The following is a 72,089-nucleotide window of genomic DNA, read 5'->3' as shown; positions in this document are numbered from 1 at the left end:
CATTCTCATAGTTTTAATACACTGAATGAAAACCTAATAAAACCCTAAAACTATAAAAATGAAAACTCTAATACAGAAAAAAATAAAAAAACACAGAGTATCGTTCAAATCGAATCTGAAACCTGAAAAATTACAGTAAGGAAGAAATTGAAAGCTAAACTCTTTTTAAAGTTAATTTTTTTTAGGTTTCAGTCTCGGTTTGAACTGTTTTTCTGGAGTTTTTCTGTATATATTCATAGCTTTATTGTAATAAAAGTCATTCATTCTTCTAGTTTTGAGATACGGAATGAAAATACTAATGAAACTTTAAAACTATTAGAAATTATAATAAATTATGAAATATACACAGAAAAACTAAAATTCTTTGTGTTTCTAGAGTTTTTCTGCTTTTCTCTATATATTTCATAGTTTTATTGTCATATAAAAATTCATTGTCATAGTTTTAATATACTGAATGAGAACGCTAATAAATCCTTAAAACTATAAAGTGAAAACTCTAGTACACAGAAAAACAGAAAAACTATCAAAACACAAAAGTGCCGTTCAATTCAAAACTGAAACCTAAAAGAATAACAGTAATGAAGAAATTGAAAGCTAAACTCTTTTAAAGTTAATTTTTTTTTAGGTTTCAGTCTCGGTTTGAACTGTTTTTCTGGAGTTTTCTGTTTTTCTGTGTACTAGAGTTTTCACTTTTATAGTTTTAAGGATTTATTAGCGTTCTCATTCAGTATATTAAAACTATGACAATGAATTTTTTATATAACAATAAAACTATGAAATATATAGAGAAAAGCAGAAAAACTCTAGAAACACAAAGAATTTTAGTTTTTCTGTGTATATTTCATAATTTATTATTATTTCTAATAGTTTTAAAGTTTCATTAGTATTTTCATTCCGTATCTCAAAACTAGAAGAATGAATGACTTTTATTACAATAAAGCTATGAAATATATACAGAAAAACAGTTCAAACCGAGACTGAAACCTAAAAAAATTAACTTTAAAAGAGTTTAGCTTTCAATTTCTTCATTACTGTTATTCTTTTAGGTTTCAGTTTCAGAATTGAACGGCACTTTGTGTTTTGATAGTTTTCTGTTTTCTGTGTACTAGAGTTTTCACATTTATAGTTTTAAGGATTTATTAGCGTTCTCATTCCGTATATTAAAACTAAGAGAATGAATGTTTTATATGACAATAAAACTATGAAATATATACAAAAAAGCAGAAAAACTCTAAAAACATAAATAATTTTAGTTTTTCTGTGTATATTTTATATTTTATTATTATTTTTAATAGTTTTAAGGTTTTATTAGTATTTTTATTCCGTATCTCAAAACTACAAGAATGAATGTCTTTTATTACAATAAAGCTATGAAAAAACAAAGAAAAACTCCAGAAAACAGTTCAAACAAAGACTGAAACCTAAAAAAAATAAATTTTAAGAGAGTTGAGCTTTCAATTTCTTCATTACTGTAATTCTTTTAGGTTTCAGTTTCGATTTTAACAATACTCTTTGTGTTGTTGGAGTTTTTCTGTGTTAGAGTTTTCACTTTTATATTTTAAGGTTTTATTAGCGTTTTGATTTAGTATATTAAAACTATGAGAATGAATATCTTATATAACAATAAAGCTGTGAAATATATACAGAAAAAAATGTCTAAAATAACAAAGAGATTCACTTGTTCTGTGTATATTTCATAGTTTTACTGTTATTTCTAATAGTTTTAAGATTTTATTTGTGATTTCATTCCGTACATCAAAGCTATGAGAATCAACGTCATTTATAACAAAAAACCTATGAAAATATGAAGAAAAACAGAAAACTCAGAAAAACAGTTCAAACCGAGACTGAAACCTAAAAAAAATTAACTTTAAGAGAGTTTAGCTTTCAATTTCTTCATTACTGTTATTCTTTTAGGTTTCAGTTTCAAATTGAACGGCACTTTTGTGTTTTGATAGTTTTCTGTTTTTCTGTGTACTAGAGTTTTCACTTTTATAGTTTTAAGGATTTATTAGCGTTCTCATTCAGTATATTAAAACTATGACAATGAATTTTTTATATGACAATAAAACTATGAAATATATACAAAAAGCAGAAAAACTCTAGAAACACAAAGAATTTTAGTTTTTCTGTGTATATTTCATAATTTATTATAATTTCTAATAGTTTTAAGGTTTTATTAGTATTTTCATTCCGTATCTCAAAACTACAAGAATGAATGACTTTTATTACAATAAAGCTATGAAATATATAAAGAAAAACTCAGAAAAACAGTTCAAACCGAGACTGAAACCTAAAAAAATTAACTTTAAAAGAGTTTAGCTTTCAATTTCTTCATTACTGTTATTCTTTAGGTTTCAGTTTCGAATTGAACGGCACTTTTGTGTTTTGATAGTTTTCTGTTTTTTCTGTGTACTAGACTTTTCACTTTTATAGTTTTAAGGATTTATTAGCGTTCTCATTCAGTATATTAAAACTATGAGAATAAATGTTTTATATCACAATAAAACTATGAAATATATACAGAAAAAAAAAAAACTCTAGAAACACAAAGAATTTCAGTTTTTCTGTGTATATTTCATAATTTATTATTATTTCTAATAGTTTTAAAGTTTTATTAGTATTTTCATTCCGTATCTCAAAACTAGAAGAATAAATGTCTTTTATTACAATAAAGCTTTGAAATATATACAGAAAAACTCCAGAAAAACAGTTGAAACCGAGAATGAAACCTAAAGAAATAAATTTTAAGAAAGTTGAGCTTTCAATTTCTTCATTACTGTAATTCTTTTAGGTTTTAGTTTCGATTTTAACAATACTCTTTGTGTTGTTGGAGTTTTTCTGTGTTAGAGTTTTCACTTTTATACTTTTAAGGTTTTATTAGCGTTTTGATTAAGTATATTAAAACTATGAAAATGAATATCTTATATAACAATAAAGCTGTGAAATATATACAGAGAAACAATAAAGTCTAAAATAACAAAAAGATTCAGTTTTTCTGTGTATATTTCATAGTTTTACTGTTATTTCTAATAGTTTTAAGATTTTATTTGCGTTTTCGTTCCGTACATCAAAGCTATGAAAATCAACGTTTTTGATAACAATAAATCTATGAAATATATGAAGAAAAACAGAAATCTCCAGAAAAACAATTCAAACCGAGACTGAAACCTAAAAAAATTAACTTTTAAAGAGTTTAGCTTTCAATTTCTTCATTACTGTTATTCTTTTAGGTTTCAGTTTCGATTTGAACGATACTCTTTGTGTTTTGATTTTTTCTGTTTTAGAGTGTTCACTTTTATAGTTTTAGGGTTTTATTAGGTTTTCATTCAGTGTATTAAAACTATGAGAATGAATATCTTATATAACAATAAAACTTTAAGTTTAAGTTTAAGTTTAGCTTTTAATTTCATCATTACTGTTATTCTTTTCGGTTTCAGTTTAGAATTTAACGGCACTTTTTGTGTTTTGATAGTTTTTCTGTGTACTAGAGTTTCAACTTTTATGGTTTCAAAGATTTATTAGGGTTCTGATTCAGTATATTAAAACTATGAGAATGAATGCCTTATATAACAATAAAACTATGAAATATATACAGAAAAGCAGAAAAACTCTTGAAAAACAAAAACAACCGTTGAAACCTTAACTGAAACTAAAAAAAATGAACTTTAAAATAGCTTAGCTTTCAATTTCTTTATTATTGTTATTTTTTTTAGGTTTAAGTTTTTGTATGAACGTTAGTTTTTAAGTTTTATTAGCGTTTTCATTCAGTATATTAAAGCTATGAGAATGAATGTCTTATATAACAATAAAACTATGAAATATATAGAAAAAAGCAGAAAAACTCTAAAAACACAATAAATTTTAGTTTCTCTGTGTATATTTTATAGTTTTATTGTTATTTCTAATAGTTTTAAAGTTTTATTAGTATTTTCATTCCGTATCTCAAAATTAGAAGAATGAATGTCTTTTATTACAAAAAAGCTATGAAATATATAAAGAAAAACAGAAAACTCCAGAAAAACAGTTCAAACCAGGACTCAAAGCTAAAAAAATAAACTTTAAAAGAGTTTAGCTTTCAATTTCTTCATTATTGTTATTCGTTTAGGTTTCAGTTTTTATTTGAACGTTCGTTTTTAGGTTTTATTAGCGTTTTCATACAGTATATTAGAACTATGAGAATGAGTATCTTATATAACAATAAAGCTTTCAAATATATACAGAAAAACTTTAAAACACAAAGAGTTTCAGTTTTTCTGTGTATATTTCATAGTTTTACTGTTATTTCTAATAGTTTTAAGATTTTATTTGTGTTTTCATTCCGTACTTCAGAGCTATGAGAATCAACGTCTTTTATAACAATAAACCTATGAAATATATGAAGAAAAACAGAAAACTCCAGAAAACAGTTTAAACCGAGACTGAAACCTAAAAAATAAACTTTAAAAGAGTTTAGGTTTGAATTTCATAATTACTGTTATTCTTTTAGGTTTCAGTTTCGAATTTTACGGCAGTTTTTGTTCTTTTATAGGTTTTTCTGTGTACTAGAGTTTTCACTTTTATAGTTTTAAAGATTTATTAGCGTTCTCATTCAGTATATTAAAACTATGAGAATGAATGTTTTATATAACAATAAAACTATGAAATATATACAAAAAAAGTAGAAAAACTCTAAAAACACAAAGAATTTGACTTTTCTGTGTATATTTCATAGTTTTATTGTTATTTCTAATAGTTTTAGTTTTATTAGTATCTTCATTCCGTATCTCAAAACTAGAAGAATGAATGTCTTTCATAACAATAAAGCTATGAAATATATAAAGAAAAACAGAGAACTCAAAAAAAAAAAACCGTTCAATCCGAAACTGAAACTTAAAAAAATAAACTTAAAAAAAGTTTAGCTTTCAATTTCTTCATTACTGTTATTCTTTTAGGTTTCAGTTTTGATTTGAACGATACTCTTTGTGTTTTTAGATTTTTCTGCATTAGAGTTTTCACTTTTATAGTTTTAGGGTTTTATTAGCGTTTTCATTTAGTATATTAAAACTATGAGAATGAATATCTTATATAACAATAAAGCTTTCAAATATATACAGAAAAACTCTAAACACACAAAGAGTTTCAGTTTTTCTGTGTATATTTCATAGTTTTACTGTTATTTCTAATAGTTTTAAGATTTTATTTGTGTTTTCATTCCTTACATCAAAGCTATGAGAATCAACGTCTTTTATAACAATAAACCTATGAAATATATGAAGAAAAACAGAAAATCCAGAAAAATAGTTCAAACCGAGACTGAAACTTAAAAAAATAAACTTTAGAAGAGTTTAGCTTTCAAGTTCATCATTACTGTTTTTCTTTTAGGTTTCAGTTTCAAATTTAACGGCACTTTGTGTGTTTTGGTAGTTTTTCTGTGTACTAGAGTTTTCCTTTTATACTTTTAATGTTTTATTAGCGTTTTGATTTAGTATATTAAAACTATGAGAATGAATATCTTATATAACAATAAAGCTGTGAAATATATACAGAAAAAAAATGTAAAAATAACAAAGAGATTCAGTTTTTCTGTGTATATTTCATAGTTTTACTGTTATTTCTAATAGTTTTAAGATTTTATTTGTGTTTTCATTCCGTACTTCAGAGCTATGAGAATCAACGTCTTTTATAACAATAAACCTATGAAATATATGAAGAAAAACAGAAAACTCCAGAAAAACAGTTTAAACCGAGACTGAAACCTAAAAAAATAAACTTTAAAAGAGTTTAGGTTTGAATTTCATAATTACTGTTATTCTTTTAGGTTTCAGTTTCGAATTTTACGGCAGTTTTGTTCTTTTATAGGTTTTCTGTGTACTAGAGTTTTCACTTTTATAGTTTTAAAGATTTATTAGCGTTCTCATTCAGTATATTAAAACTATGAGAGTGAATGTTTTATATAACAATAAAACTATGAAATATATACAAAAAAGCAGAAAAACTCTAAAAACACAAAGAATTTGACTTTTTCTGTGTATATTTCATAGTTTTATTGTTATTTCTAATAGTTTTAGTTTTATTAGTATCTTCATTCCGTATCTCAAAACTAGAAGAATGAATGTCTTTCATAACAATAAAGCTATGAAATATATAAAGAAAAACAGAGAACTCAAAAACAAAAAAACCGTTCAATCCGAAACTGAAACTTAAAAAAATAAACTTAAAAAAAGTTTAGCTTTCAATTTCTTCATTACTGTTATTCTTTTACGTTTCCGTTTTGATTTGAACGATACTCTTTGTGTTTTTAGATTTTTTCTGCATTAGAGTTTTCACTTTTATAGTTTTAGGGTTTTATTAGCGTTTTCATTTAGTATATTAAAAGTATGAGAATGAATATCTTATATAACAATAAAGCTTTCAAATATATACAGAAAAACTCTAAACACACAGAGAGTTTCAGTTTTTCTGTGTATATTGCATAGTTTTACTGTTATTTCTAATAGTTTTAAGATTTTATTTGTGTTTTCATTCCTTACATCAAAGCTATGAGAATCAACGTCTTTTATAACAATAAACCTATGAAATATATGAAGAAAAACAGAAAATTCCAGAAAAATAGTTCAAACCGAGACTGAAACTTAAAAAAATAAACTTTAGAAGAGTTTAGCTTTCAAGTTCATCATTACTGTTTTTCTTTTAGGTTTCAGTTTCAAATTTAACGGCACTTTGTGTGTTTTGGTAGTTTTTCTGTGTACTAGAGTTTTCACTTTTATAGTTTTAAAGATTTATTAGCGTTCTCATTCAGTATATTAAAACTATGAGAATGAATGTCTTATATAACAATAAAACTATGAAATATATATAAAAAAACAGAAAAACTCTAAAACACAAAGAATTTCACTTTTTCTGTGTCTATTTCATAGTTTTAGTGTTATTTCTAATAGTTTTAGTTTTATTAGTATCTTCATTCTGTATCTCAAAACTAGAAGAATGAATGTCTTTTATTACAATAAAGCTATGAAATATATAAAGAAAAACAGAAAACTCCAAAAAACAAAAAACCGTTCAATCCGAAACTGAAACTTAAAAAAAGTTTAGCTTTCAACTTCTTCATTACTGTTATTCTTTTACGTTTCAGTTTGATTTGAACGATACTCTTTGTGTTTTAAGATTTTTTCTGCATTAGAGTTTTCACTTTTATAGTTTTAGGGTTTTATTAGCGTTTTCATTTAGTATATTAAAAGTATAAGAATGAATATCTTATATAACAATAAAGCTTTGAAATATATACAGAAAAAACTCTAAACACACAAAGAGTTTCAGTTTTTCTGTGTATATTGCATAGTTTTACTGTTATTTATAATAGTTTTAAGATTTGATTTGTGTTTTCAATTCGTACATCAAAGCTATGAGAATCAATGTTTTTTATTACAATAAACCTATGAAATATACGAAGAAAAACAGAAAACTCCAGAAAAACAGTTCAAACCGAGACTGAAACCTAAAAAATAAACTTTAAAGAGTTTAGCTTTCAATTTCTTCATTATTGTTATTCTTTTAAGTTTCAATTTCAAATTTAACCGTACTCTATGTGTTTTTAGAGTTTTTCTATTTTCTCTGTTATTAGAGTTTTCACTTTTTTAGCTTTAAGGTGTTATTAGTGTTTTCATTCCGTATCTTAAAACTTTGAGAATGAATGTCCTTTATTACAATAAAGCTATGAAATATATACAAAAAAACTTCTTGAAAAAAAACACTAAAAAAAACTGACAAAGATAGTTAGCTTTCAATTTCTGTGTATATTTCATAGTTTTATTGTTATTTCTATTAGTATTAAAGAGTTTTTATATAACAATTTTCATTCCGTACACTCAAAACTATGATAATGAATGTTTTATTGTTATAAAAAAAAAGCTATGAAATGTTTTCATATAAAGAAAAATGTTTTGAAAACTCAAAAAAAATGAAAAAAAAAAGAAAACTCCAAAAACAAAAAAAAGTTCAATCCGAAACTGAAACCTAAAAAAATAAAATTTGAAAAATTTAGCTTTCAATTTCTTTATTACTGTTATTCTTTAAGGTTTTAGTTTCGATTTGAACGACACTCTTTGTGTTTTTAGATATTTTCTGTATTAGAGGTTTCACTTATATAGTTTTAGGGTTTTATTAGAGTTTCATTCAGTATATTAGAACTATGAGAATGAGTATGTTATATGACAATAAAGCTTTCAAACATATACAGAGACACTCTAAAACACAAAGAGTTTCAGTTTTTCTGTGTATATTTCATAGTTGTACTGTTATTTCTAATAGTTTTAAGAGTATATTTGTGTTTTCATTCCGTACTTCAGAGCTATGAGAATCTACGTCTTTTATAACAATAAACCTATGAAATATATAAAGAAAAACAGAAAACTCCAGAAAAACAGTTCAATCGAGACTGAAACCTAAAAAATAAACTTTAAGAGAGTTGAGCTTTCAATTTCTTCATTACTGTAATTCTTTTAGGTTTCAGTTTAAATTTTAACAATAATATTTGTGTTGTTGGAGTTTTTCTGTATTAGAGTTTTCACTTTTATAGTTTTAGGGTTTTATTAGAGTTTTCATTCAGTATATTAAAACTATGAGAATGAATATCTTATTTAACAATAAAGCTATGAAATATATACAGAAAAAAAAAAGTTTAAAATAACATAGAGATTCAGTTTTTCTCTGTATATTTCATAGTTTTACTGTTATTTCTAATAGTTTTAAAATTTTATTTGTGTTTTCATTCCTTACATCAAAGCTATGAGAATCAACGTCTTTTATAACAATAAACCTATGAAATATATGAAGAAAAACAGAAAACTCAGAAAAACAGTTCAAACCGAGACTGAAACCTCAAAAAAAATAAACTTTAAAAGAGTTTAGCTTTCAATTTCATCATTACTGTTATTCTTTTCGGTTTCAGTTTAAAATTTAACGGCACTTTTTTGTGTTTTGATAGTTTTTCTGTGTACTAGAGTTTTAACTTTTATGGTTTCAAAGATTTATTAGCGTTCTCATTCAGTATATTAAAACTATGAGAATGAATGCCTTATATAACAATAAAACTATGAAATATATACAGAAAAGCAGAAAAACTCTTGAAAAACAAAATCAACCGTTGAAACCGAATCTGAAACTAAAAAATTGAACTTTAAAATAGTTTAGCTTTCAATTTCTTTATTATTGTTATTTTTTTAGGTTTCAGTTTTTGTATGAACGTTAGTTTTTTAACTTTTATTAGCGTTTTCATTCAGTATATTAAAACTATGAGAATGAATGTCTTATATAACAATAAAACTATGAAATATATAGAAAAAAGCAGAAAAACTCTAAAAACACAATAAATTTTAGTTTCTCTGTGTATATTTTATAGTTTTATTGTTATTTCTAATAGTTTTAAAGTTTTATTAGTATTTTCATTCCGTATCTCAAAATTAGAAGAATGAATGTCTTTTATTACAATAAAGCTATGAAATATATAAAGAAAACAGAAAACTCCAGAAAACAGTTCAAACCGGGACTCAAAGCTAAAAAAATAAACTTTAAAAGAGTTTAGCTTTCAATTTCTTCATTATTGTTATTCGTTTAGGTTTCAGTTTTTATTTGAACGTTCGTTTTTAGGTTTTATTAGCGTTTTCATACAATATATTAGAACTATGAGAATGAGTATCTTATATAACAATAAAGCTTTCAAATATATACAGAAAAACTTTAAAAACACAAAGAGTTTCAGTTTTTCTGTGTATATTTCATAGTTTTACTGTTATTTCTAATAGTTTTAAGATTTTATTTGTGTTTTCATTCCGTACTTCAGAGCTATGAGAATCAACGTCTTTTATAACAATAAACCTATGAAATATATGAAGAAAAACAGAAAACTCCAGAAAAACAGTTTAAACCGAGACTGAAATTTAAAAAAATAAACTTTAAAAGAGTTTAGGTTTGAATTTCATAATTACTGTTATTCTTTTACGTTTCAGTTTCGAATTTTACGGCACTTTTTGTTCTTTTATATTTTTTCTGTGTACTAGAGTTTTCACTTTTATAGTTTTAAAGATTTATTAGCGTTCTCATTCAGTATATTAAAACTATGAGAATGAATGTCTTATATAACAATAAAACTATGAAATATATATAAAAAAGCAGAAAAACTCTAAAAACACAAAGAATTTCACTTTTTCTGTGTATATTTCATAGTTTTATTGTTATTTCTAATAGTTTTAGTTTTATTAGTATCTTCATTCCGTATCTCAAAACTGGAAGAATGAATGTCTTTTATTACAATAAAGCTATGAAATATATAAAGAAAAACAGAAAACTCAAAAAAAAAAAACCGTTCAATCCGAAACTGAAACTTAAAAAAATAAACTTAAAAAAAGTTTAATTTTCAATTTCTTCATTACTGTTATTCTTTTACGTTTCAGTTTTGATTTGAACGATACTCTTTGTGTTTTTAGATTTTTTCTGCATTAGAGTTTTCACTTTTATAGTTTTAGGGTTTTATTAGCGTTTTCATTTAGTATATTAAAAGTATGAGAATGAATATCTTATCTAACAATAAAGCTTTCAAATATATACAGAAAAACTCTAAACACACAGAGAGTTTCAGTTTTTCTGTGTATATTGCATAGTTTTACTGTTATTTCTAATAGTTTTAAGATTTTATTTGTGTTTTCATTCCTTACATCAAAGCTATGAGAATCAACGTCTTTTATAACAATAAACCTATGAAATATATGAAGAAAAACAGAAAATTCCAGAAAAATAGTTCAAACCGAGACTGAAACTTAAAAAATAAACTTTAGAAGAGTTTAGCTTTCAAGTTCATCATTACTGTTTTTCTTTTAGGTTTCAGTTTCAAATTTAACGGCACTTTGTGTGTTTTGGTAGTTTTCTGTGTACTAGAGTTTTCATTTTTATACTTTTAATGTTTTATTAGCGTTTTGATTTAGTATATTAAAACTATGAGAATGAATATCTTATATAACAATAAAGCTGTGAAATATATACAGAAAAAAATGTCTAAAATAACAAAGAGATTCAGTTTTTCTGTGTATATTTCATAGTTTTACTGTTATTTCTAATAGTTTTAAGATTTTATTTGCGTTTTCATTCCGTACATCAAAGCTATGAGAATCAACGTCATTTATAACAATAAACCTATGAAATATATGAAGAAAAACAGAAAACTCAGAAAAATAGTTCAAACCGAGACTGAAACCTAAAAAAAAAAACTTTAGAAGAGTTTAGCTTTCAAGTTCATCATTACTGTTTTTCTTTTAGGTTTCAGTTTCAAATTTAACGGCACTTTGTGGGTTTTGGTAGTTTTTCTGTGTACTAGAGTTTTCACTTTTATACTTTTAATGTTTTATTAGCGTTTTGATTTAGTATATTAAAACTATGAGAATGAATATCTTATATAACAATAAAGCTGTGAAATATATACAGAAAAAAAAAAACTAAAAAATAACAAAGAGATTCAGTTTTTCTGTGTATATTTCATAGTTTTACTGTTATTTCTAATAGTTTTAAGATTTTATTTGTGTTTTCATTCCGTACTTCAGAGCTATGAGAATCAACGTCTTTTATAACAATAAACCTATGAAATATATGAAGAAAAACAGAAAACTCCAGAAAAACAGTTTAAACCGAGACTGAAACCTAAAAAATAAACTTTAAAAGAGTTTAGGTTTGAATTTCATAATTACTGTTATTCTTTTAGGTTTCAGTTTCGAATTTTACGGCAGTTTTTGTTCTTTTATATTTTTTCTGTGTACTAGAGTTTTCACTTTTATAGTTTTAAAGATTTATTAGCGTTCTCATTCAGTATATTAAAACTATGAGAGTGAATGTTTTATATAACAATAAAACTATGAAATATATACAAAAAAGCAGAAAAACTCTAAAAACACAAAGAATTTGACTTTTTCTGTGTATATTTCATAGTTTTATTGTTATTTCTAATAGTTTTAGTTTTATTAGTATCTTCATTCCGTATCTCAAAACTAGAAGAATGAATGTCTTTCATAACAATAAAGCTATGAAATATATAAAGAAAAACAGAGAACTCAAAAACAAAAAAACCGTTCAATCCGAAACTGAAACTTAAAAAATAAACTTAAAAAAGTTTAGCTTTCAATTTCTTCATTACTGTTATTCTTTTACGTTTCAGTTTTGATTTGAACGATACTCTTTGTGTTTTTAGATTTTTTCTGCATTAGAGTTTTCACTTTTATAGTTTTAGGGTTTTATTAGCGTTTTCATTTAGTATATTAAAACTATGAGAATGAATATCTTATATAACAATAAAGCTTTCAAATATATACAGAAAAACTCTAAACACACAGAGAGTTTCAGTTTTTCTGTGTATATTGCATAGTTTTACTGTTATTTCTAATAGTTTTAAGATTTTATTTGTGTTTTCATTCCTTACATCAAAGCTATGAGAATCAACGTCTTTTATAACAATAAACCTATGAAATATATGAAGAAAAACAGAAAATTCCAGAAAAATAGTTCAAACCGAGACTGAAACTTAAAAAAATAAACTTTAGAAGAGTTTAGCTTTCAAGTTCATCATTACTGTTTTTCTTTTAGGTTTCAGTTTCAAATTTAACGGCACTTTGTGTGTTTTGGTAGTTTTTCTGTGTACTAGAGTTTTCACTTTTATAGTTTTAAAGATTTATTAGCGTTCTCATTCAGTATATTAAAACTATGAGAATGAATGTCTTATATAACAATAAAACTATGAAATATATATAAAAAAGCAGAAAAACTCTAAAAACACAAAGAATTTCACTTTTTCTGTGTCTATTTCATAGTTTTAGTGTTATTTCTAATAGTTTTAGTTTTATTAGTATCTTCATTCTGTATCTCAAAACTAGAAGAATGAATGTCTTTTATTACAATAAAGCTATGAAATATATAAAGAAAAACAGAAAACTCCAAAAAACAAAAAAACCGTTCAATCCGAAACTGAAACTTAAAAAAGTTTAGCTTTCAACTTCTTCATTACTGTTATTCTTTTACGTTTCAGTTTTGATTTGAACGATACTCTTTGTGTTTTAAGATTTTTCTGCATTAGAGTTTTCACTTTTATAGTTTTAGGGTTTTATTAGCGTTTTCATTTAGTATATTAAAAGTATAAGAATGAATATCTTATATAACAATAAAGCTTTGAAATATATACAGAAAAACTCTAAACACACAAAGAGTTTCAGTTTTTCTGTGTATATTGCATAGTTTTACTGTTATTTATAATAGTTTTAAGATTTGATTTGTGTCTTCAATTCGTACGTCAAAGCTATGAGAATCAATGTTTTTTATTACAATAAACCTATGAAATATACGAAGAAAAACAGAAAACTCCAGAAAAACAGTTCAAACCGAGACTGAAACCTAAAAAAATAAACTTTAAAAGAGTTTAGCTTTCAATTTCTTCATTATTGTTATTCTTTTAAGTTTCAATTTCAAATTTAACCGTACTCTATGTGTTTTTAGAGTTTTTCTATTTTCTCTGTTATTAGAGTTTTCACTTTTTTAGCTTTAAGGTGTTATTAGTGTTTTCATTCCGTATCTTAAAACTTTGAGAATGAATGTCCTTTATTACAATAAAGCTATGAAATATATACAAAAAAAAAACTCTTGAAAAAAAAATAACCGTTGAAACCGAAACTGAAATGAAAAAAATGAACTTTAAAATAGTTAGCTTTCAATTTCTTCATTATTGTTATTCTTTTAGTTTTAAGTTTTTATTTGAACGTTAGTTTTTAGGTTTTATTAGCGTTTTCATTCAGTATATTAAAACTATGAGAATGAATGTCTTATATAACAATATAGCTATGAAATATATACAAAAAAACAGAAAAACACTAAAAACACAAAGAGTTTCAATTTTTCTGTGTATATTTCATAGTTTTATTGTTATTTCTATTAGATTAAAGGTTTTATTAATGTTTTCATTCCGTACCTCAAAACTATGATAATGAATGTTTTGTATAAAAAAAAAGCTATGAAATATATAAAGAAAAAAGAAAACTCAAAAAACAAAAAAAACGTTCAATCCGAAACTGAAACCTAAAAAAATAAAATTTGAAAAATTTAGCTTTCAATTTCTTTATTACTGTTATTCTTTAAGGTTTTAGTTTCGATTTGAACGACACTCTTTGTGTTTTAGATATTTTCTGTATTAGAGGTTTCACTTATATAGTTTTAGGGTTTTATTAGCGTTTTCATTCAGTATATTAGAACTATGAGAATGAGTATGTTATATGACAATAAAGCTTTCAAATATATACAGAGACACTCTAAAAAACACAAAGAGTTTCAGTTTTTCTGTGTATATTTCATAGTTTTACTGTTATTTCTAATAGTTTTAAGAGTATATTTGTGTTTTCATTCCGTACTTCAAAGCTATGAGAATCTACGTCTTTTATAACAATAAACCTATGAAATATATAAAGAAAAACAGAAAACTCCAGAAAAACAGTTCAATCGAGACTGAAACCTAAAAAATAAACTTTAAGAGAGTTGAGCTTTCAATTTCTTCATTACTGTAATTCTTTTAGGTTTCAGTTTAAATTTTAACAATAATATTTGTGTTGTTGGAGTTTTTCTGTATTAGAGTTTTCACTTTTATAGTTTTAGGGTTTTATTAGAGTTTTCATTCAGTATATTAGAACTATGAGAATGAATACCTTATTTAACAATTAAGCTATGAAATATATACAGAAAAACAAAAAAGTTTAAAATAACATAGAGATTCAGTTTTTCTCTGTATATTTCATAGTTTTACTGTTATTTCTAATAGTTTTAAAATTTTATTTGTGTTTTCATTCCTTACATCAAAGCTATGAGAATCAACGTCTTTTATAACAATAAACCTATGAAATATATGAAGAAAAACAGAAAACTCCAGAAAAACAGTTCAAACCGAGACTGAAACCTCAAAAAAATAAACTTTAAAAGAGTTTAGCTTTCAATTTCATCATTACTGTTATTCTTTTCGGTTTCAGTTTAAAATTTAACGGCACTTTTTGTGTTTTGATAGTTTTTCTGTGTACTAGAGTTTTAACTTTTATGGTTTCAAAGATTTATTAGCGTTCTCATTCAGTATATTAAAACTATGAGAATGAATGCCTTATATAACAATAAAACTATGAAATATATACAGAAAAGCAGAAAAACTCTTGAAAAACAAAATCAACCGTTGAAACCGAATCTGAAACTAAAAAATTGAACTTTAAAATAGTTTAGCTTTCAATTTCTTTATTATTGTTATTTTTTTAGGTTTCAGTTTTTGTATGAACGTTAGTTTTTAACTTTTATTAGCGTTTTCATTCAGTATATTAAAACTATGAGAATGAATGTCTTATATAACAATAAAACTATGAAATATATAGAAAAAAGCAGAAAAACTCTAAAAACACAATAAATTTTAGTTTCTCTGTGTATATTTTATAGTTTTATTGTTATTTCTAATAGTTTTAAAGTTTTATTAGTATTTTCATTCCGTATCTCAAAATTAGAAGAATGAATGTCTTTTATTACAATAAAGCTATGAAATATATAAAGAAAAACAGAAAACTCCAGAAAAACAGTTCAAACCGGGACTCAAAGCTAAAAAAATAAACTTTAAAAGAGTTTAGCTTTCAATTTCTTCATTATTGTTATTCGTTTAGGTTTCAGTTTTTATTTGAACGTTCGTTTTTAGGTTTTATTAGCGTTTTCATACAATATATTAGAACTATGAGAATGAGTATCTTATATAACAATAAAGCTTTCAAATATATACAGAAAAACTTTAAAACACAAAGAGTTTCAGTTTTTCTGTGTATATTTCATAGTTTTACTGTTATTTCTAATAGTTTTAAGATTTTATTTGTGTTTTCATTCCGTACTTCAGAGCTATGAGAATCAACGTCTTTTATAACAATAAACCTATGAAATATATGAAGAAAAACAGAAAACTCCAGAAAAACAGTTTAAACCGAGACTGAAATTTAAAAAAATAAACTTTAAAAGAGTTTAGGTTTGAATTTCATAATTACTGTTATTCTTTTACGTTTCAGTTTCGAATTTTACGGCACTTTTGTTCTTTTATATTTTTCTGTGTACTAGAGTTTTCACTTTTATAGTTTTAAAGATTTATTAGCGTTCTCATTCAGTATATTAAAACTATGAGAATGAATGTCTTATATAACAATAAAACTATGAAATATATATAAAAAAGCAGAAAAACTCTAAAACACAAAGAATTTCACTTTTCTGTGTATATTTCATAGTTTTATTGTTATTTCTAATAGTTTTAGTTTTATTAGTATCTTCATTCCGTATCTCAAAACTGGAAGAATGAATGTCTTTTATTACAATATAGCTATGAAATATATAAAGAAAAACAGAAAACTCAAAAAACAAAAAAACCGTTCAATCCGAAACTGAAACTTAAAAAAATAAACTTAAAAAAAGTTTAATTTTCAATTTCTTCATTACTGTTATTCTTTTACGTTTCAGTTTTGATTTGAACGATACTCTTTGTGTTTTTAGATTTTTTCTGCATTAGAGTTTTCACTTTTATAGTTTTAGGGTTTTATTAGCGTTTTCATTTAGTATATTAAAAGTATGAGAATGAATATCTTATATAATAATAAAGCTTTCAAATATATACAGAAAAACTCTAAACACACAAAGAGTTTCAGTTTTTCTGTGTATATTGCATAGTTTTACTGTTATTTCTAATAGTTTTAAGATTTTATTTGTGTTTTCATTCCTTACATCAAAGCTATGAGAATCAACGTCTTTTATAACAATAAACCTATGAAATATATGAAGAAAAACAGAAAACTCAGAAAAACAGTTCAAACCGAAACTGAAACCTAAAAAAATAAACTTTAAAAGAGTTTAGCTTTCAATTTCTTCATTACTGTTTTTCTTTTAGGTTTCAGTTTCAAATTTAACGGCACTTTGTGTGTTTTGGTAGTTTTTCTGTGTACTAGAGTTTTCATTTTTATACTTTTAATGTTTTATTAGCGTTTTGATTTAGTATATTAAAACTATGAGAATGAATATCTTATATAACAATAAAGCTGTGAAATATATACAGAAAAAAATGTCTAAAATAACAAAGAGATTCAGTTTTTCTGTGTATATTTCATAGTTTTACTGTTATTTCTAATAGTTTTAAGATTTTATTTGCGTTTTCATTCCGTACATCAAAGCTATGAGAATCAACGTCATTTATAACAATAAACCTATGAAATATATGAAGAAAAACAGAAAACTCCAGAAAAACAGTTTAAACCGAGACTGAAATTTAAAAAAATAAACTTTAAAAGAGTTTAGGTTTGAATTTCATAATTACTGTTATTCTTTTAGGTTTCAGTTTCGAATTTTACGGCAGTTTTTTGTTCTTTTATATTTTTTCTGTGTACTAGAGTTTTCACTTTTATAGTTTTAAAGATTTATTAGCGTTCTCATTCAGTATATTAAAACTATGAGAGTGAATGTTTTATATAACAATAAAACTATGAAATATATACAAAAAAAGCAGAAAAACTCTAAAAACACAAAGAATTTGACTTTTTCTGTGTATATTTCATAGTTTTATTGTTATTTCTAATAGTTTTAGTTTTATTAGTATCTTCATTCCGTATCTCAAAACTAGAAGAATGAATGTCTTTCATAACAATAAAGCTATGAAATATATAAAGAAAAACAGAGAACTCAAAAAACAAAAAAACCGTTCAATCCGAAACTGAAACTTAAAAAAATAAACTTAAAAAAGTTTAGCTTTCAATTTCTTCATTACTGTTATTCTTTTACGTTTCCGTTTTGATTTGAACGATACTCTTTGTGTTTTAGATTTTTCTGCATTAGAGTTTTCACTTTTATAGTTTTAGGGTTTTATTAGCGTTTTCATTTAGTATATTAAAAGTATGAGAATGAATATCTTATATAACAATAAAGCTTTCAAATATATACAGAAAAACTCTAAACACACAGAGAGTTTCAGTTTTTCTGTGTATATTGCATAGTTTTACTGTTATTTCTAATAGTTTTAAGATTTTATTTGTGTTTTCATTCCTTACATCAAAGCTATGAGAATCAACGTCTTTTATAACAATAAACCTATGAAATATATGAAGAAAAACAGAAAATTCAGAAAAATAGTTCAAACCGAGACTGAAACTTAAAAAAATAAACTTTAGAAGAGTTTAGCTTTCAAGTTCATCATTACTGTTTTTCTTTTAGGTTTCAGTTTCAAATTTAACGGCACTTTGTGTGTTTTGGTAGTTTTCTGTGTACTAGAGTTTTCACTTTTATAGTTTTAAAGATTTATTAGCGTTCTCATTCAGTATATTAAAACTATGAGAATGAATGTCTTATATAACAATAAAACTATGAAATATATATAAAAAAGCAGAAAAACTCTAAAAACACAAAGAATTTCACTTTTTCTGTGTCTATTTCATAGTTTTAGTGTTATTTCTAATAGTTTTAGTTTTATTAGTATCTTCATTCTGTATCTCAAAACTAGAAGAATGAATGTCTTTTATTACAATAAAGCTATGAAATATATAAAGAAAAACAGAAAACTCAAAAAACAAAAAAACCGTTCAATCCGAAACTGAAACTTAAAAAAGTTTAGCTTTCAACTTCTTCATTACTGTTATTCTTTTACGTTTCAGTTTTGATTTGAACGATACTCTTTGTGTTTTAAGATTTTTTCTGCATTAGAGTTTTCACTTTTATAGTTTTAGGGTTTTATTAGCGTTTTCATTTAGTATATTAAAAGTATAAGAATGAATATCTTATATAACAATAAAGCTTTGAAATATATACAGAAAAACTCTAAACACACAAAGAGTTTCAGTTTTTCTGTGTATATTGCATAGTTTTACTGTTATTTATAATAGTTTTAAGATTTGATTTGTGTTTTCAATTCGTACATCAAAGCTATGAGAATCAATGTTTTTTATTACAATAAACCTATGAAATATACGAAGAAAAACAGAAAACTCCAGAAAAACAGTTCAAACCGAGACTGAAACCTAAAAAAATAAACTTTAAAAGAGTTTAGCTTTCAATTTCTTCATTATTGTTATTCTTTTAAGTTTCAATTTCAAATTTAACCGTACTCTATGTGTTTTTAGAGTTTTTCTATTTTCTCTGTTATTAGAGTTTTCACTTTTTTAGCTTTAAGGTGTTATTAGTGTTTTCATTCCGTATCTTAAAACTTTGAGAATGAATGTCCTTTATTACAATAAAGCTATGAAATATATACAAAAAAAAACTCTTGAAAAAAAAATAACCGTTGAAACCGAAACTGAAATGAAAAAAATGAACTTTAAAATAGTTAGCTTTCAATTTCTTCATTATTGTTATTCTTTTAGTTTTAAGTTTTTATTTGAACGTTAGTTTTTAGGTTTTATTAGCGTTTTCATTCAGTATATTAAAACTATGAGAATGAATGTCTTATATAACAATATAGCTATGAAATATATACAAAAAAACAGAAAAACACTAAAAACACAAAGAGTTTCAATTTTTCTGTGTATATTTCATAGTTTTATTGTTATTTCTATTAGATTAAAGGTTTTATTAATGTTTTCATTCCGTACCTCAAAACTATGATAATGAATGTTTTGTATAAAAAAAAAGCTATGAAATATATAAAGAAAAAAAGAAAACTCCAAAAAACCAAAAAAAAACGTTCAATCCGAAACTGAAACCTAAAAAAATAAAATTTGAAAAATTTAGCTTTCAATTTCTTTATTACTGTTATTCTTTAAGGTTTTAGTTTCGATTTGAACGACACTCTTTGTGTTTTTAGATATTTTCTGTATTAGAGGTTTCACTTATATAGTTTTAGGGTTTTATTAGAGTTTTCATTCAGTATATTAGAACTATGAGAATGAATACCTTATTTAACAATTAAGCTATGAAATATATACAGAAAAACAAAAAAGTTTAAAATAACATAGAGATTCAGTTTTTCTCTGTATATTTCATAGTTTTACTGTTATTTCTAATAGTTTTAAAATTTTATTTGTGTTTTCATTCCTTACATCAAAGCTATGAGAATCAACGTCTTTTATAACAATAAACCTATGAAATATATGAAGAAAAACAGAAAACTCCAGAAAAACAGTTCAAACCGAGACTGAAACCTCAAAAAAATAAACTTTAAAAGAGTTTAGCTTTCAATTTCATCATTACTGTTATTCTTTTCGGTTTCAGTTTCAAATTTAACGGCACTTTTGTGTTTTGATAGTTTTTCTGTGTACTAGAGTTTTCACTTTTATAGTTTCAAAGTTTTATTAGCGTTTTCATTCAGTATATTAAAACTATGAGAATGAATGCCTTATATAACAATAAAACTATGAAATATATACAGAAAAGCAGAAAAACTCTTGAAAAACAAAATCAACCGTTGAAACCGAATCTGAAACTAAAAAATTGAACTTTAAAATAGTTTAGCTTTCAATTTCTTTATTATTGTTATTTTTTTAGGTTTCAGTTTTTGTATGAACGTTAGTTTTTAACTTTTATTAGCGTTTTCATTCAGTATATTAAAACTATGAGAATGAATGTCTTATATAACAATAAAACTATGAAATATATAGAAAAAAGCAGAAAAACTCTAAAAACACAATAAATTTTAGTTTCTCTGTGTATATTTTATAGTTTTATTGTTATTTCTAATAGTTTTAAAGTTTTATTAGTATTTTCATTCCGTATCTCAAAATTAGAAGAATGAATGTCTTTTATTACAATAAAGCTATGAAATATATAAAGAAAAACAGAAAACTCCAGAAAAACAGTTCAAACCGGGACTTAAAGCTAAAAAAATAAACTTTAAAAGAGTTTAGCTTTCAATTTCTTCATTATTGTTATTCGTTTAGGTTTCAGTTTTTATTTGAACGTTCGTTTTTAGGTTTTATTAGCGTTTTCATACAATATATTAGAACTATGAGAATGAGTATCTTATATAACAATAAAGCTTTCAAATATATACAGAAAAACTTTAAAAACACAAAGAGTTTCAGTTTTTCTGTGTATATTTCATAGTTTTACTGTTATTTCTAATAGTTTTAAGATTTTATTTGTGTTTTCATTCCGTACTTCAGAGCTATGAGAATCAACGTCTTTTATAACAATAAACCTATGAAATATATGAAGAAAAACAGAAAACTCAGAAAAACAGTTTAAACCGAGACTGAAATTTAAAAAAATAAACTTTAAAAGAGTTTAGGTTTGAATTTCATAATTACTGTTATTCTTTTACGTTTCAGTTTCGAATTTTACGGCACTTTTTGTTCTTTTATATTTTTTTCTGTGTACTAGAGTTTTCACTTTTATAGTTTTAAAGATTTATTAGCGTTCTCATTCAGTATATTAAAACTATGAGAATGAATGTCTTATATAACAATAAAACTATGAAATATATATAAAAAAGCAGAAAAACTCTAAAAACACAAAGAATTTCACTTTTTCTGTGTATATTTCATAGTTTTATTGTTATTTCTAATAGTTTTAGTTTTATTAGTATCTTCATTCCGTATCTCAAAACTGGAAGAATGAATGTCTTTTATTACAATATAGCTATGAAATATATAAAGAAAAACAGAAAACTCCAAAAAACAAAAAACCGTTCAATCCGAAACTGAAACTTAAAAAAATAAACTTAAAAAAAGTTTAATTTTCAATTTCTTCATTACTGTTATTCTTTTACGTTTCAGTTTTGATTTGAACGATACTCTTTGTGTTTTTAGATTTTTTCTGCATTAGAGTTTTCACTTTTATAGTTTTAGGGTTTTATTAGCGTTTTCATTTAGTATATTAAAAGTATGAGAATGAATATCTTATATAATAATAAAGCTTTGAAATATATACAGAAAAACTCTAAACACACAAAGAGTTTCAGTTTTTCTGTGTATATTGCATAGTTTTACTGTTATTTCTAATAGTTTTAAGATTTGATTTGTGTTTTCAATCCGTACATCAAAGCTATGAGAATCAATGTTTTTTATTACAATAAACCTATGAAATATATGAAGAAAAACAGAAAACTCCAGAAAAACAGTTCAAACCGAGACTGAAACCTAAAAAAATAAACTTTAAAAGAGTTTAGCTTTCAATTTCTTCATTATTGTTATTCTTTTAAGTTTCAATTTCAAATTTAACCGTACTCTTTGTGTTTTTAGAGTTTTTCTATTTTTCTCTGTTATTAGAGTTTTCACTTTTATAGCTTTAAGGTGTTATTAGTGTTTTCATTCCGTATCTTAAAACTTTGAGAATGAATGTCCTTTATTACAATAAAGCTATGAAATATATAAAAAAAATTTGAGAAACAAAAAGAACCGTTGAAACCGAAACTGAAACTAAAAAAGTGAACTTTAAAATTGTTTAGCTTTCAATTTCTTTATTATTGTTATTCTTTTAGGTTTCAGTTTTTATTTGAACGTTAGTTTTTAGGTTTTATTAGCGTTTTCATTCAGTATATTAAAACTATGAGAATGAATGTCTTATATAACAATAAAGCTATGAAATATATACAGAAAAACTCTAAAAACACAAAGAATTTCAGTTTTTCTTTGTATATTTCATAATTTTATTGTTATTTCTAATAGTTGTACGGTTTTATTAGTGTTTTCATTCCGTATCTCAAAGCTATGAGAATGAATGTTATTTATAATAATAAAGCTATGAAATATATAAAGAAAAACAGAAAACTCCAGAAAAACAAGAAGAACCATTCAAACCAAAACTGAAACTTTTAAAGAGTTTAGCTTTCAATTTCTTCTTGTTATATAAAACATTATATTCACATACTTTTAAGATACGGAATGAAAACACTAATAAAACCTTTAAACTATTAGAAATAACAATAAAGCTATGAAATATACACAGAAAAACAAAAAAATCTAAAAAAACAAAAAGAACCGTTCAAACGGAAACTAAAAGGTATTCAAAATTTTGAGAAAGATATGTAATGTACTGAAAACAGTGGAAGTGAATATTTCTTCTTAGAAAGTTACAATTTAAACTCTTCAGTGATTATCACTTTCCAGTTTTCTCAAACAATTGTTTTTATGGCCCCATTCTTTCTCAACTGTAACCAATTTTGCAGACCTGAATGAATGAAATGTAAAAAGTGTCATATAATATTATGTTACACATAATTAACAACATCAAAATATTCTAACAGAAATATTTAAACTCTTTGCACTATTTTTTTCAGTAAAATTAACTTTTACTATAGTTCTTTGATTAAATTTTAAGCAAACTATAGCACATTGATTATTCTTATTTATGTTTTCTCATCCCATTATAATCTCATGTAACACATAATTAACAACATCAAAATATTCTTACAGAAATATTAAACTATTGTGCAGTATAATTTTTCGTGAGTAAAATTAAATTTAATTATATCAAAATTATATCACCTGAATTATTATTATTTATGTTTTCTTTAGGAAAATTTAATAAAAGTGGTTTAATAATATGGAAAATATGCGTCAGTTTCCTCTCAAAGCAGATATTTAGTGCTTACATCTATTGGCCTTAAAAAGGTTTACTTCGTTACACTTAATTTAAAAATCTTTATTATTGTTTCTCTGTACTGTTCCAGTGCACAGTAACACATATCCAATCATGGCATTTTGCAGTGAAACGAAATGCATTACGTTTTTATAGAAAACGAAATATATGAATTAATTACAACTCCTGCGTTTGATTTGGAAAGTATTAAAAATTTTGAAAAAGTTAAGGAATGTACAGAAAGCAGTGAAAGTGAAGGTCACAATTTAAAATCTTGGCTGGTTATCACTTTTTAGATTTCTGAAACAATCGTTTTTATGGCCCCATTCTTTCTTAACTGTAACCAACTTTTGTAGAGGTGAATGAATCAAATGCAGAAAATATCATTACAGTATTATGCAACACATAATTAACAACATCAAAATATTCTGACAGAAATATTTAAACTCTTGTGCACTATAATTTTGTCAGTAAGTTTTAAGCAAATGATAGCACTTTAATTATTATTATCTATATTTTATTTAGGAAAATTTAATAAAAAGTGTTTTAATAATATGCAAAATATGCACCAGTTTCCTCTCAAAGCAGATGTTTAGTGCTAACATCTATTGGCCTAATAAAAATTTACTTTGTTACACTTTATTTGAAGCTTCTTCATTAATTTTTGTCTGCAGTTTTCAAGTTCATGGCATTTTGCAGTGGAAAGAGAAAGGATTATGTTTCCCATTTATTTGAAGCTTCTTTATTATTTTTTGTCTGCACTGTTCCAGTGCACAGAAAAACATACCCAATCATGGCAAGAGAAAGGATTATGTTTTATAGAAAACGAAATTTCTGAATTACTTACAACTCCTGAATTTGATTTGGAAGATATTCAAAACTGTGAAAAAGATAAGGAATGTAGAGAGCAGTGAAAGTGAATATTTCTGCTCAAAAGGTCACAATTTAAACTCTTGACTGGTTATCACTTTTCAGATTTTTTAAAGAATTGTTTTAATGGCCCCATTCTTTTTCAATTGCAATCAACTTTTGCAGAGCAGAGTCAATTAAATGCAGAAAATATAATTATAATATCATGTAACAGAAATATTTAAACTCTTGTGCACTATAATTTTTTAAAATAAAATTAACTTTAACTGTTGTTCCTTGATTAAATTTTAAGGAAATGATACCACCTGAATTATTATTATTTATGTTTTCTTTAGGAAAATTTAATAAAAAGTGGTTTAATAATATACAAAATATTCCAGTTTCCTCTCAAAGCAGATATTAAGTCCTGACATCTATTGGCCTTAAGAAGGTTTACTTCGTTACACTTTATTTGAAGATTCTTTATTATTTTTTGTGTGCACTGTTTCCTATGCGCAGTAGAACATACCCAATAATGACATTTTGCAGTGGAAAGAGAAAGCATTATGTTTTTATAGAAAACGAAATTTCTGAATTACTTACAACTCCTGAATTTGATTTGGAAGGTATTCAAAATTTTGAAAAATATATGTAACGTAAAGAAAGCAGTGAAAGTGAATATTTCTGCTTAAAAGGTTACAATTCAAAGTGTTGACTGATTATCAGTTTTCAGAAACAATTGTTTTTATGGCCCCATTCTTTCTCAATTGTAACACAGTTTCCTTGGGTAACATTTCTTTCCATGGAGCACAGGTTTGTCTTTTCAGAACTCGTATAACTTGAATTAGCAGTTCCTGCCAACCTGTTTTAGATTTTGTTGCCTAATGTGAGCTAATGTTTCTTATTACCAATTATATTAAACTGTTATTGATCATTGAAATGATATACTTACTTTATCATTGTTATTCAAGGTAATCACAAAGTAATTCTTTTCATATTAAAAATGTGTATACATTTGTTGTTGTATCTTTGGCCAACACTCCTACCCAGAAAGATTAATTGAATACTAAATCTCATGAGTTAGACTGGATGTGATAACTGATAAGTCTATTGAAAATGGTTTTCATATACATGGAGCAAATATATTTGGTACTATAATTAAACACCAAATGGCTGTAAACCAGTGAAATTATTATAAATATATTTTAAAAAAAAATCACTAGAATAGTGGTTTCCAACCTTTTTCACTTCACGAATTAGCAGAACCTTAAAACAGTGGTATAGAACGTATAGACTATCTGTATCTATTAGAAAGTTGTACTCAGTAAAGGAGTGTTGGCTGTGATATGTAATACATGCATTTTGTTTTAGGGCAGCTTCACAAACTAAAAAAAGAACCCTATCTTTAACCATTATGCAACAGACTCTGTATACAACATACACAAGTTTCTCTACATGTTGCCACACATGAAGTATTTCCACTATAACTTTTGATACATCTGCATCTTCACAAAATTTGATGGATTTAGTAAAATTAATTTTTTTTGTTAAATATTTTTCTAAAGATTTATTTGAGAAAATATTGAGTGTTTTATTACTAGTCCAAGTGCAAAGCGATTTCACATAATGATTAAAAATCTTTTGTCTAAAAAAATCTCAAATATTTGTGTAATCTGTAAAAACCCCTAAATACATTTCAGATGTTTGTTTTTAATAAAACTTTGCATTTCCTATTGATTGCCCATAATTGTAGGCTTGAAAATAATTTCTCTATCTTGATTTAACATATTTCTGTACACCTTGATTATCCCTATTCCTATTTAAAATAACAGTTTTTAATTATCTTGTAAAATTAAACACTTAAGACTTTTATAATATTAAAACTTGATTTATTAGCTACAATTTGGAGCCAAGTTTATTCTTAAGACTTGATAATAAAGTAATTTCATTAATTTTGGAAAGTAACTGTAAAAAGTTGTAACATGCACACTATGACCTACCCAATGCAAAAAGAGTTTAATCAAGTAACCTATGAATATCCAAGGTTTTTTTTCAATGTTTCTCACTTGGTTTGGTAAAATTCTAAAGCAAAACCCCGAAGTTTCATTTCGAGACAAGATCATTATCACTTACATACATTTTTATCTTGCTGCAATCTTTATCAAAAATACCAAATTTAAATATTCAAATAAAATTATTTCTTTGCATAAGTTTCTTTTAAGACTCATTTTTTTAACAAAAATAATTACCTTTATTTGAAGAACACTCAATTTAACATCACTGCTTGGTCAAATTGACTGAATTCATAATCCTGGAGTTTCCATACTACAACTTTCAATACAGTATGTGTTCTTACCTTCCTACACTTTGGCATACTTTCAGTAAATAATTTCATTTTTTAATGAATTGTTTTTACTAAACGTTTGTTTGAGAATACAGTTTTATTTTTACTGGTTTGATGAGTGCAAATTGATTTCCATGCTAAGATTAGAAATACTTTTCTTAAAATAAAACATCAAGTTTAATATGCATTTCCTCTAAAATTCAAATAATATTGTACTGAATGATAACGTTTGAAATTTATATTTTAACTTATTTTTGCTACTTTAATTTTATATAATTGGTCAATTTGACTGGCCTCAAAACCAGCAAAAAAACTGCAATAAATCTAAATTACTCTTTTTTTTTTATGTCTAGACAATGAACTTCAAGTTGTAACATGAAACTACATTTGTTTATCCTAAATAGATAAATAAATGTGTTTATCCTAACACAAGATTATACTTAAATTTCGTCTCCTCTTTGAACCACGTGTTGTAATACAAAATGAGTACAAAATATTCAAATAATCACTGTAAGCCCCAGTGAATGAGTTCTGCACTTAATATATGAAGCATAAGGTACTTTTCAAAACACAATTTATTGCAAGATTTTGCCATTATTCCATAGGGATAGCATTTTTTTAAAGTTGGCAGTCGATAAATACCCTGCAACATTGTGAACATCAAGCAAACTCTCCATTTTATGATATCGATTCAATAACTCTTAACACATTATTTGTAGTTATAACCTGTGGTTTAATTTTAAAGGTTACAATAATTTCTTTAGATTTCATAGTATTTTACAATATTTGGTCATTAAACATGTTGAAACATTTTCCATCATTTTTTTCTCTTTGCCAAAGAATCTGTGATTTCTTCAAACTGAAAGCTTCTCAAGGGATCTGCCTCTCGTTTCTGGAAAAAGTGTTACAGATGAAATGTCAGAAAAACAACTCACTGTTCAAGTTCTGAACAAGTGTTTCAAGTTTCTACATTTATTGAAACCAAGTATTACTAAAAAAAATGTTCAAAGTAGAGAAGTAATTACTAAATTAATGAATACCGAAAGAATATTTTATACACATAAAAGTCTAAAAGAAAGATAGCTACACATAAATCTCTTTACTGTGAAAATCCAATTAAAAATGTACTTTTTTTGTATTTCAGGAAAATTGTTGTTGTTGTTTTGAATTAAGCACAAAGCTACACAATGGGCTATCTGTGCTCTGCCCATCATGGGTATCGATAAGGAATGGATAATTAGAAATCGAGGCACCGAATCTGAATGTGATGTTGACTGTACAAAAATGTCTATGTGTGGTCATTTTCCGACAATCTTCTGTTTTTTTTTTGTTTTTTTTTTCATTTTTATTTATTTTTTCATGAATGGTGGTATCCATAATAAAAATGCTACATTTCAGTGCTCACTGACCCCACCCACTATGGAGCCCTAGGAGGGGATGTACTACAGCACCAAACAAGGACACTGCAGCAGCAACAGGATTTTGTGAACACTATACCACCTGAACACCTGTATCAAACAATGTCCACAATACCCATTATGAAAGTCCAACACTGGTACTTGGTTGACCCTAACCCAAGTGGACCAGCTGATTGACCTTGGGAGGCCACCCTGAGGCAGCTCATCTACAGAAATTCCAGGCCATAGTGGTGTGCTGGCGTTGGACCCCTCAATCACCAGGATCCTCTCCTCTCCTTCATAGGTCACCATGTACAGCAAACATGTGGCCACCCACATGAAAGTACAGAACCTTCTCTGGGAGGGCCCCCTCACCACATACAAGAATCCACCTCGATGGGTTTTCCAAAAACAGATCAAACAACTTTTTATAAATTAGATTAACACAATTTTTAAAGAAAACATTTAAATAAAACAATTCATTTACATTTTTAAACTTAACTATATTAATCTGACTTGTGTTGTTTCTTCAATCAAAACAAAATATTCTTCTTGGATTGAAACAGAATTTTCGTTTTTCTGATTTTTATCCTGTCTCAAAAAAAACAGCTTTCAAATGAATTCAATAAAATTCTTTGTTTATTCTCTAGATTAAAAAGATGACATACCTTGAACTTTTTTGTGCTTTTGTAAGGGTATACTGAACCTTATTTACTCTTGACTTGTTAGAATTTACAGATTTCTGAAACAATTCTTTATTATGGCTCCATTCTTTCTCAGTTGTAACCATCTTTTGCAGAGCTAAAGGAACTAAATAGCAGAAAATACAATTATAGTATCATGCAACAGATAATTAACAACAGAAACATTTAAACTCTTGTGCATTATAAATCTTTTGTCAGTAAAATTAACTTTTACTAAGGTTCCTTGATTAAATATCAAGCAAATGATATCACCTTGAATGATTATTATTTAGGTTTTCTTAAGGAAAATGCAAGTTAAAATGGTTTAATAATATGCAAAATATGCACCAGTTAAACTCAGTTAAAATGTTAGAACCTAATTAGACCTCTAATTGAGCTGAGATCAAGTGTTCAGTGCTGATATCTATTGACCTATAAATGTTTTCTTTCTTACACTTATTTGAAACATCTTTATTGTCTTCTGTCTGCACTGTTCCACAACCATGGCATCTCACTGTGGAAAAGAAAGCATTGTACTTTTTTAGAAAAAGAAATTTATGAATTACTTACAACTTCTAAACCTGATTTGGAATAAGAATTAGAATTTGTAAAAGATAAGAAATATACAGATAGCAGTGAAAGTGAATAGCTCTGCTTAGAAGACCACAATGACAACAGTGAAAGCTCCACACCTGTTAGATCATCACAAAAAAGTAATTCAAATCTAAGCTACAAATGAAAAAACGTTCTCATGGAGAAAAGCACACTACTTCATTTGAAAGTGTACACATTTAACAGAAATTCTGGACTATAAAAATAAGAAGCTTGATGAATAAACAAAAGCAGGTGAAGTAGTTGTACATTAAAATGCAAAGGACATTAAAAAAATAAAAACGTAATCAAAACAGTGTAAATGAATGAACACAAAGAAAAAATTCTGAATGAATGCTGATAAAATAAATTGTTGACAATGCTAATTTTTCAAAGCACAATGTCCAGGGATAGATTTATGTCAATCCTTTATTTATAACTTTTGTGATAACTTGAAATGGAAAGTTATTGATAATCTTTACAAAATAAAGAGTGTAATAATGTATCCATTTCAAAACCTATGCATTTATAACAGCTTGGTTATATTCTGAGGATGGCCGGGATTAAAGCAGTGTATCCTTTAAAAAGAAATCAATTTGGCACAAACCTTTGTATGCTATGTGAGGTAGAAACTAGGTTTATATTGAACTCTACAGTTTGTACTGGTTTATTCAAATGATCTTGCTTCTCTGGAGACCTAAGATTTTCAGGAAGTACAGTAACAAAATCACTGGAGTCTTTCTTCAATGAAGGTCACCCTCTGTGTGTTAACAATTGGTACACAGCTCATTATTATTTAGTTGGTTACATGAAAATAAACTGTTGTGGCATTGTAAAAAAAGCAGATAATAGAATTCTAAATACTTATATGAACAAAACATGAGGTAAAAAACCAAATATAATAATTCAATAATGGAATTGAAATGGAAACATAAATTAGAAGTTTATATGCTGATTACATTTCATTACAAATTTAATGGTTGAAACTGGAAAGAAAGATCATCACACTGGTAGAAAATAAATAAACCAAACTGTGTTTTGGAATATGATAAGAACATTGAATATGATGTAATGCTCAATTTCTTGTCTTAAAAGGACACTAAATTGATTAAGTTCTTTTTCATTGTAATGATACATTTTTGTTGAATGTACATGCTCTATATCTCAACTCAAACTCTTGACCTTTCATCTGCAACTTATGAAGCAGTAATTAATAAAATATATATGCATAGTTCATCAATAAAACAAGATAAACCATCTAACACACAAGCAATAGAGACATAACAGACATTTTTCCATCCTTAGTCACATGAACAGCTTCAAAATAGAACTCTACAAAGCATTGCTATGTTTACAGTAATAGTTCAAGGACAGCACAAAAGCATAAAGAGCTCAGATACATATTGCACTGTGTGTAGTGTAACATTATATATTGTTCCATGTTTTGTTCAGTATCAAACTCCAAATGTTTTTAATAAAAATAATTACAATTAAAATATTTATATTTCCCACCAAAAATAACTTTTTAGTTTAATTTTAAATATTCAATTAAAATGTTAGAAGTTAGTTTTGAATTTTTATTCAGAACAGCAACATCACACACAACAGTTGAAAAGTTAATCACTACTATTACAATCTCACATTTATACTCAACAGTATAGCTTCTAATGTTCTTAACAATGGAAAGCTTAGTTGGTTTTTCTCAATAGGAGATATTAATAAACTTTAATAATACATAATTTTATATTCTATAACATACCTTCTTTGAAATGTAATTATTAGATATATTCCATTGTGTATGAGTTAACAAATACCCTTCAATATACAAGTGATAACAGATTACACATGTAGAAACTTTATGAAATTCACTTGTATAAAATACAAGGCTGGCAATGAATTTTGTCACTACATTCATTTACCAGTCACATCACTGTACATTATTTCAGTTTATTAACTGCTTCCAAGAACTTAGTGAGAAGGAAGTCACATTTGTTTAGACTCCAGAAAAAAAAATGGAAAACAGAATAAAGAAATGAGAATAGACTTTATGAAGTAATTTATAGAATATGGAATTTAGTGAAAAAGAACCTTTAAATTAAAACAAAATTTACCTTATATTAAGTAAATGAATATAAAAGTTAAAGGTAGATAAGAAAACTGCAGAAGAATAAAGAATTGAATTTAAGGAAAATCAAAGAAAGATAAATAGCATTTAGGTCACCAAAATTAAGATATGTATTCAAAAAAAAAAGGACATTAAAAAAGGATACAGAAACAGAATGTATTCAAGTATTTGAGGAATAAAACAACTAAGTATATTAAATAGGTGAAAGTTTAAGAAGTGAATCTATTTTATAACATAGTGGATCAAAAATGTTATAGGAAAGCAGGAACCACAAAACCAGATAGAAAAGATACATTGGGAGTAAGCTAATACAAATATTATAATCAAACCCCCAAGGGCAAGAACTCAACTCGTATCAGACCAATTTGGGATGCTGAGAAAACTCAACAGTTAAATAAAAGCACAATGCAGACTCATCAATATGACTGCTCTTGTGACCTTTTGTACTTACATAAAGTCTTTATAGATTTCATACTACCAACTTTTAATATAGTATGTATATCTTTATGAAATTAAGCAATCTTTCAGTAACCATTATAAGCCTTTTACAAACAACAAATATTTTTTATTGAAATATGTAAAAAAAAATCTGTCCTAGAATATATTATGTATTTGTGTTGAACAATCTGTGTGCAAAGTGATTTTCATGTTAAGAATCCACCTCAAGGGGTTTCCCAAAAACAGATCTAGATACAGGCATTTCCTTGGATACATCTTCTTCTCTCACCCCAAGATGCAAAACAATCATTCATTTGCATACTCAGTCACTGGAATCCCATTCCAACAACAAAGACCTGCCCAATCGACCAAGGGCAGGATCCATGTAGATTAATAGACCTCCCTCGAATAAGGACAGTAAGGAAAAGACGTGGTCATAAACAAAAGGGTTCTCCACCCAATTTGCCTACACAACATTAAAAATGGCCACCATGATACAATGGAAGTGTCAAGGTTTACGTTCTAATCTGGATGGCATCAAACCACTGATTGCTTCCTATCATCCTGTATGTCTTTTCTTACAGGAAATATTTCTGAAACCTGCCGATACAGTCACCTTCGACAGTTTTCTTTGTGCAGAAATGATGGGCTGTGTGATAGATGAGTGCATGGACGGGTGGCACTGTTGGTTGATCAGCACGTGCCCACCCTGTCTTTCTCACTCAACACATCCTTGGAGGCCATAGCCATCCGTGTTTCCTTGGGTCATACCATAACTGTTTGTTCTCTCTACCTGTCACCTGGAGAGACTTTAATGGACATCACCTCCTTTGGGGAAGTGCCATTATTGATAGGATGGGTTGCTCTGTATAACATGTGCTCTCTGATCATACCTTTCTCTTTTCAATACTAGTTCTTCTATTTATTTTCATGCACCTAGTCAGTCCTTTAATGCTATTTAATTTTCTCCCCTTCATTATTCTCCCATTTTTCATGGAGGGTTGATAATAATCCATGAAGCAGTGATCATTTTCCTATGATTTTGATAAAGACTGGCTGTGGTTGATGCCACCTGACCCACATGCCCAGGTGGAAGCTGGATCAGGAAAACTGGCCTTCTTTCACTGCTCTTGCAGTACTTGATCCTGCAATTTTCTGTACGCCATCAACAGACAACTGTGTGGCAGCAGTAACTGACTGTATTATACAAGCAGCTGCTCAATATATTCTTAAAACCTGCCTGCCACATGGCACAGAAGGCTCAAAAATGGGCCTGGGATACTTTCTGTAGATATCCCACACTCTCAAATCACATTGCTTTCCAGTGGGCCCGAGCACATGCTCGGTGGGTAAGATGTCAAAGCCAGAAGGAATCTTGGATTAAGTTCACAACTGGCATATCTTCTACCACCAGTTCCAAAGTCATATGGGACAAGATTCGAAAGGTCAGTAGGCAATACAATTCTGTTCCCCTCTCGATCTTAGTCGCTGATGGCCAGGAAGTAGCTGATATCCAAAGCATTGCCAATACTCTAGGTGAAAGCTTTTGCCAGGTATCTAGCACTACTGTTTCTTCCTCCACCTTCTTAACCATCAAGATTCAGGCAGAAAGATCACCTCTTTCTATTTTTTAGCTGACTGTCTCTATGACTATAATCTTCCCTTTACACTGGTGGAACTGAAACTGGCCCTTCATCAGTCTGGCACTGCATTGGTTGGACCAGATGATGTACACTATGACATGCTGCATCATCTATCTCCTGTTTGCTTTCTATTCTTCTAATTGTTTTTAACTGCATCTGGAAGGAAAATGTTTTTCCTGATGCCTGGCACCAGGCTATTGTCCTACCTTTCTCTAAGCCTGAGAAGGATCCCAAGATTCCTTCAGATTACCATCCAATTGCTTTGATGAGCTGTCTCCGTAAAACCTTAGAGAGGATGGTTAATTCTCATCTTGTTTGGTTCCTCGAATCAAACAACCTCCTCTTTGCCCATCCAGTGTGGGTTCAGATGGCAGTGTTATACCATGGACCACCTGATTCGACTTGAAACGTCAATCAGAGAAGCCTTTCTCAAACAACATTTTGTATCAATATTCTTTGACATTGAGAAGGTTTATGATGCAACATGGAGATATGGCATTTTGTGAGACCTCCATATCTTTGGGTTATGTGGCTATTTGCCCATTTTTTATCAAAAAAATTTTAATGAACAGGAGATTCCAACTTCGTGTGGGCTCAACACTTTCCTGTTCTCTTCTACAGGAACTTGGAGTCCCTGTGTCACACTTTTCAGTATAAAAATTAATGCCATCACTGAACAACTCCCTTTCACTGTTGTAAACATGCTCTATGTCGACGACTTTCACATCTTACGTCAGTCATCAAACATGAGGTATATTGAGAGGCAGCTACAGACTGCTCTCAATAGTGTACTGAAGTGGACTACAGCAAATGGCTTTAATTTATCTTTCTCTGAAACCATTTGCATGCACTTCTGCTGCTGATGGGGTATTCCACCCTGATCCTGAATTCCGTATCAGCAAAGTTGTGCTGCCTGTGGTCCCTGAAACCAAGTCCTTGGGGCTTATCTTTGACTGTAAGCTGACCTATATACTACACATCAAGCAGCTACGGGTCAAATGTACAAGAGCAATGAATATCCTCTGTGCCCTCTCTACCACCACTTGGGGAGCAGATCAATGTTTTATGTTAAGATATATCTTACTTATTCGATCAAAACTCGTCTATGGATCACTGGTCTATGGCTCTGCCAGACCTTGGCCATAGAGATGCTGAACCCCATTCATCATCAAGGGTTTCCGGCTCTGCAACGGGGGTTTCTGCACCTCCCCAGTTCAGAGCTTATACGTAGAGTCTCATGAACCTTCTTTGCACCTCTGCCATTTGCAACTGTCTTTACTATATGCTTCAAAACTTCATTCCTTATCAAAGCATCCCACCTGGGGTTGTGTTTTCCTTCCTCAGTTGGCCATACTTTATCAGAACAGAAAATCTGCCATTGTTTGTTTCAGCCTTTGTATCCAGGTGCAGTTGGATGAATTTGGTCTGTCCTTGGATAACATTACAGTATCCACTGGTCAGCCCATCTCCCCATGGCTTATTAGAGTCCCTAAATGTGACCTTTCTTTAAGTCATTTGAGAAAAGCAGATACTCCCGATCGGAAGTACCATCTTATATTTACTGAACATCTTTCCATTCCTATTCATATGAATGGTTCAAAATCAGGTGCCTCTGTGGGCTCTACCATGGTTTGTTGCAGTTTGGTGGTTGCATGCAGAATCCCCTCTACAACTTTTGTGTTCACTGCTGAACTGTACACCGTTTCTCTTGCCCTGGATCACATAGAAGCTAAACAGTACTCAAACTGCAATATTTATACTGACTCACTTAGTTCTCTACTGGCCCTGGAATCACTTCACGTTGGTTCACACCTTGTTCTCGCCGATATTTAAAATCGGCTTGCCCATTTTTCTTTAACATCTACTTCTATCCAGTTTTTCTTGATACTGGGCCACGTTGGTATTAGCGAGAATGAGCTCGCAGACATGGCAGCTAAAACTATCTGCTCTGGCACTATCACCACTGTGCCTATACACAGACTATGGTCCTGTATTCAAGGCTAGGCTCCATGCCAGCTGGCAGTCAACTTGGAGTGAGCAACAGGAAAACAAACTTTTCCAAATAAATCCCTTTATTGGATTGGAAAGAGGAAGTTGTTCTAACTAGACTATGCATTGGTCACAGTTTTTTAACTCATTGTTTTTTTATCTAGAACTAATGCACCAGTATGTAGTCTGTGTAACACTCAGATTACAATAAGCTACATTTTACTTTCTTGCCGTCGTTACAACTCTCAACAACGGCACCATTTTAAACATGTTCTGTCCCAAGGTTTGTCCATAACATTATACAGTGTTATTGGTGATGGTCACACTGTCCAACCTGGGAAAGAGTTTAGTTTTATAAAGGCCATTAATCTTTTTAATGCCATTTAAGTTTTTTAATTTATACATTAAACCTTTTTTAATGTGGTTCCTTTTTAAGAATCACAATCTCTCTAGTTCGATTTGAAATTAGAAAATGGCCGTAACATTAAATAACTCGACACCAGGACTAAAAAGGCCAACTTCAGGTGACTAATGCTGCTGTTTGAACTACCGTTAGTCATCCTGGTGAGTTATTATTAAAATTTTGCTACATGTCTTTTAAAACTTTTATTACTTTACTTTTTGAAAATGACCATAATGTCACATAACTTGGAACCAGAAGTAAAAAGGCCAATTTCAAGTGACTGACAGTGGCTTTTGTACTTACCTGTTAGTCTTACTGGTGGGTTATGATAATTACTATTATGCTGCAGAAAGTCCTTTATGACTTCTCTTACTGTAGTACTTGCTGTAAACTTGATGTAAACATTGGTTTTATGCTATTTATGTTTTTTAAAACTGTTTTGTTTTACCTTAATTTTCTTTTATGAATTTTACTACATTTACTTTACTTTTACCTTTTTACCAGATGTTTGGCACGGATAGCCTAGCTTCTCTGTGCCATAAAACACTAAATCAACCAACCAACCATTTCAGTCTCTGAAGGTTCTTTTTTTGTTTTGTTTTTTTGAAGTCCGTAATTTACTTTTGACTTTTGAGAATTCAGAAGCTGAGTTCAGATTTCCTTCAGTTATGTTTTTCAACCAGCAATTTACGTAACTGATCAAAGTACGTCCTACATACAGAAAACCAAAACATTTAATTTTATTAAACAGAACAATTAGACATGATGTTCTCATCAAGTAAAAAACAAAACACATGGTGCCAAATCCTTAAAAATAATTCTAATCATGTATCAGAAACTTTAACATTTATAATGAAATGACACAAATTTGCTGATACAATAAATCTGAGTAACACCAGTTATAATCATGTATGACATTTATTCTTGGAGCCAGGATTCAAACAGACTTTGTACAAAATATCCATTTATCGAATAACTAACATTCAAATACCTACCAAGTTTATGAATGCCCAGACTTTCTAAAAAGTCATTACATAAACAACTTATAATACTTTAGACAATTCTTATTGCAACCATTATACTGTCAACAAGTTTATAAATCTTACTCCACTGTGTTCTCAAGGCAGGGAAGGTACTGAGAATTGCATTGCAAAAGCTTATTTGGTACTGACAGTGTCAAAGTGCTCAAAGAACACCTAAACAGGAATATTGATACATTGCTTTACATTAGGCAGGTTTCTACTTCAGCTACTAAGAGTAGAATAAACATAGAAAATAGGTGTAAAAAGATTAGATTTACTTCAGAACTTCACTGCCAAATAGTTCTGTTCATTCTGTTTAATCTAGTTTCTAAGTAATCTAACACACAAATGTGCCCATCATCTCATGAGACTGGTATCTCATATACTCTACATCTTTTGATGTACATCACTGTGTCATCCTCAGTCTCATTGGGCTTTTTTACTAATTTTCATCTTGTACAGTAAGTTATTTGTATTTTATTGTAATTTGAAATTGGAAATAGCCTCTTTTCTTAAAATTGTGTATAAAATATCTGTTGTTTTTTTTAATGTAAGCTTTTAACATCAAAATAAAAAATTGTTCATGCTTAAATACAAGGTTAGTTATTATTCATGTGTTTCACTATTTATTATTGTAAAAGAAACTAAAATGTAAAAACAGAAACTCATTAAGTAAGATAATAAAAAAAACCTTGTGCATATTGTTATTCAATAGAGTAATGAGACCTCCAAGTGTGCCTTGAGATTTTCAACTTGTGTAAGGGTATTTTTAGAGAGATACAGTTGAGAGATCAATAAAACAATAAATTAATAAATATAAACAAATTTATACTATTATGAAGTTTAATCTAGTTAGAATAAATATTTGTGGTTTCCTGTTACAATATCAAGTTATTCTAGAACAAAAAAAAGGCAATATTTTTATGGCAGTTAAAGAAATAAATCAACATGACATAGAGCTAAAGTTGATAAAGTAATAGATAAAATATAAAGTTTTATTCACAAAGGTTTGATTATTTAGGAGAATATGGAGATTATGCAAGTGAAACTTTACAATCTTCAGATGAAAAAAAGTATTTTTTATTTTAAAATCAAAATTATTTTGTATGCTGGATAGTCGACATTCTGAAAGAAAAACTTTCATGAGCAAATATTTAATTTAAAAATCTGATATACTGTGTACAAAATTATAGTATAATTACTCTCAGTGATTCTTCGGTGGTTATGGGCTAGGAATATTCTATACAATTTCAATATAACTTTTACAATGTATTATAATTTATCTCAAATAAGCCCCCAATTTATTATTGTTATGTAGCACAATTTGAAATATAGTGAAACTGAGTTGCATTGTAATTTGGGTTTAGAAGTTAATTAAATATTGATATGTATTAAATTTATGAAATTTGCCAACAAAATTGTTACACATTTTTCTTTCTTAACACAAATATATTTTGGTATACAAGCAATAATCCAGTTTATAATAATGGTTACTACAAACAGTTATTATAAATGAGGATTTATATCTATACAAAAGTTGTGCAAGCTTACAAACAATATTAAGTCTGCTATCTGGTTTGGAACTAAATATTTCACTGACAGTTCATGATGAGCAAATTAATTTTATAAATGTTGATATGAGATTCTAGAAATTTCAGTTGGCTCAAAAAAGTGCTAGTGTTTTCATAAAATACATATTGTTGATTCTTACACTTGATAATCTTTTACAAATGTAGGGAATAGGCAAGAAGTTTGCAATACACATAAATATAAATATAAATTTAGCTAAAACAAACATCAATATTAAAATAAATATAGAACACTAAATCCATTACACTTTAAATTGGTAAATGTCATGAAACAAACTGCAATTTCCCTTGGTTCTTTTCTCCCTCAATACTCATTGAAAGTTATGCAATCATACACTTCAATATTCCTTTTTTAAACAAATAATATGTTTACCTATATGGTGAAAATCATTTTTCAGTTTAACAGCCTTAACATTTTTGGTTTAACTCATAATATTGTAGTATGTAAAACAACATAATTTCATCTTTTTCAAATATATTTAATTAAACTGCTCAAGAAAACCAGTTTCAGTTCTTAAAATTTACCCACTAATTCCTTTATGTTAGTTTCCAAACAGACACACATGGATCAAGTAATAACATTAACCAGAAAATAACACTCCACATAATTTTCAAGAGCCTTTGTCACTTCTGAAATCTTTTAAAAATTACACCTAAGGCTAATACCACTGTCCTTTGCTGGTTTTATGTCTTTTATAATGGGGTTAATGACTAAATATCCCTTAAGTATCTTATTGTTATGACCTAAGAAGGTCAAAATGTTGTTCTTTAATTTATTTTAATTAAAGTATTAATACTCATACCAAATGTCTTGAGAATACATTCTGTCATCTATTAACCATTGAGAAATAAAATAAAAAATTAATGCACCTATTATTTTATGCCAACTGTACTGGACTTGTATCATTTAAAGCAAATACCATTTTTCAAAGGTCACTCTTGATAGCACCCTTGATTTAAAAAATGTGACAAACAAAATGTAATACAATGTGCCAAAGATTATTTCTCATCTTGCATGTTTGGAAAGAGTTTTGATATCATGTACACTGACTTACACATTCTTCTTTTTCAATTTCATTTACATAATGTTTAGATTTTTTTATATATCTCAATGTTCCTGTTTTAGAAAAATACGTATTACACTGTTCAAGTAAAATAGCAGATTAGAATACTCACCCTATCACGATATCTGAATCCATTAAGTTGTGTCATCTTAAACTGGTATAGTTTTAAAATACTACTTTCACTTTTACCTGGAAAAAAATAATACAAAGACATATTAAGTGTATACCATCTGTCATGGACTCAAGCATAAAAATTTGTACAATATCATTTATCAACACAGCTTTACTTTCCATATCATAAAATAGCTAAATCATTCCACATGAAAGCCAAATTAATCTGATTATAAGTTGGACATTAGAATATTACTACTCAAATATCAAGCAAAATAAATAAAATATATTTATTGATGATTATGTCACACTTTTCCATTATATTTTTCAATCTTTATGCAGCTAAGTGGCATTGCCTTAACTAATAGATAAATTGTGTAGACTATAATTTAGTCTAATGAGCTGATTATAGTAATTATATTGCTGCAACTGTTATGAAATGTAACAATAAAAGATACTTCATATGTTCTAAGCATTTTTCATCCTGCTATTTAAATAAATTTATTCCAAAAATAAATAATGTACTTTATTTATTAATTTGTATTGTTTGTTTGTTTTTTTTGAATTTCAGGCAAAGCCACGAGGGCTATTTGCATTAACCATCCCTACTTTAGCAGTGTAAGACTAGAAGGAAGGCAGCTAGTCATCACCACCCACCACCAATTCTTGGGTTACTTTTTTATCAAGAAATAGTGTACCATGGGTCAAATCCCCATCACACCAAACATGCTTGCCCTTTCAGCCATTATAAGTTGACGGTGGATGGTAATGACTAGCTGCCATCCCTCTAGTCTTACACTGCTAAATTAGAGATGATTAGCACAAATAGCCCTTGTGTAGCTTTGCATGAACTTCAAAAACAAACAAAACATGAAATAAATTATTTATTATTTTATTTGATAAAATTAAAAATATAAGTATTAATGATAAGAAACACATTTTGGATAATAAAAATAATTAACCCATTTTAGAATATGTAAAAAATTGTGAACAAGTAATGAATGTTCAAACACTTGATCTTACAGTACTGTAGACTACAATTCAATTAACAGGTTTGATTTTTGTAATAAATTCATCATTAGAACAGTTCTTTTATCCTATCATAGTACTGGAACAAAGAAAATTTAGCTCAAAAACATTAAAGATATATGAAGTTTCTGCATTTATATTAATTATAGATCTTCCTGTAAGCATTTATTTAAACAAGTAATAGGAGCTCCAATGAGAGCTAACTATTTTACTGGTATTGCAAATTTATCTTTGTTTTTATAAGAATAGGTTTGTTGAAAATTACATGAACCCAGACATTTTTGCAGATATATAAATGATTTAATTAGTATAAATAATCCTGAAATAGTTATTAACACTTTATTTAGTAGAATTAGAAACTGAAAATACTTCAATATCTAGCATACAGGCCGATAATTTAGATTTAGAAATTAAAATAAATGATAATGATATCAATCTAAATATTTTTCTTTTTCAATATATGTTCTACCTTCTTTTAATAGTAATGTACCATATAAGCATTACAAGTTCACAATTATTCATATTTTGTAAAATTTGTAATAAATTACAATATTTAATTATAAATTTGGAAATATTTATGCAAAACTTAATATTTAATTGACTTAATAAATAAAATTCTAAAAATATTCTGTAATAAATATAAGAATTCATTAAATATACAGAAGCAAAAATTAATGAACTTTTACTGAAAGTTTGTGAAAAGTATTTTTAGTTTTTAATAAGGTTATTTAAATAACATGGCACTATTTTTATACAGATGAAAACCTTATCACATGTAAAGGCTTGTTTAGAGTTTGAAAATTGGTAGTCACAGTGAACTTAATTAGTGGTTGGGAGTTATACTGGTTAGTTTAGTCAGCTCGATTTTTTTGTTTCTTTCTGAGTAAGTGTATTTAATAAGTGATTGTTAGATTCTTTTTCTTTAACAGATTATTGTACTTTTTTGCTTTTTTCCTTTTTCTGTGTCGTGTATGCTGTAAAGTGTAACATATCTAACGTCAATTTTTCCATGATATTAAACCAGTTAACTTAAGGAATGATCGGCATGGCTACAGCCATCCGACCATATTCTGTCCAACCACGGTCGATCAGGTTCATGGTCTCTGTGGACTCGAGATCCCATCAGCGATAATAGATGATATTTGTGATGACCTAAACAGAAACGTCCTTGGCTGCAATAATTTGGCAAGAGACAATATGTGGCAAAGCTGTTGTCATCCACAGTTGCCAAAAACTTCTAAATAAAGGTGATTTTACTTTTACAGGACAAGAGATCTCATTTAAGCTGGCCAGCCAGCATATTAAATGGCTGACCATTTAATCATCACCTTTCAAACTGCCTCATGATGCAATAATGTCAGAACTATGGAAATATGGGGCAGTGATCAACGTGGAACATGAGTGCTACCAGATGTGCCTTAATATATGCATGGGTAACACAAGAGTGTGTCTTAATACAAAGACACCTGTTTCAAACTTCCTTAAAATCAAAGGATTTCATGTTATGGTGAGCTACCCTGGCATGCAACACGTGTCATCGTTGTAGCCTTGATGGCCACCTATCTGCAAATTGTGAGACTCCACAGTGTAATAAGTGCAGAGTATATGGACACGCACTACGACACATGCTTAGTGAAATGCCTCTCCTGTGATGGTGACCATATGTTGTCACTTTGCCCGCGATGCGTAACATCATATCAAAGGTCACGGAAAGAGTAAGAAGATCAAGCCATCACAGCATGACCAGTCTTCATCAGAGCACCCCATGGTGCTGGCAGAGGGGGAACTTCTTGCTGCCCAGGATGGAATTGGGGCCTCTGAGGAAGCTCAGACCTCTTCACTGGCCCAAGAGGAAAATAAGGCCTGTGAAGGGGACTCAGGCTTCCAAGTTAGTTCACAATGAGGTTGAGGTCTATGAGGGAGCCCAAACCTCTTTGCAGGTCCAGGAGAGGCTCAGGACCCTCTTTGATCAAGGGTGGGGACTCTGCACCACTGCAGGATGAACTTCCTTTGCCATCTTTTTCATGGAGGGCATGTTCCCCCAACAATAGTGGGAGAATTTTCCAAATCTTCCAGGGGTCATCATTGGAAGTCTGGAGAAACTGATTTGAGATATACCCTCCATCTTCCAGGTTTAAGTCTGGGAGAAAGCAAAGTTTTAGAGTGGTTATCCCAATCAGGTGACCACCCTGATAAGTCTATGTCTCATTCTCATCTAAAAAGGGTGCATGACCCTTCACTACCAGCTGTAACACCTAAGCAACAGCATAAATAAGTTGCTCCCTTGAGAGATGTTGATGAATTTATCCTGCATCTCACTGAACAAACAGGGAATGGGTAGCCATAAAGCAATTCTACATTCTCTCTTTTCAACCATTTCAAGGTTAACTTTATATTTTTGCAGGAGACTCATTCTGCCTCTAAGATGGATCATGTTTCTTTTGTAAATTGTTTCCCTGTTTAGACCTTTTGGTCTTCCAGTTAGACTCGTGCACAAGGGGTGGGAATCCTCTTCAACTCCACCTTCTTAGGAAATATTCTCACATCAGAGTGATGGGTTGTATACATTAACATCATCACTCAGGGTAATAAGATACAGCTTGTGGATGTCTATGCAACTGTTCAAGGACAGGAATTGTGGGCCTTCTTTTCCTCCCTTGACAGGCTCTTGATATCACAGACTGATATTGTTTTTGGTGGGGACTTCAACAGTGTGCTGGATCCCCACCTTGATGAGACTGGGAGACCCCTTTCTGGTGATCAGAATTGCAGCCTCCTACTTTACAGTACTGCCTTTGTCACCACCTGAACTGTTTCTATATCATGACGAGCATGAAGCAGTGCCTAGTCAGAGCTGCAGTCTATTAGGTAGGTAATGTTTCATTTCATGTGTCTGACCATCGAGCCTCTTTTACTGCATTCCAGGATTTTACCCGTTTTTCTGGGTCCAGGAGTGTGGAGACTCAATGTCTCTCTCCTCGCTGAGGACGAGGTGGAGGATGAATTGATAGCCTTTGTCTGGGACCTCTGTTCTGTTGACACCATTAAAGAAATCTGGTAAACGGGTTTTAAGAAAGCCTGTGCCCCCTTGCTGAGACAGGCAAGCATGAAGCATTCGTGAACCTGCCATCTTGCCCTGCATAGCAAGCAAGACACCTTAGCAGCCTTGCTTGGGGCAGACAAATGGACCAGTGGACACTTCCAGACATTAACAGGCTCAAAATGACATTGACTTGGAATATACCAAATTATTCCGAGCACTAGATCCCAGAACTGTTACTAGGGTTCCACTGTGTAAGGTACGGGAGGTGTCTAAAAACAAGCACATCTCCAATCTGTTGAAGGAAGTCAGTTGGGTGTCCTCTGATGTCCTCAATACGTGCCTTAACTATTATAGCTGAATATATTCGGCTTCACCTGTGGGTGAGGGAATTTGGCAAGACATTACACAGTTCTTGCCAACCCTCGATCCTTCACATGTTGACAACCTTGTGAAACCCATTACTCTGGGTGAATGTTGGGTGGCTATTTGGTCCATGTCACTTGATAACTGTCCTGGACCAGATGGCCTGCCAGTGCAATTCCATTACCACATGTGGTATGTTATTGGATCCCTCTTTGTTAGAATTTGTAACGACTGACTGGCTGGTGGGTCCATGCCTCCAGGTATGATGGATGGGTTGATTATGCTAATCTGTAAGGATCCCACCCAGCCTGAAGATCTTTCCTTGTGGCATCCCATACTGCTCCTAAATGTGGACACAAAGATTGTTTCTGAGGTCCTATTTGCCCGTTTGAGTGCTGGTATGGCTAGTCTCGTCTTTGGCACACAACATATGGTGTGTGGGGTAAAAATATCCAACAAAACTTGGTGCTACTAGATGACCTGTTCCATTACATCATGGACGTGGACATCTCTGCAATTTTTGTGTCAATTGATCAGAGTAAGGCCTTTGATTGAGTCCACCACTAAGTTTGGTGGTATGTTCTGGAGATATGGTTTTCCTCCAGTTTTTGTGCAGTATGTACGAACTTTCTGCATGTTAGGGTGTTTGTCAAGGAAGTCCATTATCTTCATCTCTTCATACACTGGTGATAGAGTGCGTGCTCTCTTATTTGTACCACTCGGTTTCAGTGTGTGGCCTTCAGTTGCTGGGTGTGGTGTCCATTATTTCTGAAAAACCAAACATCCTTGGGTTCAGCACTAGTCAGTGTCAACAAGTACTCTCAGACCAATGCATCCTGGCTCAACTACATTGGTGTAGTCTAGGGTAAGTGGGCCTCGTCTGCAGACACTCCATTTGGTTTGGCATGTACTTCCTATCCAGTCAAATGTTTTGAGATTTGGTTCCTTGCGAGTCCTAAGGCTACCTAGGGTGAGGTGGTGCAACATGTCAGTTTGGCAGTTCAGGATTATCATCACAGCCCTGCTAACTTATTTGGCAGGACAGAGGTAGTGAAGAGGAGGATTCTCCCCTTCATAAGGCATCTTGGTGCAATTCTTTCTCTCAATGACTGCTGTGCGAGAGCTGTTGAGTGACATGCCTACACCTTCCTGTGAAATGGTAAGATTGAGGCAATGTCTCGATTGTCTTCAGTTAAGCCACCCCACAAGGGAGAAATGGGCATCCCATGTGACTGGACCAAGTGTCTCTCTCTTTACCTGTCCACCACTATTCGTTGTCTGTCTTGGGAGGACCATCCCTGTAGCTAACTGACTTGTTTGCTGATTGCCACAGGGCTTGGGCATTTTGATGTCTTACTGGGCCTTTGCTTAGATCCTCTCACTTGGTATGCTGACGCTGTTGAGATGATCAGACATTGTCACACCATGTCATGTGATATTACAGCAGACTCAGTTCTCTCTACCATCTGCTCATCCCAGACTGTATTCACAGGACAGAGCAACACAACCCCATTCTTCTGTGGGACATAGTTTGGGGTCGGGTAGTAATGCTCCCTGTTGATAGTTACCTTGGGGCTTTCAACTGGTGCATCATTCACAATATCTTACAGTCACCGAGTCCTGTCCATTGTGTCATATTCGAGTAAAGTCTGTCCTTTATATGTTGGTCCTTTCACTGACATCAGATGAGATATGGAAGAAGGTGGTTTGCCTTTACTGTGTCTCAGCTGAAACCATTTTGCATCACATGCCGGTACCTGTTCCCAGTTACCTGGCCTTTACACTTCACTACACCCTATCAATGTTTAAATACGTCATCTAGGTTACCAGTAATAAGCTCATTTTTGAGTGGGCTCCAGTGTCATATTTTAAGATACTAGCTAAGGCAAAGTGCAACTTGTTACTCTGCCTTGAGGCAAACTATTGGTTACCGAGACTGAGGGACTTTATCACCATTGGCTGTGACATCTTGCCGGTATGCACAATTAAGAGTAGTGGGGTCAGGCTGATTTTTTAGACTGGCTGTATTCTATCTAATTATTCTTTATTTGTATTTTCAATTTTTGTGTTTATCTATTTTGTTTGTAATATTTATTTTTTGTATCCTATAATTTATATCTTTTAATTTTTTTGTACATATTCTATAATATGAGTAATGTTCATTTGCAGTTTTGTTGTAAATAAATCCCAAATATTTTTAAAATTTTTCTTTAAATTTTGTGTATTTCATTTCTAGTTTTAATTATATTTATTAATTTGTAATTTTCATTTTTTGTACTTTGTTTATTGTTATATTTGGATTTAATTTCTTGTACATACCTATATATATTGTTGAGCTTTTATGTCATGGTTCATTTTTGTAAAATTAATATTTGGTGTATATACCTTTTATTTTCAATTTCTCTTGTTCATTCACATACTTGTATATTTTGTATATATTGTTTTAAAATTTTGTTACCTATTATGTTCCATCTCATTATTGTACATTTTTGTATGTACTTCATGCTTTGTTTTTTTGTACTGCTATTGTGTATAATAAATTCAAAATGCCTCGACCATACTGCAGAAAGGAATGCTAACTTTAAGAGGTATGTTTTATCTTATTTACCCCCAAATGATAGTATATTTTTCCTTATTTTTTATTTTATGTTTATCTTTTTCTTATTCTAACTTGGGAGAGCAATAACCTTCCCACAACTGTCTGCAGGTAATGAAGAGTGATTATAGATGTGGGACATTGTGGGCTAGAGCACCCAAATCTCGCTCCCCTAATTTCTAATCTTATGTGAGACTATCAAATTGGAGATTAAGACTGATAGACGGTGCATCCCCACTGCAATGTGGGTCCTACTTCATTAGTCACCTCCAAAACCTAGGATACATTTTATAATACCATGTTGTAACTTGCACCCTAGAATCTTTTTTTAAAAATATGCAGCATATTTTGTTTAATTTTAATGTGTTATGTATAGGGCTTAAAATTTATGGTTATAATACAATTAAGCAAAGACTGGTATTTGTTGTTTTTAATGCAGCCCTTCCTCATGATTGTGTTTACATATTTGGCTTCATTTGGATGTAATTATTATACTACTAGTGGTATTATACCACTAATACCAAGTGGTAGTACCTTATTTGCTTCTTCTTTACTTTGGAGAGCCCACCTTGCCATAACTTTCTGCAGGCAGTGAAAGGTAATATAGATGAAAGACATTGTGGACATGAGCACATCGTGCTTTCCTAATTTCCATTTCTTTTCATTATTTTATTCTTCATGTGAGGCTACCAAATGGAGGTTAAGATTTCTGAGCATAAGAATAAACAATGTACTATGTGTGTATGTAATACTAGTGATTGCCAGTATTGTTACCAGGTAAACTTTCGAGAACATCGTCTAAAGATCATAAATCAACACACCAGGAGACATTTTGATATACAGTTGAGTCATTATATATGCAAAACGTCTCGTTTGCAACTAATTTTCAACATTTATCTAACATGGCCAAAATCGATAATGTCAAAAAGGGTAGGAACTCTAATACATTAACAAATAGCATTGGAACAATAAGTATATGTGTCATGCTTGTCATACAAACATTAAATTATATCCATGCCCTGCTCACAACTTTATAGACAGACAAGTAGTACAACATGAGGCTCCATATAAACAACAGACAACATTATAATGATTGGGTCTCAATGGTTATTTGGCCACAATTATTTGATAGTCAGTCAAGATAGAAAAAAATTATACTGGTTGCAAGTCAACTCCAATCCAAAATTTAGTCATCTGGTGGGATCAGAAGAAGGATAATACAGTCTTCACCTCAAATTCTGCAAACCATAGGGAATATCATACCTCCAAATCAATGAGTAAGACACATGATTGCAATGTGATAAATTGTTTGACCAATCTGAGAACTCAACATCCAGATGATCAGAATAGTAAAATGTCTGTAACACAAACTACCTTATTCAAAACCCAATCTGACAGGAACTTCCCCCACTGTAGTAACATCCTCAGTGTAAAAAAAAGAAAATCATTGATGAGCAGTGTAATAGAAAGAACCTTGCTATTCTGCAAGTTCCACCACTATTACTTACAACATAAGTGGTGTGAACAAGAGTACAAGTGTTCTTTGATAAGTTGTTTAGACAGAGTATTCATAATGAAACTTTGCAGAATGGACGGCAACTGCCTATTGTGGAGACACAAGTGTGGAGGACAACATTTTGAATGTCTTCCCCCTTTTGTCTTCAGTACAAGTGAGAGAGGTAACCTAAAGGGATACCTAAAATACATGTTTGAGGACTTGTGTTCATTGTTTCAGCTTCGAATCCAAAATCCATGTAGGAGTAGGATGAGGGATAGCAATTGAATGGTGTAATGCAATTTTGGCTACTCACTCCAAACCTATAAAGAGATGGAGCATCAGATTTGAGGACACCTCATCACCTAACCAGCACACCACCAACAACAACCACCATGCTCTCAACTGAATACCAATATTTGTATCATATATTACTATCATATTCAAGAAGCTGCCTTCTTGGTTCAGCATCCAGCAGCTTCGAACTGGAAAGTGATAAGGACTCCTATGATTCATTGGAAGGAAAAGGGGGGGATAAAATGTGGGGGGGATAAATGAAGCAAATATATAGCAAGGAAAACCTAGGAGTGATCTTGTGGAACACGACATATCAACATTATGCATTTAATGGCAATGGAAATTATACTTGTTATCATGGCCTTATAGCAAAAATTTGACTAGTTTAAGGATACAAGCACCATTCACCACAAAGTAGGATCCCTAAAGAAAGAAGGAACATACCCCTACAAAATAGAAGTATACATACAAAACAGTATTTTACTCACAGTCTCACCAAAGAGTGAAGAATGGTATCAGGTAGAGAAATAAACAGTTACAGCTCCTGAAGCAGATAACAACATAGTCCCATTGCTTGAAGAAAGTAGTACCTCCAACATACTAAGAAGGTAAGATACAGATAAAACAAAGTGCCTAATCAGAGTGAAGACAAGAAATATGAAGGGTAAGGAAGGGAGGAAAAGGTCAAAACAGAGAATAATACAACAGGAAAAGGAACTAATACAAAGAAGCCTTGAAGGCAATGAAGCAACTTGGAGCAGGTATGGAACACAGAAGGCCAACTGGATCTAAATAAGAGTAATTATGGAAGATAGAAAAGTTAAGAAAATTCCACACAAGCTGCCAAAGTGAACAATATAAAAAACAGTTTAGAACAAAAAGGATGGATTAAGCTGAAGCAGCTGAGAAAACCAGATCTGTGTCAACCAGGAAGGAGCAATCAGAAAGACCTGACACAGAGTGGCAAGGATGAATCAAATCACCCAGAGAAGGTGAAAAAAATGAAGGTATAAACAGGTCCCATGCTTGTCTGAATGTATCAACAGCCAAGGTAAGTGGAGGAGGAACTGGAGACAAAGACATGAGGATGTGAAACAAGCTTGAAGCCCAAGGCATGAAATTTGTCCCCAACCTCATGGTTAACAAACATAAGACAACACCACAAAAGATGATAAATAGAAACATGGGTATAAGAAAATAAAGCATCAACAATGGGTATTTTCAGTCATGAAGAAAACTCCCACTGTAGCTTGAAAAAATACAAAAAAAAAGAATAATGGGAAAAAACAAAGAATCAGTTGAGGTGGGATAGATCAATCACATAACTCCAATCCACATCAAGAATACTTGAATAATGAACTCCTAGCTAAATGTAGATCATGTGAATGATTGGAAGTTACTGTATATGCAATATGAATAATGAATACAATGGCTAAAGTAAAAACAAAGCAACCAAAGGAAAAACTGAAAGCAGCAATATATAATAGATAGATAATCCACATGAAGCTAAAGTCACAAGAATATCTTCCCCCTCTCCAAAATGGATAAGTGGAGGAAAAGAGCCAACCATAAGTCCCAATGGGTGGAAGGGTAATAAACTTGATATGAGACAGTGTTCCATCCCAGAAGATCCTAAAAGCAAAAACAAAAACAAAAAACTGCATTTGTAGGGAAAGAACTGAAGATGGCAATTGCCTCCTTAAAGAAATAGATGGAATGCATCAGAAAGAAGGCATATGACAGCCAGTACTACAAGAAAAGGCAATAGGGAATATGATGGCTAGAAAACTCGGCTAGACAGAAAGGGATAGGACTAACAGATTTCTACCAAAATATAGGTGAGAGATATCTGAAGTAAAAAAAGCAATAAAACAAAAACAATATGCCTGATGGTAAGCTAATGTAAAATGGACCAAAGTAAATCCATTTTGAGAATAAAAACATTTAGTAGGTGGTATTTGTTGAAGAAATAATATATTTTTATTCCAATTTATGATTTACCAGTTCAATAAATGACAGATAAGCTCAAAATTACAAACACACATATTAACACATTGATGAAGGGATTTTGCAAGATGTGTTGAACCACAACAACATTGAGATATGTGGTATGCAAAAAAAAAAAAAGATATAGAGAGTACTTCTGAATGAAGATATATATATGAAAGAAGAGGTAATGTACTGTATCAGAAACAAAACTAAATAGTCTAAAGCAAACAACAGGTTGAAACTGAGAAAGATTGATAAGGAATCACTGCAGCATCATCCACTGGTGACAGCCACTTTTGTCTTGTTTCTTGCTAGCACCATCTTTGCAGGTAGCTCCAGCTACTTTATTATGAGATTTCGAAAGTTGTTTGTTGATGCCAGACATGCACTGATCCCAAATTACCCTATTTTATAACAAATATAGAATCTCTTTTCCAATTTGTCTCTTAATCTTTTGTCACATTTGATGAACTTCAGTTTCTGTTCAGTCATTACTGGTTTCCACTTTAACTGAAGAGAAAACCATGTCTGAGTCAGCCAATACAGAGCAACTAGCAGAACACAATAAAAAGTGGTCTAAATAGAGAAGATGACTGAAGAGTAGTCTGATCAGAGGGTAGACGTGTAGGTGAAAACCCCTCCTATCTTGACTAAATGGCCCCCTGCCAGTACAGTGGTAAATCTCCAGACTTACAACGCTAAAAATCAGGGTTTCGGTTCCCCTCGGTGAGCTCAGAAGATAGCCTGATGTGGCTCTAAAGTCTGCAAACATTTTGCTTTCTCTGAAGGATAAAAATGTTATGAGTAACTTACATTAAATCTAGTACTTCTTACTGGGGTACTAAATAAATTAGAAAAGAAAGGAATACTTAGAGACCAAATGTCATAATTTCCATACTATGAGAATTAAGGAGTTTGTTTTTTTTAAATATTGCCTGATAAAATTAAGAACTGGAGTAAAAGTAACTAATGAGTACTTTATGTAGAAGGAATGCATTTGTGAGAGACCAAACCACATCAAAACCAGGTGATATACTTTTTTGTGCAAGTGCAGCCAACTTATGTCATATCATAATATAAGTGATCCATTCTAAATCCAAAATAAAAGGAATGTGTGCAGAGTGGCTATATGGTATGACAGTGCATAGTTAGGAGGTAAATTCTAGTTCAAAGAAGTGACATCAGGCAAAACTTCACCATCCCATGGCAGGAAGAGGAGCTCAACAATTCACCTCAGGTTTAGGAATCAGAAGAGAATTAGAGCTTCTGTCCAAAAAAACTTAAATTAGCATGTGTGCAAATGTAAAACAACCTGGAAAGACAAATAACAGAAATGTACATCCATATGATGTCAAGATAGATGGTCAATTAAAGTCCAGAAACAATTGGCATTAGATATGTAATATCCAGTCTGCAGTAGAAGGAAGTTCCCAGCCCACTCACATATGAGGTCTTATATTGACTTCACCTTCAGCCAAAAAACCAATCACCCAGAAACCAACATTCAGGCCGCAGGATAAAACAGAGTTCCCAGCTAGAGGGGCAAATGGCAAAATAAACAGAAATAAGCATCTGGAATAAAACATCAGACCAATGGCATGAAGTAATTTAGATCTTCTACACACGCTGAACACCACTGCTTTACTCTCAACTGAGTAGAAAGGTTTTTACTAGGCCATATTCTTTACAGCAGGTATCTGTGACTTGTTGGTGATAAATTCAAACAACAAATGGACAGAACACGATCCACTTGTTTTAAAATACTTTTTTAAAATAAGTCAAATGTATGTACAAAAATTCTTTGCATAACAGGCTATCACACTTGTATCTAAAACTCTACATAATTCTCCTTTCTTGTCAAAAGTCCATACAGACTGCTTCAGTTTCTTTAGAACTCAACCAGTGAGTTATTTTTCTCTACTCTATTTCTTAGTGTACAATCTGTGACAGGTTTCAGTGATGTCGAGAAAACCCACTTGTAGAGAAATATATATGCAGAAACGGCTCGTTTGGGTTGAGAAAAATTTTACGTAGAACAGCGAACAACGTTTCAACCTTCTTGTGAACCTGATGATGACCGAAGAAGGTCGAAACATTGTTCGCTCTTCTACGTAAAATATTTTCTGAACCCAAACGAGCCGTTTTTGCATACATATGTGATAGGTTTACTTACATTATGTCATGGATTAATTACAGGTGTACCCAAAGCTTTAAGCAATTGCCTCCATTTTATGAAAGTCAATACAGGCAGGTTGAATTACTTTAGAACACCCTGTGACAAGACAAATTATTCTTCTCTATCTCTGTTGTTAAAATACCACAGGGAAACTCACTTCAAATGCTGCCCATTATAGCTAAACTAACAATTATGCAGTCAAATTTGTGCTCACTTGGTAGCCTACACACACATACATACAAACGGACCAACTGAGGCCTACAACTTTCTACAAATTATGAGATGCTATGCTATAACAATAGTCACTAAGGAAAATTAATAATGTGACATCAATTTGCAACAAGTGAGCAAAACACACAACATATGACTCTTACCAAGTTATGAAAAAAATTTGTTATAACTATCACTTTATAAATAGTTAAATTTCAACATCTGTTATGAAAACTAAATAATCATTAAACATTATATCACTAAATAAATTAAATCATAGATCTTACATGAAACAGCCTTGTTAATCCAACAACATGCCTCTCTTCAAGAAAAATATTTAGAATATGTTTTGTACTATATACAAAGACTGTTCTTAGTTCATACACTAAGTCTCCTCATACAGTTTGCACCAACATTTTCACTTCCTTTGCTTATCTCTCTTCATATAGGGCATCTGATAAAACTTCACCTTGAAAAGATCCTTTGTCTTCATTTTGAAGTTGTGTTGTCCAAAGTGTTTCTTTTGATTTTCAGTCAATTCTTCATTTAAGTTGACTTCTTTGTACATTTCATCTCCACTCAAACGTCTTAGGCCTAGTGGGTCTATCTTCTATACCAAAGTTCTGCATCTATAACAGCCACACCTGCTATACATCCATTTCTGACTCAGTAGCTGTACCTGTTAGGTCTTCTTCTGTCTCAAAGTACTTCTTCAACAGATTGGCATGACATATTTTGGTCTTCCTCATTCACTTTCTAGTCCATTATATAGATAATTTCCTGTACTTCAAAAGGGCCTTTTCATTACATGATCAATTTGTTGTTGTCTGTAAGTTAGCAAAACTGAGACTTTTTGTCTGACCTTGAAACACTGATCCTTGGTTCTCTTGTTACAGAAATGCTTTTGACTGCACTGAGCTGCATACAAGCTCTTTTGAATGAACTGACACATTTCTTTTAGTTGGTTTCTATGGTCTAATACCTACTAATATGTATTTTTTACTTTTGATTCCTATTCTCCTCTCTCTTCTTCTGTACAGTAAAACAAAAACTGACTTTTTGTTAAGCAAATAATATTGCTTACAGAAAGCTGTTCCAGTCATGTAGTCTCTCTTAGCATGCTCTCTCATCATCTTCAGCATGCTTTTTTAAAACTCTATTAATTTTCTCACAAAGTCCATTACATCTAGGGTTATATGGAATGGTAAAGAGCTGCCTAGTACTGATGAGTTTACACACTTCTTGCATCAGTTCTAAAATAAACTGGGTCCTTCTGTCATTCAGGACATTTTCAGAAAGCCCACTCTGTAAAACACTTCCAGGAGGGTTTCTGCCTCTCATATTGTCTTCATCTTTAATAGTGGCATGTCTTCTGGCTAATGTGTCGATAACCAATTACTGTCAACACATACTGGTTGCCCTTGTCAGAAACACCTATAGTTCTATCAAATTCACATCTACTCATCTGAAAGACTCCTATTAGAGGCATTTTCCTTGGATATCTTCTCTCTAAGCACTGATCTTTGGCAGATGTTACATGACCTGCAAAATCTGTTCACATTTTCAATGATCCCTGGACAATGGAAACTGCTGATAATTCTGTCCACTGTCTTCTTTGTTCCTCGGCATTCTTCCACAACTGACTCATGCATCAATTTCTCCAGCATAACTGTCATGATAGACCCAGTACACCACTCTCTTCCAGTTCTCTATAGTGGAAGTCCCTTTCCACTTTATCTTATTCTTGATGTTCTTGACTTTCTCCTTGGTGCTGTCCCAAAGTTTCTGCATTGATAGGTCTATCTTTTGTGTTTCTTTCATTTCCTGCAGACCTACACTTGGGATGTTTCTTTTTAATAATGTACAGGATTGATGCCTTGCTTACTCTTCTTTTCTCAAGCACTAATGACAACTTTAGATGCTTCATCCATCTGATTTTTGTCTGGTTCCTCCAAACTACTCCTGCCTGGTATATTTCCAATTATCAAGTCAAAAATGGGTATCTTCATACACATGATCTCAATATCTCTGACATAATCTGGAGTGACATCTTTATTCTTTCTGTGGAAAACTGTCTCATTGTTCCATCAATCAGCACACACAGAAGTACCTTGTTTGTCATCTGGCCAGATATTAGACTGATTCTTGCTGCTGTACTACTGCACCCAGCATCTCATATGACTTGCACTTTCTTATTCTAAATGTAGTCTTCACCTATTGTGGTTTGATTGCTATTATCAATGTTTGTAACATACTCTGATCACTAATGGCACCATTGATTATTTCCTAACTTCAGCTGATCAGCAGTAGTGCACTAATTAACCATGGAAATGGTACTCCCTTCTTGTGGTGAATCTGATGGGTTACCTTTATTTTGTTTCTTCTAGCAGCATAATCCACTGGTGATAGCCACTTTTGTCTTGTTTCTTGCTAGCACCATCTTTGCAGGTCTAAATAGGGAAGATGACTGAAGAGTAGCCTGATCAGAGGGTAGACGTATAGGTGAAGACCCCTCCTATCTTGACTGAATGGCCCCCAGCCAGTACAGCGGTAAATCTCCAGACTTACAACGCTAAAAATCAGGGTTTCGATTCCCCTCGGTGGGCTCAGAAGATAGCCTGATGTGGCTCTACTATAAGAAAACACACAAACACACTTGATTGAATGAATCTAACTCAATAGGTAAATTGAAACCAAAGCGAAGTTCAGCATTTCAGTAAGTAACCACCAACCAGAAATCTCTTGGGAATCAAGTTAAGCCCACAACTCACCAAGAATGCATCTTCAAACAGCTGAAATTCGGAATGATGCAGAGAAATGGGAAATTTCTCTGTGGTCAGTTCCTTGTTGAGCCACCAAGCAAGATCAGCCCTGGTCCCAGGAAAAAGGGTGATGATATGGTCCAAAGAATCATGGGAGAAGTTCCATTGGTTAAGAAACATTCACTAAAGAGAATACATATGTACCTGACACAAGAGAATGAGAGCATCCAAAGAAGTCCATATCTCCAAAAAGGATAGAGCCTCTTGCCTCTCACTGTGAAATAAGGAGAAGGTAGGGCCTTTGTGACTACCAACTCTCTATTTCTGAGCCAAAGTGAAAAAGGCTGGAACAAATTAGATGGGAATTGAAGAGCACTCCCCACTGAATAAGATACTGCATATGGTTAATACAAAACATCTCTAACTTGATGAAAAAGCCCACCAAAGCAGCTTCTTGAAGAAGTAAGTGGGTTTTAGTGACTGACTGGGCATGAGAAGAGGCAAGCAGTAGCTAGTCATTACACGTAATGGCGAGTCTGAAGACCACGTGAGTGAAGATCACATGAAAAGGATCAGACCACTTGGCAAAACACATATGGAGCTAAAGAAAGACCAAATGTCAATGCCCAGGACTAGAAGATAGAACCTTTGTGAATGAACCAAAGAAACGATGTGACACTTGAACAAATGAAATATGGAAAAAGATATACAACAACTTGAACTTGGTTTTGGAAAGTTCCTGGAAAAGTAAGATGCAGGACTCCATGGTTAGTGTCTCCAGACAGATATTCAGCAAGAATGGATCTAGGATAGGTCTTTTTGGGAACATCAAAGACACCACCCTTTTGATAGCTCCTTTGTGTACTAAGTCTCAAACACACTTAGATGACTGGAGAGGTATGATCCTAAGAGAAGGGAGGGACCAGAATTGATGGTATGAACCTTCTTTCAGAACCCATAAAAAACCACAGATCTGTTGTTAAAAGTCATTAAACAGTTGAGAAGTTAGTAACATTCCATCACCTCTAATACTGATCTCTCACAGAATGGGAACATGAAAACTGAGGGTAAGAGATGGAGAGAGACAAAAAGGATATTGGGAACATGGACCAGTAAAGGCTAGAACAGTAGAACAAAACAAATGACAAGCCAGGGATAACAAAGAGGAATGCAACCGCACCACATCAACTCTAGACTTCAATGACTCAGAATGACCACCAAAAACCATTTAATGACAAAACAGGGCCTAAAAAAAGATCATCCAAAGAAGAAAGAGGAAGATACACACCTTAACGTAATGTATCTCTCCATAACAAATGTTAGCAATGTTTTTGGAATGCTCCATGGTTTGAGTTTTATTCAAGGTACTAATATGTTAATCAATAGTACATGTATACATACAAAAGGTAAATAAAATAGGAAAATTCCAAATGTTAAGTTTTTATAATGAAAAGTGAAAAGTCCTTTTGCAATATCAATTGACTGCTCCTAATTTCTTAAAATTGAATATTTCTTTCAATCTTCCAATACAACTGTTTATATCGTATCTGATTCAGGATGCACCAATGAATGAATTACAGTAGTATGTCAAAATTGTTGTTCAGAGATAATATTTTACTTTGCTTAATTTCTTTTGTTTCCAGATGTAATGAAAAAGAAGATATGTTTTGATTCAGCTACTCATATGTATATCTTATAAAGTAGAAAAGGTTAATACATTGAATACAAACTCACTTATCGCCAAGAATAACTGTATTAAAAAATTGTTTTTATCATATTAAACTATGTATATTCCCAGGCCTTTGAGACAAACATGGCTCAAAATAACAAAATAAACAAAAAAAAACAAAAAACATTTACCGTTAAACAGTATTCAGGTGTATGATTATATTTAAATATTTCTCCTTAAGAGTTGTGTTTCATTTAATTTTACTTTGTTGCCTAACAACATTATGTAATGTTTGATACTGCAACAAGTAATGGTTTTTTTCAATTGTATCCATGTAACAATGCTATATAAACCTAGTGAAATGATTTTTTTTTAGATGTATTACTTATTTCATCCACAAACAAACTTTAATATTTTAGTCATCCTTCCAATAATCTGACTCTTGCATTATTACCAACATGTTAATATCCTTTCTGTAGAAAAGACATCAAACCATACACAGTTCTCCAGACAATATCTCCTCAGTTTTGTATAGTGCTACAAAGACTCTTTGTAGCTCTTAAGGCTCTTACGTCATTCACTGTAGCTAGGACAGATATTCCCCAATAAATAAAACAGAACCATCTATTTTTTACTCCTTTCACCATATTTAAATACCAAAACCAACAATTATTTTAATTTCCAAGGGACAATGAAAAACCACATGGTCCACACAACTTTTTTTTTTCCAGTTATCCTTTACCAAATGACAAAGTTTTAGTGTCTTATATTCCAAATTTTATTAAACTACTACTTGTTTATGTTATACTGGTTAGTTTGGCATAAAATCTTAGCTAATAATCCATATTTTAAGAGTACAAGTTTTAAGTTTCTAATTCTATGAGAAAGTATTTTTTAGAAAAATCTTGAATTTCCCCTTGTATGACATTATATTTTCTCTAGGCATCTTGTCTTCTCTCTTTTTCCCATCACACCTTAAAAGAGTAGGAAATTAAATGAAATTTACTCACTATGGAATCATCATTGCTAAACCAAACCAAAATGTTTATAGCCTTCAATTTTGTTTGGTTTTAGAGCTATCAACAGAAAAATCAGACCCCTCCTGCCACATCCTCTCTTTCAAGATGTATACTTAGTCCTCTCTTACATTTAATTATGCATACCTAACGGAAAGTCGAGGATTTCATCCATCAAATGACATATCACATGACATTGTGTTCTGAACAGATAACAGTCAATTTCACTTGGAGTGATGATTACAAGGTCAATCAAATCAACCAATCCCATTTTGAGTTAGGATAGAGAAAATAACAGATAAAATATAAAGTTTTACTTAAAAAAGAAACATGAAATGTATTTAGGGGTTCTTATGGATTATACAAAGGATATTTGAGATAAGAAAATGTATTTTTAATCTTCACATGAAATATTCAAAACAAATACTCAATATATTAATGGACAATTCTTTATTTTAGTTTATTACAAATACTTCACTAAAAATATGTGTTTTTATGTGAAAAGCTTATAATATTAAATGAAAGACTGACAAATTTTGTGAGGGCATGTATACTATATATTGAAAATTATAAAAACCAATACTGAAGATAGAAAGGTTGTAATCCAAAAGCATACACTCTGTGGAATGATTCCTCCCATCAATATCAGCACTACCTCAGAGGGGATTATGTCCTTTAAAGTACCTAATAATTAAAGAGGGAGATGGCAACTTCGGCAATATCAGTAAGTTGAGTTCAATTTATAAGAAACTACAGACTTTCTTCTTGGACATCACAAACAACTATCTTGAACCAATGCTGCATTTAACATACCTAGTGACACAGAAAAAAACGATCTTTAGGATTTCTTTTACATTTGCTTTCAAATTAAGAAAGTAACTCATAAATCATACTAAAATTTCAATTGTAATATAAAATTTTATACTAACCTTACTGACAAGCATTCATAAATAGTAGTTAAATAAAATTTTGAATGCAAGTCAACAAATACAATATGACATGGCCTTTGACCTGTATAAGACTCCTGTGATCTCTTTTTTTTCCTTTTTTTTTGCTCACAGTTGCCAATGAATTTTAAGCCTACTTTTTCAACTATTATTATTGATACACTAAATTTCTATTTACTTGAATAATGCACCTAAGAGCATAGAATAACAACATGCACAAAGAACACAATGTTGTATAACTATTATAATTTTTCTGACTTTCTAACTTTAACATAAAAGCCTTTAAATATTACATTAAGCTTATCAATCTGAAGGCTACAATGGAAAATTTAAAACTCAAGATGAGACAATTCTATACAGTAAAAACTGTTGATGTTTGTTTATTCACTGACTACACATGTACAAAAAACCTAACTACAGGTGGCAGCACTTATTTCAATATTCTTAACACTCCTACTTAATTTGAAGTTTTACACAAACGTACAGTTACTGTCAATAATCTTACAGTTATTTTAAATGTTTTACAATTACTTTCAATCTATTATTATAATTGTCACTTTATCTGGTTCATTTATCCGTTGGTGCCAGTCCAACATTATCTCTGAACCTTTCAAATGCATTTCTAGCAAGTGACTTTGTAAGAATGTCAGCAGTCATACTGTTTGTGGGACAATATTCCAGTTTTACTGATCCGTTCTGCACACATTGACGAATGAAGTGGTAATGAATATCAATGTGTTTTGTTCTTGCATGACCCACTGGATTCTGTGCCATGGCGATTGTTCCTTGGTTATCTTCCATGATACCTAACAGGGTCATCAACTTGAACCCATTTCTTGCAGTAGTCTTCTTAACCATACTGTTTCCTGTGCTGCAAGACTCAAGGCTATATACTCTGCCTCTAAGGTGGACAGGGCCACCGTGGATTGCTTTTGCTAATCCAACTTACAGCTGCTCCTGTTTGAATGAAGATATTTCCCATGTGGACTTCCTATCATCCAGGTCTCCAGCAAAATCTGCATCTGAGTAACCAGTAATGACGTCTCCTGGTACCTTTTCAAACTTAAGACTAAGATCAGCTGTTCCTTTCAAGTAACGTAGGATTCTCTTTACTGCTGTAAAATGTGCTGTGTTGAGCTGAGCACAATATTTCGATACTGCTCCCACTGCATATGCAATATCTGGTCTTGTTCCCATTACAGCACACAGAAGACTGCCTACCAACGACTGGTACAAACTGCGGTCAACCTGAGTGCTAACACCATCATCCTTTTGCAGTTTCACATTTACATCTGATGGAGTTGCAACTGCCTTACACTCAGTCTTTCCAAATTTCACCAGCATAGTTTGGATATACTGTCTTTGATTTAACCATACACAGCCATTATTTTCATCCTGAACAACACTGAGTCCAAGGATATAATGGAGCTTTCCAAGGTCTTTCATGCAGAATTTTTCCTTCAGTGCTTCCTGTATAGTGATTATTTCATCATCACTATCACCAACCAAAATAATATCATCCTCATATACTGCAACTATTGCTAGATTTTCAACCTTCTGTATGTAAACACATGGATCTGCTGAACTCTGAACAAATTCCAGTTCCATCATCTGTTCATGAAATGATTTGTTCCAACAGTGTGGTGACTGTTTTATCCATACAGTGATTTTTCCAGTTTACACACAAGGTTTTCCATTCCCTGGAACAGCGTAGCCTTCAGGTTGTTCCATGTATATCTCTTCATCCAGATTTCCATTCAGAAATGCAGTTATGACATCCATCTGGTGAATTTTCAAGTTGTTCTGCACAGCAAATGCAATCAAGGAGCGAACTGATGCATAGCGCACCACTGGGGAGAAGGTTTTCATAATCCAGACCATAATTCTGCAAGTAACCTTTGGCCACCAGCTTACTCTTGAACCTCTTACATTTCCAGTATTTCCATACTTAACTTTGAATACCCACTTACAACCTATAGGTTTTCTTCCAACTGGTAATTCCACCAGATCCCAGGTGTCATTTTCTTGTAAAGACTCAAATTCCAGATCTGTGGCTGACTTCCACTCCTTTGCATTGTTACTTGGCATTGCTTCACTTAATGTGCTTGGCTCTAACATACTGCATAAGCTTGCAATATGACAAACTGATTCATCTGCTGCTGCCTTATCAGCATACTCATCATATCCATAGCGGATGGGGGGTTTCCTGTTTCTTGCTGGTCGTTCAGATTTATCTTTAGCTTTAATTTCTGTTTTTTGGTCCACTATCTCCTCACTTGATGAGATATACTCATTTATCACAGGCTCTTGACCAAATTCTGTTTCATTAAAGATAACATCTTGCCGTATGAAAATCTTCCTGGATTTTTTTGTCATACAGTAGATATCCCTTGGTGCAGTTATATCCAATGAAATGTACCTTCATAGACTTCATGTCTAATTTTTTGTCTTGACGCATCTGGCACATGTGCATATGCAAGACATCCAAACACTTTCATGTGTTCTACATCTGGTTTCTTCCCATACCATCTCTCATATGGCATACTACCATCTTTTATTGCTGATGTGGATACTCTGTTACCCACATACGCTGCAGCAGCTACAGCTTCTGCCCAGTACATTCTTGGTAACTTAGCATGTAACAGCATGCTTCTTGCTGATTTCACAAGAATTCTGTTCCTTCTCTCAGCAACACCATTTTTTTCTGGATAATATGCTATTGACATCTCATGATGAATGCCTCTTGACTTCAAATATTGCTGGAACTCATTTGACATATATTATCCACCATCATCTGTGTGCAGGATTTTTATGCACTCTCCAGATTCATTTGAGTACAACTTCTCAAATTCCTTGAATTTCTCAAAGACTTCTGTTTCAAGAAATACACTCTGCAGCATCTTGAGTAATCATCAATAAATGTAACAAAGTGCTTGCTACCTCCAATAGATGGAGTTTGCATAGGACCACAGACATCACTGTGTACCAGTTGTAGTCTTCCCTTTGATCTGATTTCTCCCACTGACTTAAATGACTTCCTGTGCATTTTACCTTCAGTGCATCCCTCTAAGAAACTGGCTTCATCAGACTTCTGGAATTTGATTCCACTTAATTTCCACTCCTGACAAGTTTCTGTAACTGTGAAAAACTTACATGTCCTAGTCGTTGATGCCATACATCCAAACCATTCATGCTGCTGCTCCGGCTACTGAGGCATTCTCAATAACACTGGTCTTACAGTCCAGTTGGTATAGACCATCATTCTTTCTTGTACTCATGCCATAAAGTTGTCCTGATTTACCTCAGATGTAACAGTGAAACTGTTACTGCACAATATTTCCTTTTTCAGTAGCAGCTCCTACTGAAAATAGATTGCTAGCTAATTTTGGTATATGAAGAACACTGCATTGTGACATGCTTTAAATGTCATTTCTAGTTTACAGTTTCCAACTCTACAAGAGCTTCAACAGTTCTCCCATTACCAATCCTAACTTGCCGAGGTGTGCTAAACTTGTGATAATTTGATAATATGTTCCTCTGGTATGTCATATGCCGAGATGCACAAGAATCCACTAACCATATCCCATTTCCTATTCCTTTACCCTGGTTTGTTACAAAGGCAACACCATTGTTTCCATCAGTATAATCTTCCACCACATTAATATCCACATTCTTAGCTTTGTGGACCATTTCCTTCAGTGTTGGACAATTGTGTTTTATATGTCCCTCTCTGCAACACTTGTGGCTGTTACCCCTTTTCTTTGTTTCTTGTGTTCCATGTGGTTTGAAGTTGCTGCAAGTGGCTAATGCAGTTGATGATGTTTTATTCGATGTGGTCTTTTTCTTCTTTTGTTCTCCATTAATCAGTGCCTGTTGCACAAATTCTAATGAGATATCATCAATTTTGGTTTCCAGGGCTGTTACAGTTGTATCATAGCTAGCTGGCAGACTACCAAGTAAGGTAACAATCTGATCTTCTGCTATTTCCGCACCAACTGCAGCAAGCTGATCCGTTAATTCATTCAATTGTTTCAAATGTCCCTGGACCATCATGCTTTCTTTCATCTCACATCGAAAATACTTCTTTTTCAGGAATAGTTTATTGGCTAGTGTGTTCCTATCAAAGTGAGCACGCAGTACATTCCATGCTTCCTTAGGAGCTGTGACAAGATGAGTTGTGCACCTTGAATATTCAGAACAATTGTTGAAAATGTTCTTTCCCTTTTCCTGTTGAAATCTGCCCTTGTTTGATCATTGGCTGTCTCTGCCAACACCTCTGTTTCAGTCACATGATCCCATAGGCCTTTTCCTCTCAATAAATGTTCCATTTGAAATTTCCATGTGGCCCAATTATTATCTCCCAACTTATCAATTGATATTTTATCTTCCATTTTCAAACTATTTCAACCACAACTGTAATATTCCTTTCTTTGATCTAGATCTATTTCTCCCTTTATATGACTTGAGAAAAAAAGAGTGTCAATCAATATCCTACTTACAGTTTATCTTGGTATTTCACAATGGCTTCCAGACAAAAGGATACGAATCACCCAGCGCTTTCGATAAAGTATCCATATAAATCCTGTACCATCCAACAAAAAATTGTCATCCAAAACTGTTCTACAGTAATCCTCAGTATCTCCTGGGTTACTTGTACTAACAATTTTAAAAGAGTTTCATCTGTTTAAGCACTATTAGAGCATTCCGAGTTCCATAACCTGTTAATATATATTTATTCATTGACTACACATGTACAAAAAAAAACTAACTACAGGTGGCAGCACTTATCTCAATATTCATAACAAAAACTACTTCACATCACACATAATTTGATAGGTTAAAACATTGGCTTTCTATTGGCTATATATTATCATTCTTTAAACTTCAAAATTTTAATTTAACAAGCTTGTAATTTACGCAGCCATCTTGTTTGATCTTTTTTTCCATTTATTGACTATTCAAAATGTGGAATATAATACTGCTTAAATCTTCATTTGTAAAAAACAAATAAAAAGGAAAAATTAATTATCTAGTCATCTCAAAAATGTCAGACAGAAGCCTTCCTTCATAATTTCTCAAAGATCCTACCCTCCACCATAACATTCTGTTTACCCTTACTATTAACTTTTACATTTCCAGTCAACCTTTTCTCATACACCCTTTTTGGTGTCGTAATATCCTGTTTCAACAAATTTCTTGATTTTCTATAATCTTCTAAGTCTTCTGTCATACTAGTTAATTTAAATTTCTTAAACATGTGATACTTTTCTTTAGTTTTATTTCTTAAACAACTGAATAGTATGTTCAGTACACTGAGACAGGACTAACTTCAAGGTGCTGGGCTTGTCTCAGCTTTAACATGTTACACTTGAATAAATCTTCAAAAGAAAAGGAGGAGGTTGGGTGTGTAAGAACTATTATTCATAGATGTTTTTCCTGGCAGTGTAACAACATATCTGGCAACAGCTAAAGAGATATGATGTTAATGTGCTTTAATCATATTTGCAGCTCCTTTGATGATATTATCCATGTAATAATTAAGTCAGCATTTTACTAAATGCCATGAAATTAAACCTTTTTTAATTTTTATACATAAAACTAAATAAATAAATTTTAACTATGGACTTTTTTGTATCAGAGTAAGTTTGAAGGATGATCATATACTTTTGTATTTTTATTTCATTATAATGTGATAATTTATTGATTCCTAAACATAAAAGGCTAAACAGCATTAATCAGGAGTTCTCTAAGTTCTTGAGTAGGTTTTAGGTAATATTTTAAAAGAAAAAAAACTAATTCCTTGTTCTACCAGCTCCATATATGCCACATATAACACATGATACTGCTCTCACAAAATATTACCCTGTTGCTAAAAGTGAAAAGCACATCCTTCATTTCCTCCTTTCAGTAATTCCTAACTTTACCTTCTGTCAGAAAAGGGAATATTCTTTGTTTTCTTCCCTTACCTATGAGACAAAGGCTTATCCATTTTTCAACTTTTCGTTTTCAAGATCCTGGCTGCTAGCAATACAAGTTCATTCTAAATATTTAATGCTAATTAACATGAAGTAACTTATGACTATGTTACTCTCTTTAATATACACAACATGAACAACTTTGATCAATTAAGGCATGAACTCCAGCACTAATAGTAATTGTAGTAAACATTAATATCAGCCCTATTAACGTTATGTTTGATCCATTTCGACTAAAGAGTACATGAGCGTTGTTCTGTAACGTTGATATGGTTCAGCTTACCCTAATTTAGCAGTGTAAGACTAGAAAGAAGGCAACTAGTTATCACTACCCACCGCCAACTTTTGGGTTACTTTTTTACCAACGAATAGTGAGATTCACCGTACATTACAATGAGCGAGCATGTTTGGTGTGAGAGAGATTCGAACCCGTGACCCTCAAATTACGAGTCGAGTGTCTTAACCACGTGGCTGATGAAGATATTTAATGTCCTCGCAGAAGTAATTCACTGAAGTTAAATGGTTTGTTATTATTTGAAATCTATATAAGTTCCTGGTCGAATTCAGTAGTTTTCAGATTAATAGACGTTAATCACAATTTTAGCTTCATCGACTTATAACACACTGACTGTAGCTGTCCAATAATAATCTCTTTAGTATATCAATCATCTATGTAGATGTGGTGGATAAGTTAGCAAATTGAATAGAAAAGTGGCTGGATGAAAAAAGCGGAGGGTTGTCACAAATGAAATTTAGTCAAGATGGATCAATTACAAGTTCTGTACCTCAGAGCTCATCTTAGACCTTTGCTTTTTTTTTCATTTACATCAGTGACGTAAGTGAAGGGTTAGTTAATAAATTACTTAAATTTGTATATTATATCAAGGTCTTGGATGTTTCTAGCTGTAAAGACGATGCTACAGCTTTACAAAAGGATTTAAATAAATTAGTGAGTTGAGCAAATAAATGTCAGATGGGTTTTAATTATAATAAATGCAAGACAATTCATGTGGGTTATTATAATTTCAATTATAAATATAATTTGGATGGGAATAACCTAAACAGTGGCCTGGCATGGCCAAGCACGTATGGCGTGCGACTCGTAATCCGAGGGTCGCGGTTCGCGCCCGCGTCGCGCCAAACATGCTCGCCCTCCCAGCCGTGGGGACGTTACAATGTACGGTCAATCCCATTATTCTTTGGTACAAGAGTAGCCCAAGAGTTGGCGGTGGGTGGTGATGACTAGCTGCCTTCCCTCTAGTCTTACACTGCTAAATTAGGGACGGTTCGGTGCAGTGGGCTAACAACCTGCTCACTTAAATACTTGTTGAAGAATCCGCAAGCACTTGAGGCCCTATGTTCCTAGATGGAATCTAATGGTGATAACTAAGTAACCTGAACAGTGTGGTGAAAGAAAGGGATCGTAACGTAATGTGTGGTTTATTTCATAAACCTTTCAAGCACTGAGTTGTTGCTAAAATAGGATTTTGGGTTGAATAAACGTGTAAAGAGGTTGCTATTATAATTTCATTATGCAAGTCACTGTTTAGGACACATTTGTGTTCAGTATTGGACTTGAGCTAAGACAATTTTACTTTTCTAACAGGGTGATTGATCTTTGGATTGGGTTGCTTTCAGATGTTGCAGAGTCAGTAAAGTTAAAGAAATAGCTTGATAAATGCATAAATGATAAGGGCCAGCTTAAAGATTTTGTTGTTGTTGATTTTAAACGAATTTAGATTTCAGTGTGGAATAACCGAAATGGCTTTTCCTAGATGATAGAGCGATAATATAGCTCGACAGATCTGTTAACTTCAAAATCCACCCATAAACCTGGTCCTTAGCTAAAATCACTACGAAATAAAGATTATACAGGATCACAGAATACTAACGTCATTTATAAAATAATGTGCAATAATTTCCAGAGAAATCAGAATAAAAATGGAAATCATAATCACTAAACATAACAAAATCTCTCCCACATTTACCACACTGCAGCTTTAAGAACCACAGTGTATCTATACAAAACTCTAATTTTAAACAAAGAACCAAAGGAAAAATAAAAGAAGCTATTTTGATTGAACAAAACAGACCTTTTCCAAATCAACATCCCATGGTACCACGATACCTTTTCTTAGCTTCTATGCAATTTCCAGTCATGTGACCTCTTTCTTCCATAATATCTATGTAAACTGCTTGTACCTGATGATCGAATAAAGCTGTATATTTATATCAAAGTTTCGTTCATTATCCATTCAAGCTACCTCCAAACAGCGTATTTTATGCACCTGATAATCCTTTCTTGCAAAGGTTTTGGATATTGTTTTCATTAACTAATAACTACGTAAGTCAAAGCAGGATCTCTTTCCCTCATGCTATTGGTACCTTCTTGAATCCAACTATTCTTGATATGGTTCAGCTTACTTAAAATCAATTTTAAGCCACGTTTTCCCATCTGGAATCATGGTGATTGCACCCAACAGCTTGGAGCATATATTGCATAGCAGATTCAGATGTAAAATAGAAACCTTCAAAATAAGCTCTGCGATAACTAGGGATAGAAAAAATAGTCATTTTGGTGAGATTTCTAATTAAATATTAATCTTGTGGTGAATCAGATAGCATTTCTATCAACAGATTATCTTAAAATATTATGATAAACATTGCTTGTACATGTATCACACATAATAGTATTAAATTACGAAATAGCTGACTGGTGCTTTCTATTAACTTCTAAACATAGTAGCATTTTCCATAGTACTTAAAGAGTGGAAGCTATGATAGTTACAACACAGATAGTAATTGTATTGCTTAAATAAACATTATGTTCATCTGCTGTGTTGATAGTGTATATCACAGGTATTCACTTTAGTAGTGGTGGGAGAAATAACAAGCACAATCCAAACAACAGTCTCATTAGGTTTTTGCCTAGATTGGGGATGTAAAGCACAAGCCACATTTATTCTAACGGTTATTCAATCGTGTGGAACTGTACAGCCTTGTGTACATCCTTATTAACTTTTTTGAAAATCAATGACAAAATAACTACTTTAGTTCTGCAATATAATAAAGCAGTAGCTCAAATTGGGTTCATTTTCAACTATTTGATATGATTGTACAGAATCAAATTGAATATAAGAATACCCTACTTCTTCAATTTATCTCCTTTTTTCTTCATCCATGACCTTTGTTTTAACTCTTTTCTTCACCCAAAGATTTTGGTAGTGTTTTTTGATAACTTTGTATCAGGAGCTGAAGCTGCCTGTCATAAACTTTAGTTTACTTCATGGGGTTCCTGTTTGTCCTATTCTCACTTTCCACATCTGTCCCCTTTCCTTTTGTTCCTTTGTCCTGACCTATTACCTCTTTCTATACTACTTCTATTTGGCAACTCATCCACCAACCCAATTGCTGGTGACCTTCCAATTGGTTTCGTACTTGGTGAAGCAGATCTTTCTTCGTTTACAAACCTGTGGACAAATTTCTTTGCTTAGATATAAATTGTACAAGTTCTTTCCAATCGTCTTTATCTTCGCATTTTTCCCATTTTTCTTTTTCCTCAACTGGTTGCATTTGAAAACCCATCTGTTCTTGCTTACCTTCGTTGTCTAGAGAGGGATTTATTGGAAGAACAAATTATTTAGAGGGTTCATGAACTCTCTATGGACTATTACGTTTCTCTTTTGTCGAAGTACTGACCTTTCCTCCATCAGTTGTTTCTTGGTCAGCCCATATTTTTGGTTGAAGAGTGTTTTTCTGTGTCAGGGTTTTAAGGTTGTAGATGTCTGTGACTTGTTGACAATAAATTCGAACAATAAATGAACAGTAAGTAATCCACTTGCTTTTAAGATAATATATTCAAAACAAGTCAAACGTATGTACAAAAATTATTTACACAACGGAATATTACTGCTGTATCTAAAGCTGCAAACAATTCTCTTTTCTTGTCAAAAATCCACATAGGCTGATTCAAATACTCTATAACACCTTCTGACAAGACAAAGTATTCTCCTTACCTCTATTAAACTGTGAAAATCATTTTAAAATATTTCTCTTTATGGCTAGTCACTCACACACTGACTAACTTCGTATTTTCTTCTAACTTTTTTTTTCTGGTTGAACTTTACTGGACTTATGTTCTCCTGGCCTCAAAATTTGCAAGCAATGCAATAATATAACAATACTAACTCCAGACAAGGAGTAAAACACTTGTCATGTCCATCTGTATCTCGAGAGCTGCATCCATAAGGTCTTCTTCATTCTCAAAGTACTTTTTTAACATATTGGCATGGGTGACCATGGGCATCCTGTCCACTTTCACCTTATAGTTCATTATAATTCTGTTGTCCACTTTTTCTACTGTGAAAGGTCATTTCCATTGGCAGGTGAGTTTATTGTTGGTTGTGGGTAGTAGAACTAAATCCGTCTGTTCGAATTTGAAATACTGATCCTTGGTTTTCTTATTACAAAAGCATTTCTAACTGCTTTTGATAGGTTTGGTTTCAACAGTAGAGCTGCTTTAATAGATACAGCTCGATACCCCTTTCTGCTCTTCGTTTAGTAAGTCTATTTTCATTTTGCCTTTTGCTCAATTTTCTCTGATTCACTGAGCCAAAGTTTTTTCCAGTGACAGATCCTTCTTTTTCTATTCAGAAGTCTATTTTCATTTTGCCTTTTGCTCAATTTTCTCTGATTCACTGAGCCAAAGTTTTTTCCAGTGACAGATCCTTCTTCTGTTCTTCCTTAGCTCCTGTGGAATTACAATGGGGATGTCACTTTTAGAGACTTTAAGAGGCTTGATATATTGTTTGCTCTTCTTCCCTTGAGCTCTTGTAGTAACTGTAGATGTTTCATCCGTCTTCTTTCTGACCAGTTTCTCCAAATCCCTACTATTTGATATGTTTCCAATCACCAAGTCGCATATTAGTGCTTTGATACACGCGACTTCAAGGTCCCTTACATAATATGGAATATCCATCTTTATATTTGATATCGGAAACTTTCTCACTGTCTCATCAATTAGTAAACACAGGCATTAATTGTTTCTCATCTGGTTATCAGATATTAGGCTGTTTCTCACTGTTGCACTCTGTTTCATATAACCTTCATTTACTTTTCCTCAACATAACTTTCAGCAACTGGCATGCTGTGATTTGTTGGCAATTATGAATGTTTGTCACATACTTCCATCATTAGTGGCACTGTTGAACCATTTGCTAACTTTAGCTACCCATTAGTTGTGCATTGGCCAATCAAAGAAGTGGCACTTCCTTCTTGTGGTGCGTCTAGTGTGTTTTCTTATGTAATAGATTGGCATGATCGAGGTTTGTCCTCCCGTCCTTTTTCACTTTATATCCTATTCTGTTTATTACTTTCCACACTGCAAAAGGACCTTTAATTGCAGAATGAGTTTGTCGTTCACTGTAGGCAGTAGAATTAAGACCTTTTGTCCGTTCTGGAAACTTCGATCCTTGGTCTTCTTATAATAAAGGTCTTACCACCTTTGATGTGTTTAGGTTCTTCAGTAGAGCTATTTTGATAGGTGTGTTTCAGCACTCTTTCTATTATTCTGTTTCGTCTAGTTCCTGTATACTTAATACGGGATGTCACCTTTTGATATTTGAGAAGATTGATGTATTGTATACTCTTCTTTTCTTGAGCTCTAGTAGTGACTGAAAATATTTCATTCGTCTTCTTTCTGTCTAGTTCTGCATGGCCAAGTGGTTAGGGCACTTGACTTGCAATGTCGTGGGTTTGAATCTCTCTCTCGCCAAATATGCTTGCCCTTTCAATCGTGGGGAGTGTTCTTATGCGACGGTCAGTTTCATTTTTCATTGGTAAAAAGAGTGTTTCCAGATTTAATTTTATAATATCTATTTTTTTTACCAATTTTCTGGGGGAGGACATGACCCTGGGCTCCCATAACATTAGCCCTCTGATTATCTTGCACAGTGTATGTTGGCTTGGGCTTCCATGTAGTTGGAGTTTCAGAATTAGGCATCGTGACAAACATTCTGCGACAGAATTCCGTAATTAGAAGTATGTGTGTGTTTTCTTATAGCAAAGCCACATCTGGTTATCTGCTGAAATTTGGAATAGAGCAGGACTATTGATCATTCTGTATAGTATAAGTCAGTAAATCGATATTTTAATTAGTGAGGCATTGATTATCAAACTAAATTACAAACAAAATGAGTAGAAATGTGAAATTCGTGTGTGAAAATAACGGCTGTTTTCTTGAACTAATAATAAAAACTAATGAACTAACTTTAGCGTGGTATTAGAAGTAATTATAGCATTACTACTGGTCCTGCATCACTGCACGGTATATCTTACACGTTAAAATTACAGTGAACGTAGTTCAGAGTTGCTGCGTCGTTGAAATGGCCACGTCAGGTAAGAAGCAGAATATTATTTGTTATACTTATAATAAATTAAAATATGTTGAACTCTAATAACTTTTGTAATTTCATAGTGAAAACCGTAGGCCTAACAGTAACAACAGTTGAAGTTTTTACTATGTCGATGGTGATTATGGCTCCCAATCTTTCTCTGCATCGAGCCAAAGTGGATGAACTTATTGTCTTTCAGTGCTGGGTTGTTAATCCACTTCTCCAGAAACTTTTAATGCATTTTGTTATTATTATTCTAAAGGCCTTCATGAAAGGTTGTTTTGCTTTTGAGTTTTGTTCTTTCAAACGTCATTTAAAACGTTATCAGTCCA

At 31.3% G+C, this 72,089-nt stretch overlaps 1 long non-coding RNA gene across 8 annotated transcripts; it reads right to left on the bottom strand.

Moving 5' to 3' along the window:
* Positions 1-27,300: 27,300 nt before the first annotated feature.
* LOC143246177 (uncharacterized) lies at positions 27,301-64,148 on the bottom strand. 8 transcript variants are annotated; one of them, XR_013025830.1, is made up of 7 exons: positions 63,890-64,148; positions 39,800-39,876; positions 36,577-36,723; positions 30,022-30,174; positions 29,278-29,337; positions 28,809-28,950; positions 27,301-27,635 (listed from the first exon to the last, which is right to left on the bottom strand). It is a non-coding gene; the product is annotated as an uncharacterized LOC143246177 (long non-coding RNA). The 8 variants fall into 8 exon arrangements; XR_013025825.1 differs by lacking the exon at positions 63,890-64,148 and adding an exon at positions 58,591-59,149; XR_013025827.1 differs by lacking the exon at positions 36,577-36,723.
* Between the last annotated feature and the right edge of the window lie 7,941 nt (positions 64,149-72,089).

The sequence above is a fragment of the Tachypleus tridentatus genome, chromosome 3, assembly GCF_004210375.1.
Source record: "Tachypleus tridentatus isolate NWPU-2018 chromosome 3, ASM421037v1, whole genome shotgun sequence".
Taxonomy (NCBI): Eukaryota; Metazoa; Arthropoda; class Merostomata; order Xiphosura; family Limulidae; genus Tachypleus; species Tachypleus tridentatus.
This window is presented reverse-complemented; position numbering and strand designations above follow the sequence as displayed.